Source organism: Sinohyriopsis cumingii, unplaced genomic scaffold, assembly GCF_028554795.1.
Source record: "Sinohyriopsis cumingii isolate HCF-2022 unplaced genomic scaffold, ASM2855479v2 utg000972l, whole genome shotgun sequence".
Classification (NCBI taxonomy): Eukaryota; Metazoa; Mollusca; class Bivalvia; order Unionida; family Unionidae; genus Sinohyriopsis; species Sinohyriopsis cumingii.
Window position 1 is genome coordinate 760,764 of NW_028315949.1, and position 60,948 is coordinate 821,711.

The 60,948-nt window shown below is 35.8% G+C and overlaps 1 protein-coding gene across 1 annotated transcript; it reads left to right on the forward strand.

Moving 5' to 3' along the window:
* The first annotated feature begins 26,697 nt into the window (after positions 1-26,697).
* LOC149772929 (uncharacterized) lies at positions 26,698-60,368 on the forward strand. Its single transcript, XM_089947096.1, has 9 exons — positions 26,698-27,202; positions 29,927-30,103; positions 36,083-36,272; positions 42,570-42,845; positions 43,460-43,735; positions 45,869-46,162; positions 48,595-48,756; positions 53,819-53,913; positions 60,306-60,368. The coding sequence occupies exons 2-9, from the start codon at positions 30,068-30,070 to the stop codon at positions 60,366-60,368; spliced, it is 1,392 nt and encodes a 463-aa protein (XP_089803222.1). The 5' UTR covers positions 26,698-27,202; positions 29,927-30,067.
* Positions 60,369-60,948: the final 580 nt, after the last annotated feature.

Sequence of the window (60,948 nt, forward strand, 5' to 3'; positions counted from 1 at the left end):
ACACAGTTGTAAGTTATATTAATGAAGAATCACCTCAATACACATATTTAAGATCTTCGATGCTGGCTTATGTTTCTATAAATTTGCTATCAATGATAAATCGATTTCCTGACACTGCAGTTAGAGTTGCAACGGATTCATTTTATATCAATAAAAGATACATAGAATCACTGGTTGTAGGCAGCGACGAATCATGGAGTTCGTGAATCCGCTGATGTTGAAATTAAGGATATTTATTGCAAATCAGAATTATTAGAAATGTCGAATGCACCATCTGTGTATGATCCAATCACCAGACACAAAACCGTTTATTTGAACGGGCCGGGTGGGTCTGGTAAGACAACTCGAGCGATTGAATTATTTCGAAATTCAGATATGATTGTGCTAACACCAACACACAGACTCACCAGGGAGATGAAACAACGAAGAGTCAATTCTTGTACTTATCACAGCTTTTTCAAATACAGCGGTAGTGTATGGACTCCAGATCGAATGGGAACAAAATATATTCCTGGGAAAATAATTTGAGATGAGATATGTACAGTGTCGATAGATATATTAAAATTGTTCCTGGATTGGCTGCTAACAAAAACTACAGCTGTGATAATGTGCGGCGATCATGGTCAGCCACCACCTTTTGTTGGTCCATCTCCGCGTTTATGGTTTAAAGATTGTGTTGATTATTATGAAGAAGTGTCTGATGATCATAGAGCAGTTGATGCAACGTTGAAGGAATTTAAAACATTAATCAGATTACAGCCGAATAAAATTCAATGTGAAATTATGCGCGAGATGATTCCTAAAACTTCAATGAGCGACTTTCGGAAAACGTGGAAACCAGACGATTTGATTGTGGCAAGTAGAAAGATAGTCAGAGACACACTTCAACAGCAGTTATTTCAATTACAACAAGAAAAGGTTCCAACGTTGCCAACGCCGCTGTGTTATAGACCAGCTGATATGCGGTTACAGAATATAGATGTTGATATTCCTGGAAAAACAGAGAAACAGAATTTAGTATTGAATGATATTGTGCTAGTTGACATTGACGCTGTCAAAGACGCACTAAAACTGAATAAATCCCCGTGGACGCTGGCATACGCAATGACGATACATTCATCTCAAGGATTGACTATCAGTGATACAACTGTCTGGATCGTTGATGATCTAATCGAATGGTCGAACTTGGTTTACTTATCTGTGTCCAGAGTCTGAAGAATATCTCAACTGCGAAGAATTGTCTTGGAAGCGTCAATGGCTGATAATAATGAAAACAACAGCGACATAATAAGAAAAAAAATTAGCTGGTTACAAAGAGAGTGACAAAAAAAATAATAGAGAATTTGACCTCGATGTTTATTTATTAACGCGCTGAAACAACAGCAGAATAATCACTGTGAGAGCTGTAATTGTGCAATGTTATGGCAGTATTCGAATAAAAATTCAAGACAATTTACCGTAGATAGAAAAGATAATAGTCGCGGTCATACACGAGAAAATACCATGTTGACCTGTCTTGAATGTAAGCGAAGGCGTGGTGCAGGCACCCTTGGTGCTAGTTAAGTGATTGGGGTGGTAATTGTGTGTCCTCGGGAATTACCTGTAATTGCTCACGTGTGAATCCACGTTGAGGAGCAGTCGAATCCAGCCTGTAGATTGCTGGTCTACCATTGGATCTAGTTATGTTAGATATCTTGTGTGCGGTAATACTTCAGATAGGATCAGTCGCTCTTTTTTTACCACCTTCAAGTTCACCTGGTTCATATAAATATCTCACAGTGACATTACCCAGTATTGTTGTGCTGAAAAACCACGTCGTTGCACAGGTATATGTTTTTTAGTGACCGCGATGGCAGGTTTCATGTTGGTTGTTCGAGTAATTTCATTATTTAGCGCAGCTATCACGCTTGGTAATCTTACAACCCATTCGCGCGATATTGTATCCTGAATGAATTCCTTCGCGTATTGATATCCAAATAACCGCTCAGCAAGTGTTCGATTACATCGCTCAACAATTGCCTGATCACGGTGAATTGCGGTATGTCCTCGCCTGATGGTGACATTATGTTTCTTCATCAGTGATGAGACTGCGCCTTGAAATTCTTTACCAGGATCAACTTGTAGCAGCTGTGGCCATCGTAGACCACCTCGTTGATAAATTCGTTCAAACGCAGAAGCAACGTCAGATGCTGTTATAGTCCTTAACGGTTCCGCATCTTTGTACCTACTTGCAACATCAGCTACAGTTAACGCGTATTTGCATATTTTGCGACGAATGGTATAATGTGGCAGAAATAATATATCAGCCTGATAAACTTCATTTGGCACACTAACATCGAAATGTGCAAAGTGAATTTGTTTAGTCGGTAGTTGGTAAATTTGCCATATTGCTTGTTTGGATAACCAATCCGCTGCAGTATCACGTGTGACCTTTGCTGCACTGGCAATCTTGCCGATTGCTGCGCTACCTCTCCAGTATCCTCTTGGGGAATAATAAATCGACTCCATTATAATTAGTTACCAGCGCCTAACACAAGCTTAGATTTCATTGCAGAGTTTATTAATCAGCTTGCTAACCTCTCCTTGAAAGATTTATCAGTGATGGCATTTAACGCGTGAATTAATTTCACATCCGCGAGATGGCGCTGTTGCAAATCCTTACTTCGGTAAGCTACATCACGGACATGGCATCCGCTATCGATGGCATTTATCGTTTCTTCTCCAGGGTTTGGTTGATTCTGGTCATCAAGTCTGATACCAAGTCGGGTTCCAGGACCACAGTAATTATATCCTGGAAGATGTTTTTCTCCTGGGTATTTAGCCCAAGGAGCTCCTGGTAACTTTCCTAACTTGGCTGCGATATCACCTCCTTTTTTTTACTTGACTTTGATTTTGGCGCTGACTTTGGTTTCGGCTTTGGTTTTGGCGCTCCACTGGAAATAAATTTAAACTTTTTTGTACCGCATCGTTCACACTTGCCTGTAAGTGCTTGTCGATTTTTTTTGTTGTAGTGGTTGTTATACCTGCAGTTGGGGTACGTGCTCTACATTTCACATAATATAAATCCATATTCTTTTATAATATATCTAATGGAGATCACTGACTTTTCTGACACAAAACGACGAGAATTAGTCAAACATAACTCGGTGCTACCAAATTCAATTCGAATGATAATTATAGGCCCATCTGGGAGTGGCAAGACGCAGTTGTTACTTAATTTAATAATGAAGTGGATGAAATGGGATAAGTTGTATTTGGTAGCTCCATCTGTGGACGATCAGCGATGCTACAGCGTGTTAAAAGATTTTAATGAAAGTGTAAAGTCGCTAAACGACGGTGATGATGTTGTTCAATTTATTACTAGCATTGATGAATCACCAAGTATCGATGATATTGATGGGAGAATTAACAATTTAGTCGTGTACCACGATGTGATGTTGGACAAACAATCAAATCCTGCCAGGATATTCTCACGCGGCAGACATAAAAACGTGGATGTGATTTATGTAACTCAACGATATACACAAATCCCGAAAGTTATCAGGGATAACTGTAACATCCTTGCGCTGTTCAACGGCGTTGACACACACACGTTACGAAATATACATCAGACTTGGTGCAGCGGCGATATGGATATAAATAAGTTTAAACATTTCTTTAGTCGTGCTCAGGCAAAACCACATGGGTTTGTAACGATACATTTACATGATCCTCGAACACGGTATCGAGTCGGGTTAGATACGATTTTCAGCTAGAGAGCAGCAGAAGGGGCGACGACAACAGCGCGCAGCCACAACGGCGAAAATTATGTTTACAACGAAGCGCCCTCGCAGTTTTATTTCGGTGTTTGGAAGTTGTGGGATTCAGCCCCTTGTGACGACGACGACAACAAAACGCAGCGACAATTACGTTTACAAGCGTCAACGCGGTTTTTAAAGGGCTTATTTCGTCGTTTGGAGGCTTTTGAAAGTTGTGGGATTCGCTCCCTCTGCTGCTCAACTGAAACTGTTCTTGTAAAAGGTTTTGATGATCCTCCATAGTCTGAATAAGGTTATTGATTTTCATCCAATGAATATTTGTGGAGGTAATATATGTAGTGTTTGCACAAAGTCCCTTTTTGATCACTTACTTACACACCACACGTCACACAGAAGTTTCATCTTGAAGCAATTCTAGTTATTGTAAATGTCTGTTGCAATCCTCCAACTCTTCTTTGGGAACTACGTGTAGTATTGGCATCTTGTAAATAGAAGTCATAGAATCTAAAGATTTCCGAATCTCGGGTAGTTCATCAACATGTAATCATTGGAAAACTTTCAAAAGAATCAATCCTCCCTTATCATGTGTGTACCAGTGGCTACATCATCGGTGGCATAAACGATGCAATTGTTCTTTGCGTTTCATTTTTATTTTGACACACTCTTCGTAAATGCGTTTTCGCAACACTAGCGAGGCCAACCGCAAATATTCTCGTCTAGAGTCTCCATGAAGATATTACTTAGGTCCAGCTAAAGGAAAGTGGTGCTAGTGTAGAGACCATGGAGCATGTTCCAGGTAAACCGAATCTCCCACTCGTGAAATGACACACCACAATTGATGCACTTGACTTTATTTACTTTTTTAAGTATGTAAATCCAGTTCTTGCTATTACTTCGGCCACTTTCCTTAGAACAGGCTGTGGATGATCAGGGCGATGGATGTCGATGCAACTGATACGATGTCCTAACTGCTGAAAAGCTTTGTACAATTTTAAGCGAGCGAGGGCCGTCACGTAGGCATCAATTATGGCATTTCCAAATTCTTCTTGCTGTACAACTGCGAGTTCATTTTCGTAATTGACTAGGATCTTAGCGATCTTGGCGAACGACGTCCACGTGTTTAATATATTTTCTTTTGTTCTGTATCATGTCAAAGTACTGGCAGGGCTCTGCCAAGTACTCCGTATTGGGTAAACCATGTCGTTGTGCCATTTTGCCACACAAGCAATTCAACATGACTTTGGCAAATAAATGATTTCCTACGTTTCCTTTCTACGTAATCTAAAGTGATGCCCTCCTTGTATCGTTATTCGTCTTTGAATTACTCTTGGTCTCTGTGAGACTGACACCAGGAAGGATAGCAAATGCCTTCTTGTTTGAGTTTTGAAAAGGCATCAACGTACCTTCCTGAGTGTCATCGCCCTTTTGTTACTGTTCTGTCTTAGGAAAGTGGAAAAGTTCGTACAGATCTAAAGGTATGTACCCCAGTTACAGAGCGCAAAACAATTCCATGCTGATCCACGTTCGTTCCTGCCAATGCTTGTTCTTTTTCAGTGTGATGACAAGTTTGGTCTTGGTTACAAGTTCTGGCACGAGTACGGCACAAAGGAAACGGAATAGTGCAAATCGGTAGGAGTCAAGACTTTCCATTTGATAAGTCATTCGTATTGACGAATGTTTTCAATCCTTTGTGTTCCGTCATCAAATACGGGTTCCCTGCTCAAAAGAGACGATATTTGCACACTTAAGGATACAGTAAACACAAGTTTAGGTATTTGATCTTTTTTCTCATTTTTCTTCGTCCGTGTGGTATAGTAAATTCGTTTGTCCTCTAAACAATCTGTCCCGCGGGTCAAGAGGATGTATCAGGTAGTATCTTTCCAAGATGCGTTTAAACTCGAGATCAGTTTTTAAATGGCGGTCATACTCGTGATCCCACATTTCAGTGACTAGATATATTTCTTCTTCTAGCTTCAATCAGCTATGAGAAGATTCCTCGTATACGTCTTCTTGGCAATCTATAAGAATGGATTTTTTATATTACGTTGAGGGTAACAAGTAGGGCATCCACGATCTTGGGGTCTGCTAAGTACCAACCATCCACCGAATAGGTTCCAATATCCTTAGGCATCTCTGTCATTCCAGATGTTGTAGGCTTTCGATTTAAAGGCATAGCTAAATCATGTCTCTTGATCCTGGTTTTTATAACAAGGACCTACTCTCAAGCACTCACACACGTACATCATTCAATCGTCAATAGTAAAAAGGGGATTTATGTTTTACGTAATTTGACACATTCTGAGTAGTCACTCTTTTTAGAGAGGTAGATAGCCCTAAAAAGGACAATCTGCTTTTAGGAAACTAATAAACTGGAGGCAATGAGATTCAACTGCCGTATACTCTTTCGACGGCCAAGTCCTACTTCTTCACCTGCTACGGTCGATGATTCGATAATGACCCCTGCTGATGGTTCGGTTATCGATTATCTCAGGAATAGTCAGGGTAAAGGGTGTGATGGCAGGGTTAGAAGTTTGACACGGAAAGGTCTTTTATGCTTGGGTCGAGTTAAACAAGTCGGATACATACGTCTCAGAGTCCTTAGCTCTGATATTATAAATCTCTTAGCTCTGTTTCACTTTCCTTTTTCTCTCCATGACACTCCCTTTTCTTTTCTTATTCTTCTTATTTTTGTTTTCTTTTGTCTTCTTTTTCTTAATGTTGCTGTTGCATCAAAAAGGTTTGTTTTGCTTCTTTCTGCTGTTGAAAACTTTCTACAATTCTTACTTCTGCCTCTGTATAACATGACCTGAGGTAAGTAGGAATGATGCGTCAGTACTGGCGCCGGTACCAATTCTTGCGAAGAGGTTATATATTCTACTAATACACATTAAAATCGTTCTCTTCTGGAAGTATCATTGTTTGTTTTGGTAGCCGCTATGCCATCACTCATCGTTTTACTGCAGGCGCACCTCAACACATCACCTTTTTAGTATCAGCTATGCTCCAACTCTGTCGCATCGATTCACTGTGCAAAGACGCTAGTGTACCGTTATATGATATATGACGTCACACGCAGCTCTTCTCACTGGAAGAGAGACTGTGCTCTCCCTGAATGTTGTACGTTTGGATTAGTTAAATATATCAATCCGCTTCGATATGCCATTAGGCTATAAATACCCTTAGCTCGCCACATTAAATTCACTAGTTCTCATGAACAAATGTGGACTACCGTTGTTTCCTCTACCCTGATATCGAGGATGCTATTCAAAAAGGACTATCCCATGATGTGAAATCATCATGAGCTATCACGAAGATAACAGATACAGCTATTTGGAAAAGAAGATTTGATGTGGATAGGCAAGGCTGCCTGAAGAAAGACTTGATATACGGATCTGCTGTCAGACAAAGGAAGAGAAGAAGACAAGTATGATGCTCCGTATGTTAACTCAGTTGGGTTAAATGAAAAAAACGGCCATTTTCAGTGACATTCAATTGCCTCGAAAGATATAGTCATTGCCATGTTTGTTTATTTTGATGTTTGTTTGTTTGTGTATATGTGTATATTTAACCCCAACATCCTCTTTGTCCTATCAGCATTTCACGTAGTCTTTTCCATACCTAAATAAATTAGCTCCACAACTCGAACGCTGCTACTATATTTCAGCCCTTTGAAACACTGTTGCCATTTTTCCTAGTGTCCAGTACCGTCACGCCACCCATGCTAATTCCTTCTAAAATTCCCCAAGAGTCATCGTCATGTTAATTTCCCGTTATGACCCTATACATTTTTTCCGCCGTTTTGACTATATGAATTGATATGACTCCCAATCGCCACATATAACTGCCATTATAGGTTTGAACCCCATCTCAGGAATAATACCTAATTGCAAATTGTGTATGCAAATATGAACATATTTTAAATTCGCAATCCTATGGTGTATATTTAGGGTCACTAATTCATGATAAAATACATTCTGAACAATAATCTTGTCCGATGGAATGCTGTTGCCAATTGTTTCAATTTATTTATTATACATTGTAGCTAGTGTATATGTTTGTATAGTAGGATCCTCGGCTTTTCTATAAAACTTTCACAATCGCAGTAGATAACAAGAAATATTACGTTGATGTTGATTTTATTTGTATTGAAATTTAATAATTTAAACATCTTTATTAGTTATGTATATTATTTTGCCTGCGTTAAAAATAGTGCTTTGCGTTCAGTAATATTTCGAGTATATTGTTAAAACTTGAGCATTTCTTGTACATATGCTATTGTCCATTTCGCTATTAAATTTGCCAAATTAACAGTCTAAGGTCATCCTTAGTGCATGTATGAAAAACATCCTCCGATCTACCAATGAAGCATCAAGAAACAGTAGGGGACGGAAAATATTCATGTATGAAAGTAAATATACGAATATAGCACATTTTAATATAAATAAAGTGAGAGAAGTAACTTCTTATGTTATAAGCATATTATCAACAATTTTTATTCCAATGTAACATATATGGTAATCATCAGTGCGATATAGGAAGCATTAAATTAGCCAACAAAAACTGCAGTACAACTAAACATGTCATATTGTAACAAACATATAGCCGTATCATATATTTCACTGCACGAGGTAAATCTAACTTCGTTGAAACACTTATCATGAGCACATTCTCTATCAAGTATTAAACATGAATACATACCAAGTAAAGTGCTTGATTGAACAGGCAATTCAAAACTAGTTTTCACGTATAAATTGCTGCAAATTATCTATTACTATTACTGTTGCTGTCATAAAGAGAGAGATTGTCAATAAAGTAGTTGTTCCACTTCAAAAGACCGATACAATTATACATCATGTGTGATGAACGTAAATAAATCAATTAGCATCGAAGCAAATACATTTCTGCAAAATCTAAAACAATTATGCTAGATTATCACTTTGTAAACCAATATTGTTTCTGCCCAAATCTCGTACAGCAGTTTTAAGACTATTTAAGCGATTTCGGTATATGCATCCTATTGTCACAGTTTTTATTTACAGATATTGTTGGCAATATTATGATATATAACTATTTGTTTGATTTAACCGATCATGATATAATATTACAACTGCTTTGTTCAAATAAAAGTTGATCGTATGATAGCATTATATTCTTTTTTCATGTTTAAATATCTTTACAGAACATTTATATTCATGAACATTCCCAGAAGATATGAGCCAGGTCAATTCTGGCAAATGGTTAATTTATTATTATTATTATTATTATTATTATTATTATTATTATTATTATTATTATTATTATTGGTGGTGTTGGTGGTGGTGGTGTGTTTGTGTACGTTTTTCTTTATAGGATTCCCAATTGGAACGACAAGATTTGGTAAGAATACGTGAAAATATTTTACCATGAAATGTAGTCAGAAAGACAAACATAATTACGCATTTATCAAATTAATTTGCAGGACCTGCTATTATTCACAGTATTTAGGGTATTAGTCAATATATTTGACATGGTTTGAAGGAATCCTAGTATTAACACATAACTTTTTCTGAAACATCTGCTGTAAATATCATAAATATACTTCACACACTCCAGTACAAGAATGCAGTGATCTTCTAACCTGAGATTTTGTATAAAATAACAACAAATTTTTAAATCAACTAATTTCTTCAGATATAGAAGGTTTTTCATCCTACATAATCTGATAGTACTCTTGCTATTTGTGCGTGAAGTCTACAGATGATTTTCTATTTAATTTGTGTAGGAACATCACTTAAGACAAATATATTTTCTAATTACGTGCTTGACAAAATCCACACTTATATTGGTAACATTTTATCCATTTCGGACAAGAAACAGTTGATAATTTAATATATGTTGTGCTATTTCCAAGAATCTCCTAATAAATGCCACTTTAAAGGATAGTATCAAAAACATGTTATCAATCACTCTTTTTCCAACCTTTTCATGGTCTTAGCATTTGCACCCTTCTTCCAACCTTTATATGGTATTAACGTTTTAATTTTATCTAATGAATTATTATAAAGAAGGTCATTTAAAAAAATTGTTTAATTTCTTGACGAATATCCCATTTGGATTTGGCATAAGGATTTAAACTATTGCTTTATAAATATGTATCGAGACTCAGACTAGACTACTGCCTTAACACACTTCCAATTAAGTGCAATATTCGGTCGAAACCTCGCAATAGTTATACAATTAAAGGTTATATTGAAATTAAGGCCATGAAATGTTGTGCGACCCTATTCCCAATTGATGTCAAACTTTCTACTGTATTTTGTCTCCTTTCTGCCCAATAACATTTGTCGTGGCCTAACTTGATTTACAAACTGGATACTAGAATATCGAACGGTCGTACATTTTGAGACTTTCTTCAGAACCATCTGTAAAGATTAATGTATCTTCAGCATATTGTGATATAAGAAGGTCTATATAATTATTATCGATAATATTCTTAACATGTGTATTCATGTTGCTAATTGCTAATTGGTATGCACAGAGTATCAAGATGTAATGGTATATTGGTCTTCATTAATGAATTTAAACCATTGGTTTAAATGCCCACGTATTATTATCCAATATCGTATGTGGTTATACAATAGAGTCACAAATTTGTAATATAGAATTTACACTAGTTGATTCTGATATAGGATATGTTTTCAAGGTAAATATATTTCCAGCCACCACCAATGTGAAATGTCAAATCTCTCTCTCTCTCTCTCTCTCTCTCTCTCTCTCTCTCTCTCTCACACACACACACACACATCCAAATATTTGCCCGGTTCAAGGTTCAAGTCCACCTAGATTAAATTTGATTTTGCTGAGGTTTTTAATTAATTTGTTATTTTATTTTGCTTTGTTTTGTTTGAATTTGTTTCATTTTTGGGTTTTGGTTTTAGTTTGTGCAGGTTTAAGCGAGAAGACACTTAAAACAGTTTGCCAGAAATTATAGTGAAATAAAGATATTACAGTGTTAAATTTATGTTCTCGCTCAACGCAAAATAATTGATATTACGTACGAAAATACATATAGATTCTGGTTGTTTTGTTGTTTTGGGTGTTAACGCAATTTCTCAGCGCAATATAGCCTAGACATGACGACCAGTATATGAACCTCGATAAGAACCACCAGTCCTCGCAAAACTACTGGCAGCTTTCTCACATACCCACATTGGCCTAGGCCGAGACCCCAACCGACACATCAGAGAACTACTGGCAGATTTCTCATATACCCACACTGGCCGAGCCTGAGACTCCAATCGACACGGTATAAGTGAAATGGCACTTATCGGAAAAGACGAGCTCTTTAGACCCGTCTGCCACCTTGGACCAGACCAGTTCCTGAGAACGCAAGATATGCACTGCTCCATAAGTTAATGCCAGTCGATAGGGGTCTCATTTAATGCACAGTTACGCATTTGCCTTCTTCTCCATGAATGGGTTATCTAATCCCCCCATAGGACGTATAATACGACAACCCAAATCAGGTTAATTTATCATGTGTACTCAAAATGTACTGATAACGGGTGGATCGATGATCCTGTTATCAAACCAAGCATGCCATACCTTAGCTGGCTGCACAAGGAAGAAGTTATATTAGAAACAGGAAGGCTTCTCAAAAGTCTTGTATATTCTAGTCCGTGGGTGGGAATTCAAAAGTTGGATGCGTTGTGATTTGATCATTACAAACAATAGCGATAAACATATCAGGATGTTTAAAATCTGTTGTGGGACCCCACTGCATTAACAAGGTAAGTAAAGATTTTACCAGATGCTTATTAGAATAATTATATCCATCCTGTCAGGAACACTTTCAGAATGTGGTTATATCTAATGCTCAGATCAAAAGCACTATACTAGTAGTATGGGCAACTGTTGAATACAATCAACATGTACGGATGAAGTTTCCATTCTCATGTATCAATGTTAACGAATCCATACAATTCAAGTAAAAATACTTTCCAGAACAAGCAAGACAAATTTTTCCTTCCGTTACGCCACATTTCATCAGTCCAGTACCGAAATGTACCCCTGACTCGGCATACAAATTAGCGAATGTAAACCATACAAAAGATTTGTATTGATCATTCGACACATCCAACTCATTCAGTTATTATTAACAGTGGTAAACACATTCATTAAACTCCCCACACACGCTCAGTAACAGAATTAATCGGAAACAAAGCAATGATTATCCCTCTGCCTTAGCCAATTATCCCTAGAGTGGATTTCACTTGTTCTGAAACTCATACTGCCAAGTGACTGTGTAGGAAACATAATTATTTATTACTCCCCCTTTTAATTTACATAGTCGTTGTCTGATCATTTGTAATACTCATTTTTCATCACTATACGATATTTTCAAAGAAATATACTGACTTTTTTCTTGTTTTGGTGACACGAAGGATAGACTTTAATACAGCATTTTTTTGGAGTAAGCTTTATTAAAGTGTGATTGGCCATTACATTCGTGTTAAAATTGTGACTGATTTCTATGTCATCACATACTTAGATCACTGAATTACCCACTGATTGTCAATCGAAGGTAATGTTACCTCCTTAGATAGGAACAAAACAGCCTAAAATATTACATATCTTCCGGTACAAACACTCTATGTTTGTACGATAGCGTTGTGTTTTTCTACTGAAAAAACTAGTGCCACTATTACTTTATTCTAATGGAGGCGGTGCTAGAGGACATGGTGAACATCTTGTATTATTTTGTTGCATTTAAAAATCGGAAGATATTGTTCTTTTTATTATGCTAAATAATTTTTTCAAATCTTTTTTATGTTGAGCTGTATTTTGCCATATGGTAAAATTACAGACATAAATAAATTAACCCTGCCAATCATCGGGTTCTTGATTTCAGTTCGTCATTCATGGATCCCATTTCTACTGCTAAGTAATAATCAGGTCTGCTTGTCTTATGCTGCTTACTATGGATTATTTGATTTTATTAAACGCTGCAGTTATGTTTTCATATATGTTCCAAAACTGATGATCATAGGTCTTCTGAAGGATAAGTATCTGCATGCGTTTAATTTTACTTTTGTTTGCTTCACATCCACTTGTTTGACTTTTGGTTGTATAGTGAATGACCGTATTTACCTCTTGATTGAAACTGTTGTATTCATCCTTATCACCTAAACTAAAATCTGAGTGTTGATGGAGTGTTAGATCAGTTAAGGAGAGAGATCGAGAACATAAACCAGGAAGATGGTATCATATCAGTAACATTCTGAATCAACAGCAACAACGATGAGGTGGGTAGGTAATATTGATATGGCATGATCAAACATACTGATTGAATCGCCTTCTAGTTTTACTCATACTGAACCTTGTACTGTGAACACATACATGTACACGCCTGGTCTAATACAAGTATAATGAGCTATATCGTATAGATTCTGCACGCCTGAGCCGGTATATCATTACGGTCAAGTTTGTAAAGCATATAATTGAAATGTGCAGAATCAATCCTTTTGTTATAAAATTGAAATGTATTCTAAGTTTGCTATGAAGTACCTTCATTTGTTCTACATTGTGATTGATTCTAGCACATAGGCTTTAAGTTATCTTATTTGTATTAGGCATTAACATGGACATAACGTAAATATACGCATAAAGCGTAGGCTTAATTGAGATATTTACATAACGTTATATTTTCAAGGTCACATGTCATACTCTAACATTTATCTTTTACATCAGCTTTCCATTATGTGATTAAAAGTAGTTATAGTCGCACTAAAAGAATTAAAAAATTGTCAAGCATAAAGATGAAATAATAATTTCATTACTCTAAATAGAAGTATACAATGTTGTTTCCTACCTTTAGCTAAGATTTCTCACTTATAGATGACATCAACCGGAAAGAATGTACATTTAATCCCCACAAGTGGAAGCAAATGCTTCTTGTTGTCGAAAAATAAAATATAAACTATGGATAGGGAATATTTAGACGAAACTATTGAAAATGAAATTAATGTTAAGCCCTATACGCACGAACCTATCCCCAAAAAGTGCCACTCTTTATTCTGTGAGAATGTCATTTTTTAAACCTTTTTGCGTTCAGATTGGTTATAATAATGATAAGTAAAGATTTTGATCAAAGTATACACTGTGCAAGTTAATTAAGTATAATGATTGTTTTAAATGTTATTATTTTACATCTGCAGTAGCATTATTGTGCTATAATATTTTTATATAACTTAAATACGCTTTTTCTATCCCTCTTCTTATACGTACAATAGAGCTTTCAATGTAATTTCTGAGGCCCAACATTTTCAGTTTACGGAAATTATTTTTTTTTCTTATATACGACAGCTGTAGGAAAATTTTCGGCACTGCTGTCTTTAACAAATTGAATTTCATTTGTACACCAAGACAAATTTCCTCAAAATGCCGTATGCACAAGCCGGATGTTGCTGGTGGTATAAATGGCACAACCTTCTCATCACTCACCGTATTTATTTTCAATAAACATTTTACGATAAACATGGTCTTTCGGAATAAGAATGAACCTTTTCTCCCATCATCACTTATTTTGGTTACTTTTGGTTCCATATGCAACACAGTGCACCATATTTGCTGTAGAAAACTAAGATTGTAAATATAGATCACGTAGACATTAACGCAGGGAAATTAAACATATGAATTTCCAAGTTAAATGGAAGGGATAAATGTACGTCATATCCGTTTATGGCACGCGAAAACTGCTGATTGTTGACAGTGTTTGCGGAATATATTTTTATTTAAAAACTAATTTTTTTAAGTCTAATTCATGGCTTACATATATGACACATCTGTCTTATGACTATAATAATTTTACAGGTTTGTACAATATATGTGGCCAGTGACTTTTAAAGACATCATTTGGAGTTTTCAGCGAGGAACTGAGTTCACAGCCAAATTGTATATGTTTGCATTGTCTTCCTATGCAAACGCCAAGAGGAAGCACTCAATAGATATATTTGCTGTCAGGCATTAATAGTATTTTCTGTTAAATGCAAATCACATTTGTCACTGGTAATGACTTATCCAGGGAATTATATATCATTATTAAAATATAAATAACTGATTGTAGTGATACCATGAACATTCATTTATCTGAGGTGGACGCTCTAACCAAAAGGCCACTGAAGTGGTGACTTATTTATTTTGTACTACATTTATACAAAAATATTGTATCAAACATGTACTGGTGGGCAAAATTAGAACTATTTAAGCACACTGAAATGTTGGCGATGCTCAAGAAAGCAAAATCTCACCCACTTTTGGTTATCGCATGAACGAACAAGAAGTCAGTAATGAAGTTCTAATAGATGGCCATGGTGTTGGCATTTTAGACTTATGATACGGCAAAAGAGTAATACAGCAAAACTTGCTATTTGTATTTCAAAACATAAGGGTTCTTTAAAGGCCTCACTAGGTAGTTTGAATGAGTATGCTGTATAGAATAGTGAAAGTGTATTCAACTATACATTTTTCTTCTCAAGAAATACATCTTTAAAGAGTTGTCGAATATTAAAATTACGAGCAATCTATCCAGTAACAAGATTATATAGTCGTCAAATTGACTCGGGTCACAATAAACTTAATCTAAAAATAAAAACGTTACCTAATGGAAAACAAGCTTCTAGAAAGTTTGCAATCTTTACCTAAAAATGTTGGCTATAATTAGATGTCTGTCACTATAATTATAACATTAAATGTGTAAGAAAAATATAGACCTGGCCATTCATTAGGAATTGCAAAAGTTCAAGAGACCAATTGTGATACATATACTTACTACATTACCAAATGTAATAGTTCCGGCCGGGCAGAAAATGAACTTAATTTTTGGACAAGGTCAAGTCCAACATACAGTGATACATTACATCAGCATATAATGAAATAAAATAAGTTAGAAAAATAACTAACAAACAATGCAAATTAAATATACATTACACTTCCCCTAATAAAAAAATAGAAAGATGTATGCAATAAAGCTTTAGGTTTACTATAAGTCAAATGTACATGTGATTTCAAAAATTGTATAAGATAAAATGGTACGAATTACAAAATGTATACAAGAAACAATATTAATATACACGTGAAAGTGCATCGGCTATTCAATTGTATTTTCCTTTAACATGCCTAAAGTCAATATTGTATTCATACGAGATCAAACTCTACCTTAATACTCTCTGAACATGATAATGGGGAAAGGAGCTGAACTATACATTTCAAAGTGTTGCAATGTCAATATCAAAGCCAAACATCCATTCAGATAGTGGAATATTTTCTTTGGTTCTTATTTAATATCTTTAAAAAATAGCACACTGTGTGACTTTCGGTATCTTGAATCAAATCTGCATCAACCCCAACAGCTTCGCATCAACATACATTTTAAATGATTTACGGCAATTAGGAGCTGAAAGAAATGATGTATTCTTAAGTATCGCCTTTAGTTTATCAAAACTCTTGACTTTTATCAGACCACTTAAACGTAGTTTTCCTGTTCATCAAATTTGTCAGGCTAATACAATTAGGATAAGTATGGAACACAAATTCCGATAGTATCCGACCATACCTAAATATTGCATTACTTGCATTTTGCTGATAGGCACAGGGTATTCAGTGATAGCCTTGACTTTAGCATATATATGTTTAGCTAGTGAATTTCCTACAATATCTCCTAGAAATATAACGCAACCACGAAAAAATTCACGTTTTGGGATAAATTAATTGTCAAATTTGCATCCGTGAGTCTGTCAAACAATTTCCGAATTGTCTCTTGGTGATTTTTCCAGGTGTCGTTGTAGATGATAACATCGTCGATGCACGCAGCGCATTTATCTAGACCAGATGTAATCATGTTTATTCACAGTTGAAAAGTACAAAAAGAACTTATCATCCCAGATGTCTTCCATTTATGTTGCTAATGTCATATGAAGTCACAAATGCCACTATTTATTTTCCCTTTCACTCAGTGGAATTTGCCACAATCCTTTGAGGTGGTCTAATTTCCTGACATACATAGTATTTCCAATTTATCAATGCAGTCATGGATTATTGGCAATAGAAATGAATTTGTTTTGGTCACAATGTTACCCTGAGTACAGTGACTACCCATGCGGAAAGTATTTTCTGGTTCTGGAATATGTATACTCGACTCTATTAAAGCATTCTTCAGTAAATACTTAATTTCTGTTGTCAGACATTCCTGTTTCATAGAAATCATAATTTATACTTGTTTTACATGTGTTGAATCTAGAATTTCAATATCATGATAGATATTGTTTGTTCGTGTATCATCATCTGGAAAAAGCGCTCGCATTCGAATGAAAGGTATTTGTAATTCATTCGTTTCTTTTTGTTTCCTATCTAACTCTTTCTTGTCCAGATTATTCATTATATCTTATTCCAAAGAATTGTCGCTCCAACGTCACTACAGTCTGATAGCAATCCACCGTTTAAATCTAAATATACGGGACAGATACAACTAAACTGATTGCATTATAAACTTGGTTTTCCCTAACAACATACTGGTACTGCTTTAATATATTTACATCCCAAGAAAATTTGGAAGAATGAAACAAGAGACATAACTTTAACTCTATCAACAGACTACAAAGTTCACCCCATCGTAATTCTGTAGGAATTTTCCAGACATACACTGTGACTCTTGATAAGAAAGGACATATTTGGACAAGGCAAACTGAGTATCAAATATCTTTATCAAAGCTTTTATTTTTGTTTTAGTTTTAAAATTCCTCAAAAGAATAGACTCTGGGAATATTGTATACGCAAACCTTATGGACAGCAAGTATTGGTTGCCTCGCTTGATCTTAAAAGAGATTATAAATCAATGGAAATATACATTAACAATTAAAGCACTGTATGAGAACTCCTTATTCTAAGGCATCATTTCCAATAATAATGTCAGTATTTAATTATTGACATATTTTCTGTGAGATGAATTGCCCTAACCTTGTCTGCATACTTTCCGCGCACATTTGATTACTTTCTTAATGTTTCGTCATAGTAGCAACTAGAGCATCCCAACTGCCAGTTGCTAGTGTTCATTTTATATGAAAGTCAATGCTGTTCCGCTGCTTAGGAGTTTACTAGCACACTAAGTAATGGAATTCGACAACATATTCTCTTTTCCGAAGATAAAGGCATCAAGAAAGCATTGATACATTATTGCAAGAAAGTTGATTTCAAATAAAAAACCATGCCACATCCTGTTCTCATTATATTTCTCAAAAATACTTTGCGAGAGCGATCCTGAAAAAAAATGTTTCTCTTGGATAGACCAATACTAAGTCAAGAATACACATCTGGCACTGTTCCAGACATACATTTGGCTGTTCAAAACAGCTAATACCTTGAATTACAAATATATTAGTCACTTTTAATTTTTTTTAGAATTGATTCAAGATATTGTGATAGGTCCTATTTGTCCAGTTTAATCGACAAAACCAAGAATTTCTGTCTGTACAATTTTGAAACTCCAGTTTGCCAGTTTGCCAATCGTTCATCAAGAGTAGGTTTCTCAAGTGGTCTCCATTTTCTCAGAAGGACAATATATTTAACAAAATGATAGGTATTTATGTGACTTTATTGTCCCTAATATCCCTCAGCAATAAACAGGAGATCATGTGATCGTTTTACTGTTCGACAAGTGAGTGTCATGCTGATTAAATGAAGAGACAGCGTACTTTAAACATTAGTCATCAATACCCATTGATTGGTCCGACAGCTATCCTTGTGTCAGCTGATGGAATACTTTCTTGATCAACATTATTATCAAGACCATTCTTTGTCAAAGCTCTAGTAATTGTATAATCTGCCTATTTCTTTTTCAAAAGGATCGACATCGAATTTCTAATCCAAGCAAGCGTTATCTGTTACAAGTGGTTTAACAAAACCTTGCCAAAAGCTAGGTCATTGCCTAGAATTAAATATATATCCTCGATGGCTACAGATATCACTTATTCGACTGTCGCTGGTCCTGATACTAAGTCTGACGATAAATTTACACAATGTAGAGGAATATTAACAAAACCGCACTATACTCCCTGAATAAGAACGCTCTCATGATAAGAAGACTTCTAAAAAAGACAAAGTACCTGTAATAAAAGACTATGAGAAGTCCAGGGGTACTTAAACCGTTAATAGAGATAAACTGGTCGAATACCTAATAAGTGATGTCGAACCCTTCGACGTGAATGGTTCATGATTCTCCATAACATTATCAGACCGGGGTTTGCTTCAGGCAATAAATGTATTGCTTTCAATATATGACCGTGACCCTGACCTCTTGGAAATAAGAACATTTGGTTTAAGTCTATCTTCATTCTGTTGATTATGTTTTAATTTATAGCAATCCAAAATAATGTTTTCTTTCTCTCGCAATAGGTTCAAGAGGAGGAGATAAGGACTTCTTCGGTCTTACCAGAAACATGATTTCTAAATGTTTTGCCAGTTTGACATTTGAAAATGCTCGTATTAGGTGTGAATTCACTGTAAATCTCAGCGAATGTCTCTGTTCAATAATATTAAGTAGAAAATGAATTTAAAGTTTGACAAGGTCAAGTCAAACATAAAAAGTTGCATTAAAATAGCAATTAATGGAATACAAAAGCATTAAACAGAACAATAACAACCAATGAAAATGAAATACACATAACACTATAAATGAAGTTTCATTTTCACAAATGAATCACTTTGTAATTCGTTGAATGGTACCGTCAGACCAAGCGTGACCTATCTGCACTGGTTCTATAGCCGCCCCACTTTACTACACCACCTAAGTAATACGTTCTGCTGTGTTAAATATCACCGACTCTGAAGTCCTCTGGGATAATGCCACGAGCGGTAATTATTATCACACCTTCCACGTAGGAGTTTGTTTCGTCTGTTTCTTGGACTTCATTTTCCAATAGATCCAGAGTGTGATCCTATGTTCAATCTTTCCCCCTGGAAGCTTTTTTAAGGTGGTCGTAAAGGTTCTTGTTACGCATTTCAGCTGGTTGTCGGATGAGAACAGTGAATAGGTTATAGGCCGTACACCACTTCCGCTCTGGGTAATTATTGTCATACTAAGGCTTGTTAACACCAGTAAGGAGTTCTGTTTTTGTATAAGGCGAAAGGCCAACCACCCTTTCAACATTTTCTGTTTTCACTAGTCCCCCTCATCCCGTCATTCGGAATCATAAATTTGAGGCAAATTAAAACTGTTTCGCCTGTCATAACTACAGGGAGGTCTGCGCACGAATAGAGACTGCATACGCATTGTTCTTTGGCAATTCAGGCTCAGGCGATAGCTCCAGATTTGAAAACACGGCATCATATAAAAGTCGAATAAGAATAGTTGATCGTCCTCTTCGATACCAAACGTACTAAGGACATGCTATGGGCGTTTGCGGAACAGCAGACTTCAATTTTATTGCTGTCATTAACACGCCGATACCATTTTCATACATGAGAAGGGCGCGCAACTACCTTGTCAAGATCAAAGGAGTATATGGGTCCCCCAAATTTCATTAGCGCCAAAACGTTCGAATTCCTGCCACAGGGTCTGCTCTAATCGATAACCTCCCCAAATGCGACTGTGTTGCACCCAGTGCTGCTACTGTGCTCTGCTGTGTGGTTTAATAGGTAAATATTCAATGTGTCCAGCTTTTCGCGCAAGACACGTGTTTCCCGTTAATGTGCCATTTCGAATGAAGACATCTTAATCTACGCAGTTTTTAAACTTTATATTAACAGAAGTTTGCGTTAGGAAGTCATGAAGCAGTCATGCATGGGATGGGGGGGGGGCTTCATGGGGTTTCGTCACATAGCTTGCGCGTAACGTTTCCTAGACACAAGTCTTTCAAGCGTGCCTTAACGCCAATGCCAAACCACTACCCGTAAGAAGTCACTGTGTGTTTAATTGATATTGTTCATGTATATGCCATCATACATAACCTCTGTCCACTTTTTCGTTTGTTTGTCTGAACATGTTTTTGTCTTATTATCACTAGTTTTTGTTCAACTTTGTAATATCTCTTTTGGATACATTGATATGCATAACAGTGAAATCAGTGTTTAAATGAGTTTATGCATTTTGTTCTTCTTTTATCAAGCATTACCAAGCAGTTAAATTACCATATCATTAGGTAGATAAATATATCGGAAACATCCACCAGCACATTCTAGTTTCACGTTTGAATGTGTTTTCTATTATTGGAATTGTACCATCAAGTTCACTAGTGTCAGGTTGAGTGGTGTGCTCCTTTAGACCCGTTGAATCTTGACTAGTCGCCACACCCTCTATCGCACATTACTTAGCAAATAAACCAAAAAAATTGTCTAACCAGTGGATGGTCAAAACGCAAAAAACTTCTTGATATATTGTTTACGGTATCATTATGTATCAGAAACAGGTGGATATTATGCAATTAGTGCTGCATTGAACCCACCCCCCAGGGGATATAAGCTTCCTGCGTGGCTACATCATTCAGTTACATTTGATGAAGATTAAACCAAATTAGTCGATCCTATATGCCTTCATTGAGAGAGATATAAGCTATTTTGATTAATCTGTACAGAGTGTGAACAGCATTGCTAATATCGAAAAATAGCAAATACTTCCAGTAAAAGAGCTCAAAATATCAGGTTGTAATACACGAGTCATAAATAGTAATGGCCCATTTTTCGATATAATCTGATTACGGGAGGGGCCAATCTAAGTTTTCCACACATGTTCTTAAAGTAAAATACGTGACTTTTCATTTAAGCTCTCTGCAAAGAACAGTGGCCGTCGCAGCTAAAGCACCGTGCTATCAGACACAACATTGGTGATTCTCGTCCAGGTTTCGAAGAAAATATTACTTTAATAAGTAGGGAAACTACCGTGTCTAGAAAGTGAATGTAAAAAGTGAAAGTCAGTGTTGATGCTGTTAAGCCGATTTCACTAATGGACACGAAGCACGCATAATCTTTAAATCGTATCTGAAACTGACATGGACTGCGCATGTTAGATGACTGTAAATCTTGAACGGCTTACTAACTTATTACCATGTACAATGCATAATATAAATTTATCAAAAAGGCTCAACACAAGTTATATGCGTTTTTAAACATTGATAAACTGTGTACCTTGGTAGTAACTTTATAAATAAAATGGAATATACTAGGCCAGCACTATGAAAAGTGAAAGAAACAAGAACTAAACATGTTTATGGGGTATTATATAGAAATTTAATCAAAAACTTCAGTATATCTATGAAATGTCGAATAATTACACATATGAGAAGCAGCGCAAGTACCGAGACAATTTTAATAAACTAATGCATAAGGCATTGGAGCAACCTATTTCAGGAATTAAGAGCGCTCCAACATTTGTGATGATATTGCATGCATAAGCACAAGGTTTGCTCGTTATTCAAGCTATATTCAAACTCATTTAAGGGATCGTTTGAGTAACTCAGGTCCAAGAGTAACTTGGAATTTAACTTATCTGAGTCTGCAGACTATTTATATCTACATTAGCAACATTTGCAACCGATATAACAAAGACCAAGTCTTGTTCTTCAAGAACGCCTGATTTAACAATTTGAGGTACCATACCGTTGAGTAATGGACTAAGAAAAGTTTTCTATTCACCTAACCTTGAAATTTGTATAATATTTATGCTGAGGAGATACAACCAGTGGCGAGTGATATCCATATTTAATCTGGTGGACAAAATGGGAGAAAGTTTTGGGTCTCGCGAAGTAGATTTGCCACCTGAATAAAATCTTGTTTCACAGTAGTTATGTGTATTGAGTAAACTGAACCACTAATTGTGTATCGTTGTGACGATTTGGTTGAGGCAATCGTTAAATCGCTTTATTAACCAACAGTCATTATTAGGATTCTTCATAGCATTTCTGAGATTTCTGCAGTCACTCATTGCTGGATCTGTTATGATCCCTTTGGAAGATCGCAACACCCTCGCGTCCGTGATAGCTGTCACATCACTCGCCCGTACAAAGGATAGCCATACACCGCATATAATATACAGTTGAGAATTCATCCCAATAACACAAAAATCATGTTGGTGTTTCATAACGTGCATGTGTACGGTGCTACTTGAGAGTTCGAGATGTATCGACGGCATCAAATACGCCTATAAGTCTGATCCTAACAACATAGAAAAAAAATCCATTGCTTTAGGCTCGGACAATGACAGTTCATCAGTTCATTACAGTTTCTGTTTTCGTCCTTGGACACGTTAGTGAGCAACTTAGCGATGGTAAACTTCGCAATCACATGACAATGCTGTCCTCAGAGCGCTAGCGCCCTGAAATATGAACTTTCAGACAAGTAGATGCGTCTATCCATACGAGTACATAAGTGGAACAAGTTTGCCGAAATTCAGTCGCCACCAATTGAAGCGTTTACTTCATCGCAGTCACATGAAAGCATCTCAGAACATATAACGAGCATGCAAACAAGATTTCGTCCGCATTCGAAAAAATATGTGGGTGACTCTCACACTATGTGTCTACGCATCCATGTGCTATTGCTCGCCTGATATGCTCGAGAAAACTCCTGACAATGGCATCAACGTTTAATAAGCTCGATTATACACATTAATTTAATCATCAAGAATGGTTTCGAATGTGATGTTGTCCAAAACTAAATTCGCTTTGGAATTGCTCACCGTTATGAATCGGCAACTGTTCATTGCGCGCTCTTTTCGTTACAGAATTTTTATGACGAGTCACAAATATGCGCGCGCAAACAACCCAGACGTGGACCACCATTTACAGATGGTGGGTTTTGGTGGAATGATTCATGATACCTTAAGGTACTTTAAACGTGCGAGATTACACCACCTACGGTGATCATGGGTCCTACTTTGAAATTGATCTGCAATACTTGGAATATTTACATGATGTACATCCGCTAGCCCCAGCTTTGTCGATGCTTGGAATGTAGCTGTGTCCGTATCAGTACAACATCATCATTGAATCCCGCCGTAAATATACTGACTGCACTAAGCTAATACCATGTCTTAGGACAAAACACAAATATGGATTGCATGCGACAAAACTTCAGCTTTATCTGCTACTGAATATGTGTAAACAAGATTCATCGAGTGCTTGAATTTCGCCAGTGTGCTTGGATGACACACTATATATCCCGAATAAAATGTATCAGGAAACTAGGGCTGCGATTGAGTTTTTGTAGCTATTTTTCAAGATCATGAAACATGATGTGTAGTGAAAACTTGTGCATAATCTACTCAAATGGTTTCGAGTCTACTTTTTCCGTGATAGCGAACAAGACTCGTCACTGATTCCGCCTTTTAATCCAGTAGCATCTTGATGATGAACTTGTTGTCGATTACAATAAGATAACGAAATTAAAGCTGACAAAAACAATCTATGTTGGTTCATCCCTGTTGGATTTGTCGAAGCTGCTAATGTACGAGTTCTAATATAACAAGATCACATCATTTTCCTAGGACCAGGTCAAGATGCTGTACCCTGACACTGACTCGTTGATGATGCAACTAAAGATTTATAGGGAAACATGAGATAATAGTGTTGGGTAAATATATATCATACCAGCGATTATGAGCAAGAATATCCTTTGTTTAGTAACACCAATTAAAAGGTGTTTTCTAAGTTCAAAGTCGAATCCTCGGGTAAACCTATCGATGAGTATATGGGACTGCAACCTAACGTGTATTTGATCCTAGTTGGACCACAAATGTGAGGCTTTATCTCCCGTTCATGAAGTTCACCCGGTGTTGGTCAATAATGGTGACTTGTTGGTTGTCTTGTAGTATCAATCAATTTCCAAATCGTAAATACACCAACATAACATAATATACAGGATCCGTAAACGACATGGTCCTGATTCTACCTCTTCTGATGGAAACAGCTACCAAACATATTTCTCTCTGAGTGGTTGCAACAGTGCCGGCAGTGGTGAATGGGGATACATTATGTACAATGGAAACTTAGTGTTAAAACACGGAGGTTGTACCCTACGGAAACGTATAAATTAACATAGTTGGGATACTCTACAGACAATAGAAATTTAATATAGGGAATGTATAGCGACAATATATTGCGAATGTCTTTGGACACTTGGAATTTAACAATTTAACATGGGTTGCTACAAATTTTGAATCAAGGTCAGGATCTAAATCAATACACTGGTGTTTAAAAACAATTAAGGTCAAACTATTTTCTAAAAAATACCATCTCTTGAGAATACATTTACATTACAATAGCCTGTAATACAAAAATTAAAAATTAAAACTGACAAACAATTAAACTGAAATAATATATATTAAATCAGATACAAGTAAATCAAATATACATGACAAATATGCTTCTTCTTCTCATCCAGCACCTCATCTTACCAGAACATTTTCCCGTTCATCTTCTTCTTCTTTCTTTGGATGTAAAAGGTACCGGTGTAATACGATATGTGTCTTTTTATATGAAAGGGGCACTAAACACCCCAGAACACACCAGTGTCGAAAATTTAATATTTCCCAGGGACACATTTGATACAATTGTTTGACAAATGAACTATATCAAAAAAAGAAATAATTGGCTAGAAGTGCATGTGCGTATTGAACCTGAACCTAAAAAATCCGATTATAGTCTGCCTGTAATGCACATGTACTACGCGATTGTATTACTAACAGAAAAGCTATGGACCCTCAATCTTACCGACGTGAAAATATAATCGAAACAGAACAACAGTTTTGAGATGAAATTGAGAAAAGTCTCTTCTTCTTCTTCTTCGTCATTTTCTTCTTCTTCTTCTTCGTCATCTTCTTCTTCTTCTTCTTCTTCTTCTTCGTCTTCTTCTTCTTTTTCTTATGTTGTCCATGGTGTCTGATGATGGTGCTAGTTCTTCTGCCTACGATGACTACACATGTGGCTCCTGAGTCCAAATCTGGAAATGCACATGAAAACAGATTCGGCATGGAAAGTATGTATACGGGTCAGGGATGTTGCGATATGCCGTTTATCTCTCATGGCTGCGAGTAGTTGGAGGCGGTCATCCTTAACTACTTCAGCAACAATTTGTGGTGATCGTTCGCTATGTAGACCGATCCTTTGTATTTGCACATTTTTCTGCGGTACCCTTTTTCCGCTTTCACTGCTTCACCTCATCATAGAATAATTGTTTTCGTATTCTGGTCTTCTACATCAAAATGAACTGACCATACCATATTAACATGGATTTCCGCAGCAGTACTTCCATATTAGGAACACGGACCTTTTTGAGGATTTCTGGTGGTGCTAGTAAGTTAATTTCGATACGATTACATTCACAGGTACGTGTCAATTCAGATCTGCTTGCGCGGCACATAGTAGTCATAACACGATTAATTCACTGTATTATATAGCTATTTAATAGTTTTACTCAGTGTCGATATTCCCTTATATGTCAGGCCATTTTATTGTAATAGCATATAAAAATCCGGTCCACAAATTATTACTTCTCTGATTTCAAATGCTAGCTCAGTGGTCTTCAGAATTTAACCCTTTGCAGAACATCTTGTTATTCATAAATTATGACTGTTTAACCAACACTTAATGCAGTTGTTATAAAATAACCCAGAAATGTACTTTATAATGGCCATGCATTGATCCTCACTCATATAAACTGATATCATATATGTGATTTGTGACACGGTATCATTGATTTAACTCTGGCAAATGATAAGCCCGTTTACAAGTTTCATTTTCTGTAAAATAGTTCCACATTTAAGGTCTGAGTGTGATATGATAAATATGTCAGATAATGTCAGATTATTCTAAAATGAATATGATGTTCTTCTCGTTCAATAACTGATTTGTTATGTTTGTTTAGAACTCTTTCTCCGCAAAAAACTATATTTATAAGATGTCTGTGAAACCGCCGCATATGTCATCTGTTTTTCATTTTAATGTTTTAGCACATGATAATGATAAAAGCATACATCAATGACAGACACCTTAATCTACCCATCAGTATTGGTTTGATAAGGTTGAATCACATCAGTGTCTCATTGTCACTGATCACATATGTAACATAAAAGGTAGGAATTGCTTTATATTCCCTATGCCACGTGTGGGTATATTATTTGTCTCACCATTTCTTGTTTTTTTTTTTTTTCTATTTTATTTTTATGTTGTTTGACCAATCACTTTCCACAAGCGATTTAAGTTCTTTTTTTAAAAACAAAGATATTGCGCTTTTGGTATCAATGTATAAACGATGTAAATAATGTTCTTTGTTTTTCTCTTCAAAGTTCACATCTGGTGTATCATCGCCATATCCAATCTTATCGATTCGCAAGGATATTAAGATATACGGAGAGTACATCAGACTCGACAACTTGAAAGTTGAGGTTTCCAATAAGCTAACGAAGTATCTATTTACTACCGGTTTGTACAATATCAACAATCTACATCATTTGTTCAGTCCCCTCAAACGTATTCACTGTATACGAATCATATCCAATGTTGTTCTTAAAGTAGGTAATTTAACATCAGCTACAACATACATCGAGGCACATTGTAGTTTTTTCAGTCTACCTTTACTTTCCAGAAACTACATCTCTTTTTTGACAAATCGTTTAGTATTGACATGGTAAAGTTGATTAGCTCTTCAGGTTTAAGGTAAATTCAAACGAATGGAGTCTTTTGTATTTATCCTAATGAATTACGTGATATAATCCATCCTATGTACATTGGTTAATCGAGCTCTCAGTATTTAATAGAATCCATTCATTTACACCTTGTATCGTGATACCAAAACTGCAACTTTCTGCTCAATTCGTAAATGCGTTTATCTCATCTCTAAAGAGTGTACAGTTTTTCAAAATGTAACATCATTGCATTATTTATATTTAGCACTAATCTTCAAATAATTTGTTTGGTTCATTTTGAAGTAGATTAATTTGTAGGATTGTATTAAATCTATTTGAAGTAGTTATTTGTGTTTCCTGTAGCTCGATATTAAGGTGACGTTTCATTAGCAATCTACAAAAGACCTCTGGTACAAGTCAGTGAAACTATATGAGAAAGTAAATGTGTCCAGTTGTATGGTCTAGGAACATGGTGGTACTTTCGGTTTTATGCAGTCGGAAGCAAAGTGATATCAGCACATGCACATATGGTGGTGTTTGTCTGTATGAAGTATATGACAGAATCACGGGACAGGCATTTGATTAAGCAATGAACAATGTTTTATTTGTTTCTTTAGGCGGTACAAGGGTAATACAGCAAATCTCTAACTAATAATAATTAGTACATTTTATAAATATATTATATTTCCCTTAAGTACACAATAAGCTTGTTTTTCACTTATAAAATCCAAGTGACAACTTTCAAGTACGTGTAACCTAACAGCAGTAAAGAAATAGTATGAAGTCTGCATTAGAAAGTGGAAGGTGAAAATATGTGGTCTTGATCTTGCTATATGAGAACAATCAATAACTCGATATCGATTCCAGCCATTGTAACAAATATTAAATATATTGGTATCTATACATTACATTAATACCGTTAAGTTGCGTAAGTGATACATTTGAAAGTTTATATTAACACAAGACACTTTCTCAATGCTTTCTGATTGTCTTCATTGAGTATATTTAATAATGGTGGCAAGTCATTGAGATTACATAGTTACATAACCACACTTTATTTTGTAAACATGTATTAAGATGTAATAAAGTTTAGTGGCTGCAAGTGCAATTAACATAACTGAACACAACTGTTATTACAGCTTCTAAACATTTCTATCCACTTTCATGAGACGATCAATAGTTGTCAGGTATGTATTACGTACTGTGCATATCGTAAATGTATCGTTTGATACACCGTAAAATTACTACACTATTAGTGTATACTATTAATACATAGCTTATTAATGATGAAAATAACATCTGCATCCCCATTGTTTCTAAATATCTATATATCTGGTTTATTATTTCGACTGTAATATAAATTTGAAATTCAAGACTTAGAACTCTCGACCTAAAATGATGATTAATTACTAAATTGCTTTGTTGAAAAAAAATTGGAAAAATGTCAACATTAGAAAAGATTTTGAAATTATATGTGTAAAAGCTATCAAAAATTTATCAAGATCCAAACGTTTATTTTGAAAAAGAAAATTGGCCACCATTATGCACGTGTCCATATTTTTTCGCCTCAAAATAAAGATCATCAATTTGTAATGTATTCGTCAGGTTTAACAATACATTGCGTACTCGCATTCCTTTGGTGTCACTAATCCTAATCACTAATTGTTGTTGTAAAGGTTATTATGTAGCCTAATAGCGTATCGTGTATGCTTCAATTTTCTTTCTCCTTTTCATTTTTATTTGGCATTGTAATTTATTCTGCTTAAATAATGATAAACTTGTAACACACATAACCGACTTTTAACTGAATTATTCCCCGTGCACTTTTGTTTGGATATTTTTGAACGGGTATGAAGATATTGATAGAACTTAATCTAACTTTTCTTAAAATAATGAAATATTGTGTAAATCATTATATTACGGGAAGACATAAGTGTCATAAAGTATGTGCTTATTTCTATTTCAATATCCCTCCCGCTGTGGCAGCACACATTAGTTCAGTTCTCCACATAATTCAAGGAGATAAAATCAGTGGTCCAGAATTAATGTAAATCCCATTTGACGACACGCAACTACGTTCAGGTCTGACAACGTTTGTTGCAATAAAGATGTAACCTTTTAAGAAAAAAGAATTTTTTTGATGAGTATGCACAAAAAAATAAATCCACCTAAGTTAAAGTTTAAAAATCAACTTGTTTGCAGAGAACTATCTGTAATAAAGTGACAATTGAGTGTCTTCAAAGTATTTATTAATATAGCAATTTTGTGAATGGCTTGTCTAATTTACGTTTATAATTTAATAAAGCATGACTGTAAAAGTTGTCAATTCGGATCTGCATAAAAACTGCAAAAATACGAACTAGAGATACAGAGAAATAGAAAAACTAATAGCAATGCAACTAATCAAAGAAACAAAATAAAACTCAATATAGAACAAAGAGTCATTTCATATAATTATTTGCATGATCATATATGTTTTAATTCCAAAGTGCAAACATTGTTTTTATCTGGATCATTTCAGAATTATAGATCACAGAAGGACGAGACTAGATTGGTGTTCAACGCTGGTATGTTTATGGCACTCAGTTGACCCTGTCCTACCAACTTGCTTCATATACTAGTCTACCTGATTACTCTAGCAAGCTCCGACGAAAGTAGAAAGATGAAAATCATCTGTGAAAAGTTCCTGGCTTATTCGGTAAGGAACAGTTCATTTGTTAGCATGGTTTGGTTGTATTTATATCGAGTTTAAACCATGCTGAACAGAAACAGTTTTCGAGTATCCCCACTGCATGTTATCAACATTGAATTTTAATAAAAGTGTGCATCACACTTGTATTAACCAGTGAGCGGAATAATGGTTGATGTTAGAAATTCACTTGAAGAATCTTTAGGAATTAATCCATTTGAACGTTTTTTGGGACATACTATCCGTGAATGATTGAAAATTGTTGAACGAGAAACTTCTTTAAAAAAAACATACAGAAATGAATCTGTTCGACTATGTTTCTAATTTTAAACATACGTTGTCAAAGGACTCTGAATTAGAAAGAACTAATCTGCACTCCATTTAGTCAAACATGAAATCAAGGAATGAGAAAAATACAGACGAAAGTAGCCTGGTGATAGAGTTTAGGCTCTCTTGTCCATAACTCAAAATCCTATTCAGGATAAGAGCTATGGTCCTTATATCATTAATAATCCAGGGAGGCGAAAACAAAAACAACTTTTGCCATTTAAATAGCTTAAAAGATTACGTTTAAAGAGTGATCCATATTAATCAGTTTAATTGTACCCTTTATACCTCACAGTCAGGATTTAAACGGTCGAATGCATTTTGACCTTAGTGACTTTGGAGTAAACAATCTTCAAAAGTCAATAATTATAAATAATCTGGACCAGAAAATTTCACATATGCGGAATGTAAACATAATGAACTAAGATATTGTGTAAATAATGAGTACTTGATTCCATATGTTCCTTACACGAAAATATAATCTAATATGACTTCTAGGATGAACCCTCTCAAACATGGAATGTTTCAGGAAAGAACGTCAGTAATTGTTGAAAAATGATTTCATACAATCAAGTAAAATTTAATCATGTAAATTTTACTGAACCCAGATATTACTTTCTGCATTTGCACCGACCATACAAAAGTGAAAAGTTTGACCAAAAGAATCGATGACTACAATGAATAATTCTAAAATGCAAAATATGTCCCCAAATTTCACCTATTGAAAGGATTCTGCCAAATTATACTCACGGAAATGCAAAGGAAATTTCAGAATTAGTTTATCTAGGTGGACTACATCAATATAAAGTGACACCGTTTGTGTTGAAATTGCAATTTTCAATGTTTAATGAACATGATTACATCTAGTCTAGATAATTGTGATGCTTACATTGATTATGTCATCTTCTACAACAACCCTTCGACAATCTCAATGTGGTTACTTTGACAATGAATTTATCGAAAAGTGAGTTTTGCTATGCTTATGTCATATTTCTAGGACATATTGTGGGACATGGACAAGTTAAACCTTCAAATTCTAAGATCAAGGCTCTCTCTAAAGTTTCTGCACCTATCAGTAAAACTCAACTGATGCAATTGTTCGATAAGACTAGACACTATCGTAAATTTTGTTCCAATTTTTCCATAACTGTTGAAACCCTGACATATAAATGGGGTAGGAAAATCAAGTTTCATTGGTCTTCGAACTATCAGGATACTTTTGATAACTAAAGGCTATACCTAAGAGTGCACTGGTTCTGTCAATTTCAAATTTCAGTCAATCAATTAGATCGTCTATTGATGGGAGTGATGTTGGGGTTCGTGAGGTAATTATTCGAGAAGACATTATGGTGTAGACTATCCAGTATTTAATCTATCAAGTAGCTATGCACCGGAGAAATTGTGTGTATAATTGAGTGTTATGTTATTCATATTGATTTTTGCAACGCTTTGAGGTGTATATTAGTTAAGCTCCTTCCCCCATTATTTAGTGATCACAATACCTTTGCTCTCATTGGCGAATTGAAACCAAAAATCAAATATTGATTAGGTAGAATGTGATATTGCATGAAAATAATATTGACACCAGGCACATCAAGGGAATGGAAAATTTAATAGCAGATGCACTTCTACGTGTATAGATATAGTATATTGTTTCAGGTATACTTTGTGCTATTCATAACATTTCAGCTTATGCATATTTTTATCGCATGTACCTTTGACTAATAGTTAGCACAAAGTCTTATTGCAATATTCTTTATTTTTTCCTTGAAAAACTATCGTTCTATCTCAAAAGGTAGTTATATCTCAAATGGAATGTGACTTCAAATTTACATAGTCTCTTCAGCAACTTCCAGTCGGATAGTCGCCTATGTCACTGCACGGTAACTGCCTTCCTAAAAGTTCGTATTCATCTTCTCTCTGCTTTGGACAGTAGTTCTGACACTTATGAACGTGTCCGCAGTCTTTTGATACAATTGGCGATGTTTGGTATCCACATTATTGCTTTATCATAGTTCAAGCCGTACCTAACTGAAAGATAAAAATTTGTTTTAATAAACAGTAAACACTCTAGATGAGATAATCTTTGATAATGCGTCCCATATGGCTCTGTTATATGACCAATTTTTTTTATTATGTATACATAGCCCAATCAAGTGTCAAATAGATAGCAATCCCCTGTCCAGTCAGTTGTATCCTGGCAACACTCAACTGAGCTAATTTAGCTGTTCATTTGGAGTTGCTTCAACCATCCAAACTTTAGAAAAGTGAGTCTCCGATGTTAAGTGATGAATGATTTATCTTAAGCTACAAAGGAAAGATAAAACTGACGAAATCGTCATTTGTGCACAAAGAATATTTCAAGCCCAATATTTACCAGAATTAAATAATATAAGAGATATCCACGTTAAATATAAATAGTCATCAAGAAATCTTGGTGTTACGTTTCATCGCTGTCTTTTACTCTCTTTCTATCTCTATATTTCTCCCTCTCTCTCTCTCTCATTATTATATCGTGTACAGTTGTATAGCAGCATTCCTGGAGCTGAGACGCATCAGCACTATTCTAAATCTTTTCATTTGAAGCCACAAATACATGTTGTTTGTTCATTAGTACTCTGTAGACTTGACTATTGTAACAGTCTTTTTTCTGGTCTGAATCTGTGTCTACTACGGAAACTTCAAAAGTTTCAAAACACTACCCCTAGAACCAGTCTTGGAACACCAACACATGCTCATACCACACATTTATTCTCAACAATTCCACTCGCTATCTGTACGCAGTGGAATCAAAAAAAAATATCTTCTCTCTGCTACAATTTGTTGACTGCCTTTTGTGTGCTACTGCTAGAAGCTTACGCTCAGCACCATACACCCCTATTCTTAGTATTCCTAATATCAACACTAGCTCCAATGGGCCAGGTTTGCTTGCATATCAGGGCTCAGCTACTTGAAATGAACAACCTTAGTATCACGGACGTAATGAGATCATATTCACATTCAAGAGTGCTCTCAAATAATTTCCACCAGCAAAAATAAATTTACCATACTTTATAAATCTGATTAGTTTTAGATTGAAACTGTATTGAGGAATCATGATGTGTTTTAGGCTATGTTATGTAAACCCACTGACATGTTTTATGATGTTATTTTATGTAATAATTCATTTGTTTTATAGTGTTTGTGGGATAATGTCATGCTTTTTATGTTATCTATATGCAAAATACTCTTATCTCTCTGTATACTAACTTGATGTAAAGCGCGTAGACATTTTTTAAATGATTAAGCGCTCTATTATGTTCTCGATATTGGTATCATCAGTAGTAGTAATAGTACAATTATCGAAGTTCTTGAGATTTGGCGGGTTTTAAGGTATCGACCAATAAATCACTTATATCTACTTTAAGCTCACAGTTAAGATCTAGTTCCTTGTCATTACGCTACATGTACTACATTATAAAACATCAGTGGTCATTGTGCTGATGCTTTTTAGTGTACAGTTGAGCTCTAAACCTAATAACAAACATAATAGTAAGCTTTTAATCGAATAATATTACAAACAATTAAATGTGTGTGTGTGTATATATATATATATATATATATATATATATATATATATATATATATATATATATATATATATCAGTAAATAAAAGTACACATTAGAATGTGATCTTCTTACCTGATTATACGTTCTCCACCATGAAGGAACACGAACAGAAGTAATTAAACCCATCTAAATGCTATCCTTCTTATCAGGGTGATCCCTTAAGTCCTTCAGAGCAGCCATACAAAACCTGTTCAGATGTCTCATTCTTTATTTCATATATGCAGTCGGTATTTTGAGACAGCATGAACATGGTTTAAACAATATTTTCCGGTTTCTTATAAACTAATTCGCATGTATTTGATGCTTTCATTTGTTTAAAGATATCATAATAACTTATTATTATTTATTTATTTTCATGAGGCTCAATTTTTGTACAAAACATTTCGTAGGCACTTAAATTCGGGTTTAGCAAACAAATCTGAAAAACTATGACAATGCAAAACACAATGCTACCACATGATCAGCATAAAGCAAAGACCTAACAAACAAACACTAGCTTACACTGTGGCTTCGCCTGATTGCTGAAAATGAAATAAAGCCGACAGCAACAAAATGAGATGCTACCTAAAATGAAAGACAGTAGAATCACCTCGCTATTTGAAGCAGATCCATGTACAGATCAACTTCAACCACCATAATTGACAATAAATAAAGAGCACAAAGAAGAATTATCTCATATTTCCACAATTGGTATGCTAAATAGGTCATATAGGCTATCACGAAAAAGGAAGATTTTATTAATAACGATCAGTGCAATACATACTTTAACCTTGCAACCTCAGTAATCAAGCAAATGCACCCTGAATTGGCAAGTCTAGCTCACGTAACATCGAGTTAATGATCGGTCCTAAATTATTAGTGGTTTTCGGAAAGCTGGATTTATATAATTCTGCAAGTTGGAGATTGTTTACCTGACAAGGATTGGCGTGTAGCATGAGATATGATGTCTCCATGTTGATTTAATGGATTGTCCTAAAATCAGTGACTTGATATCTTTAATACTCTGTTGAGAGTGGTGTATATATTATTCATTAATAATACAGCTGCAGACAATAGTTCTAGCACCTTGAACGCATGTTTTTCTTTTTGGATTAAAATGCATGAATACAATGAAATGTACTTTCAGGAGGATTTCGATATTTCGATTGATTTTAATAAACACTGAATTTGATTTTCATACTCCTCTAGTATGTTTTATTATTCTTTATAATAATTTTACCATTAGCAGTGTGCTCTTGTTTTTCTTTTCTCTCTATTCTTAACTTTATGAGATGAATTTGCAGTTACTGGATATCTTGACGCTACGTATGCATTGTATGCTTTATAATTATTTATATATATATATATATATATATATATATATATATATATATATATATATATATATATATATATATATATATATATATATATTTATTTATTTATATATATATATATATATATATATATATATATATATATATATATATATATATATATATATATGTGTGTGTGTATATATATATATATATTTATTTATATATATATTTATTTATATATATATATATATATATATATATATATATATATATATATATATATATATATATATATATATATATATATATATATATATATATATATATATATATATATATATATATTATATGTTCTATAGACATTATATGTTACATTAAGAACCGATCGGACGAAGTACTAAAGTAGTATATTAATGCGTCAATTACAATTCAAACTAAAATTAGTAAAGAGGATCTAGACTTGTTAAATATAACAATATGCAATAACGTTGCAAAGAAGGTCACTCTGGATAATACGGTTTATTTTAAAAGAAACTAACACTAAAGCACATACATAATTATTAACAAGATTAAACGGTGAGCATACCCTTAGCATTGTGTGGTACTCTGGTGACTCATTTATTATTGATTCTGTCTCGGTCATGTATCGCAAATGGGTGGGTTTTTTCAAGATACAAGACTTTGAGAAAATTTAGCTTGCTGGCATTCATGTTTGAAAATACCTGTTGCATATTGATGATTATGTTATTGCAGCTGATATTACAATTAATGGCAACGTCACAGCTAACTTCAACATTTGAAACAAAGCAACAATTGGAAACTTCAGTTTCTAGTAAAGCATCGAATTCGACAAATGTGACATATACGAAATCATCCAAGTCAACATCTTTACCAACTACAATAGCACCACTGTCGGCTTCAACTAGAAGGACGTCGACACAGGGTACGTATATAATTAAAGTTATGGGATTGATAAGATAAACAATTTTATCACTGACTGAATCTCTGTGAATTATATACCTTATACAACTGTGTTGACATTCCAAATGATTCAAAACTGGAACTACCAATGTTGAAAATAAAGAGTAGAATGAGTACCAATTATTTTCATATTAATGCCAAAACAAAAGTATATAAATGTCATAGATTCGTACAACCCGTTTCAAATCGTTTGTAATAACTTTGTTTTGAATCTCCTATTTTCTAATGTATTCTGTGATATGCGAATACATTGTATACATGGTCACTTTTATGCTTCAAGAAGCACAAGTAAGCCAGTGGTGAGTGCGACTCTTCGTTACAACTGATAAATATCTCATTATTGTCTAAAAAAGAATTATTTTCTGTACCGAACAATTATTCGTTTTGTCCATGCGACTGACCCCCAAAAGATTAGTTTCGCCAAGTTTTCGTTCTCTACGTTCGTTGATGACATCATTAATATTAATTGTTCCTATTATTACAGAGCTAATAATAATAGGATGGTCAATGATCAATGACATAATTATGCGTCGGGAAACAATGTTTGTTCATGAGATATGCATTTATATTCCTTGTGTCTTGTCATCGCTTTCTGCTATCGGATAACACATGTATTGTGCAACCATTGTAATCGGTTGATCACATATAGAGAACGAAATAAGCAATTTTAGTGGAAGGTTTAATTTCACTTGATAGGTATTGATTCGAAATCGATTAGACCACAAACACCTTTACTTTAAAGTATATTTAATAGACTTTGATATGGATGTCATTCAGCATTTACTTGACATTGATATAATTTGTCAGAAAATAAACACAATTAACAATTATAAGTTTGATCGGAAATAATATTTAATGATATTCAACATTACACAAAGATATTAACCACTATTAAGACATTTGTTTATATTTGTCAGAACTAGTTCAGAATATAAAAGTTTATACGGACCTAGAAAATAAACAAACACGGTACGGTTTTCCCGTATGGCATAGATTCTGAACTAAATATTAAGTAAAACATGTGAATCATTTGGATAGATACAGTCTAATAACAACTGAAGATATTGAAAATAAGAAATGCAGTTTGGCACACTTGGCGATTTGTCGTTGTATCAGTTTGTGAATCCAGGTTCTTACGTGTATTGAAACGGTACAGCGCAATGAAAAAGCTTACAGCACATAGTTACTACAGAATAAAATGACAACTGTTCCACGGTATGCATCTCTGCTCATGGAAGACTGACCCTAGTTCATAAATTGGAAACTGTCCACAGCGCAACCCTTAAACCATATGCACTTTCTTGATATTACAAGGGCGAGTAGTTAAACCCTGGTACCCTTTTGTGTAGTCATGTTTGGAAACCAAATATATTTGCTCCAAATTAAGCTGCGTAGAACAGTGCTTAAGGTATCGTACGGGTGATCAAAAGATTGCAGGTTAGATTCCGAGCTTCTGAACAACTTAGTATAGACAACCAAATTTCCCTGGATATTTTAAGACAAGGGGTTTCTTTTCTTTTAAAAATTAATTTTGCACATGCTTCAAAAAAGGAAATGTTGGGTTATGATATACTCAGTATATCCCCAGTTAAGCTACCTACCGTATTATCAGTTCATGAAGAGCATGTGATGTCATCAACTTATTGAGAAAGATCGTATGTCATGCCAACTATATTTATTCCACTAATCCTTTAATTGTTTTGTATCATGTGAGTTAAAACCTCTGCACTCACGATAAACAAATTGTGGGAATAAGGGGTTATATGTCAACGCCGAACCAGCTGGAAACAAATTTAAGTTTAAATTTTCCTTTACTCTTTGCACATATTCAGGTTCTTTAATTAATGATTTATTAAATTTACAGTAGGTCTTTTGTTTGCTTACTTACTTTTTTGACGAAACAAGCTTCATTTTTACAATAATCAGTTCTAATTAAAACAGAATCATTTTTAAAGTGCAATATATGTTTTTATCTCAAGGATAAAATCTCGACTGGCTCTATTTGGTCCATAGCTAATAATAAGTCAAAATCTATAGTTTCCAATGGTTATACAAGAATACCTCTTGGATTTTTGTAGAATATGAGGTGAAAAACAATCATACTACTAGGCTGCCCGTATGGAATTTTTACATTGTTTAATAAAGTGAGTGTCTTGAAGAAAGCATATTGAGACAATTTTATACCTCAGATAATTAAATACATATCTTCTTAAGATCCTCCGAAATTCAACGTAGCAATTTTTATTGCCTCTTACATCAAAAGATTTATAATATTCCTTTTATTTTTGTGTGTAGATACCATAACAAGCTTGTAAAGAGTTGATCTCGTAAATAAACATTGCCCACTGTTGTCGTCTAACGATATTATTTAATATTGTACTATATTATGAATACTCCAAAGAAAAGGCTGATGTTGATGTGGTATACCAACCAATAGTGAGTGGTTGTCACGGAATTATATAAATTATTTTATTTATTATATACGTGTACTCGGGTTTCGTTTTTATGTGTACAAAGATACCCGCGAGTAATTTATGTATATTCCGTTGTATTTCGAAATAGTGAGTTCGGTTCATCCTATGCCGCTAAGTGAATGAGTAATTTTGGAAGGTGTCCTGTCCACTGGTAAAGAATTGCGTTTGGTACATATATACGTACTAATCTGAGTTAAAAGCGAAAGCCTTGAACTTCACACCAACAAATTATACAACTCATGGTATTTGGAACAGTATTGAAATCTTTTAAGATGAACTTGGTTAAATATGGTGACACTTGCAATTGCTTACGTGCAGGTCAAGTAACAGATATTTTCTTCATAAACTAGATAATAGCTCTTTATACTAATCACTGGCAGCCATCATCACCAATTTACCTCACAAATGAGAATTACAATTAGTTTTATGGGATCTGATTTAATTTAAACTTGAGTGTTGTTTTACTACTTTAAACATCTCTCTCTCTCTCTCTCTCTTTGTGTCTCTCTCAAAATCAAAAAGCCTTCTACCATCATAATAAGACCAATTTGTCATTCTTATAACATATATACCATATTGCAAGTTCTAAGGAATAAAGTCTCTCGTACACTAAGCTAGGCTTGCGTCACTCCTAAATTTCGACATCCAGAAATATGAAACAAATCGAAATAGGTTTTATGTTTCCACCATAGACTTCATTTTTTTTACATAAAATAAATGGTTCAATGTAGATTGCTCCAAAAACAATTCAATGGCATGGATAACTATATGTCATGTGGTTAGCCAAGTGTTTGCAACATTCTCTTTGGCTGAATTGATGTTAATTGTTCATGTAGTCATACACAGTTAGGCAAGTATAGAATGGTCGGTTTAGAATACATTTTAAACTAGTCACGGTCTGTATAAGGTAGAAACGAATCATTTTGTGTGTAAGATTGATACAACAAACCATATTCATACAAGACATTGTTAAGCAACAAAGCCAGAGATGTAACTCGATTATATAAATAAACTGCTTGCAATATTTCTATGAGAACGCTAACTATGAAATTGTTTAGAAACTCATTAACACGTCATTTGATATTACATTTTATTTCTTTAAAATATGATTACTATATTATACCTTGGATTATATCTTTTGATGCTGTCCCGGAGGAAAGAGGCAACATAATATGTTTATTTATGATCAACATTTCATGGTGAATTTACTTTCTTTTTTGGTCGGGGGAAATATAGTTAATGAAATTTTAGACGATCCTTATTTGCGCGTTCCGTTGCTGTCTTTCCTCTATCAAACACAAAAAATATGTGTGAACTAGTGTACTTTTGTTCTCCCTTCTTCAGTAGGAAACATTTATCTCCAAAGAACTGCACCAAAACAATCGTTTGACTGTGTGACAAAGATAAAACATAAAATTAAATCGACAATTGATGAGCGACAAAGACGCCGATGTCATTTGTGTATAAAGGTCTGTATACAATATATATTAGAGAATAACAGAATAATGCCATTAAATATAAACACTTAAGTACTGGCTACACAGATTGTGAGCCTCAATATATATACATTCTTAATCTCTCAAGACCAAACAAAAATCAAAAGAAATTATAAATCTACTCTTAAATGTTATTTTTGCTTTTAATGATTTAATATTACAGCTTCCCTCCATCGTGTCGGAAAGAATAACAAAACAGTGAACCATCATTCGTTTACAGTTTCTAAATCAAATAATTTAATTTCCTACATTTATGTGTCAGGATAGACTGAAAATATCAATTTCAAGTGGTAAACCTTATCTGTGCTTGCACTCGATGTCTTTCAACAATAAAATATATGAACCAGTGGTTCATAAAGTAGGTGGTACCTATACTGTTATTGGAACATGATGCAGTTGAAGCATCGAAACAGCGGGATGAATTGAACACAGTTTGTGCTACACCCATTCGCAAATATATAATGCATTAGGTTTAAACGGCAATTCATATGTGTGCATGATTCATAGTCTTTCGATAAAGAGCAGTCTACTTATATTCCTTACAGTACTACATATGCATGTGTACCTTTGAACCAAGTAACCTCTCAAATTCATGCAAAATCCCTTGTATGGTTTTCCTTTACTGCCCAATGAACCAAAGTGTCTCAACGCAACGTCACTTAATACATCAACTGTACAAGTATTTTGACAGAATACGGGAGATCCAACACACGTTCAAATTCAATTTGATGGTAATCGTTCGTATGATAATGTTTCCGAGAACATTACCTGTACTCCATTAAAAAAAACTCCAGCTACGTGATCAGCAAACGTTCCGCCGGGTCCAGGTATAACATCGCCATATTGGCTTCTTCACGAGGAGTTCAGAATTCTATATCCTCCTCTCTATATGGAATAGCGACTGAGTACTTAGTATTCTTTCAAAATAATTGATAAATAGGAGCCTGACAATTCACCCAAGTCAACTATTTAAAGATTGGAATGTATCAAAGAAAGTGTCAGTCAGCAATGTCTAGAACATGAAATTGCTAACTAACAGCTATAACGTTAATTAGAAACGTATTGCGAGTATTTGGTACACCGATATTGAGACTCAAAAACATATACAATCTCACCGCATATCTACCAAACACAGAGACTACAAAGCATTTTGCCTATATGCCACCATTCAATAATGTGCTTCTTCAAGAGGAGTTCATAATTCAAAGTCCTGTCCATTATATCGAATAGCAAGTGAGTACTGTAATATTTTTCTTTCAAACTGTCTGATCAACGGACATTGACAAGTCATCCTATCATGTATTTAAAGCCCAATATTATCAAAGCAAGAGTCTTACAATATGATCTAAAATATTTACGTCACAATAACAGCTATGATATTCATTAGAAATTAACTGCAAGTACTTGATGCACATATTTTGGGTATTAAGTATTATTATATATGGTTTCAGTGTATCACTACCACATATAGAAACCACAACCATTCTTGGCCCTGTATGACCGTTCAATGTTGCATTTACTTTTGACTGAAGGTTTATTATTATATGAATTGGTTTTCACAACTTCTACTATTCTAGTGAGCCACTGCAAAAATACGGTACACTGATTTAATTGTGGAATAGATATTGCATGTTCATTTCCCACGCTTGATGGTGGGCAAATGTTCAGTGTCTCCGTTGTCAATGGCAATAGGTACTGGTATATTGGCAATAGGTAAAGGTATTCTTTCAAAATACCTGAAAATTCGAAGACTGACAATTCATCCAAGTCAAATGTTTAACGAATGGAAAGTATCAGATAAAATATCATTCAGCAATGTCTAGAACATATAGTTTGAACATAACAGCTATGCCATTGTAAATACTTTCTACACAGATAGTGAGCCTCAAAACATATACAATCTCATTGCATCGCTACAAAACACAGAAGCTAAAGTGGTTTTTCATATATACGACCGTTCAATACTACCTTTACTTTTTAATATGTTCGAATTTCTATGATTCAAATGAGAAATATAAAAACAGTGTGTACTGATTGTACTGAAGGATCGAAATAGCAAATTAGTTTAGCACAAGTTCTGTTGGGCAAGTGGGGATATATTAAATGTATTAGCTTTATACGACAATCCGTATGTGTTCATGATTCATTGCCTTCCACCATCAAAGATGGAATATATACATAATAGAGCGCAATCTGTTTCTTCCCGCTACAGTAGGAGATGTGTTGGTCTAAGTTTGGATACATGAACTTCCTAGATTAATGCAATATGAAACTATTCATTTCCTTTAGTGCTCAACGAACCACGATGTGTCAAGGTAACGTCACTGAATACATCAGCTGTGCAAGTATTTTGGACGAATACGGGAGGTGCAACACACTTTCAAATTCAACTTGATGGGAATCGTTCGTATGCTAATATTTCCGAGAACGTTGCATGTTCTCATTCAACACACTGCAGTTACGTGATCGACAAACTCTCGGCCGGATCTGGACATAACATCTCAATCTCTGCTTCTTCCGGAGGAGTTACGAATTTCATATCCTGTCCATTACATGCAATAGCGAGTGAGTACAGTAATATCTTTCTTTCAAACTATCGGATAAACAGACATTGACAAGTCAAACAATCATGTATTTAAACCCGAACATTATCAAAGCAAGAGTCTTACTATTGAACCTAAAACATTTAGGTCACAATAACAGCTATGATATTCATTAGAAATTAACTGCAAGTACTTGATGCACATATATTAGGTATTACACAAATATATACGGTTTCAGTGTATCTCTACCAAATTCAGAAACCACAGCCATTCTTGGCTCTGTATGCCCGTTCAATGTTACATTTACTTTTTACTAAAGGTTTATTAAATTATGAACTGGGTTTCACAACTTCTACTGTTCTAGTGAGCAACTGTAAAATAATGAACACTGATTTAATTGTTGGATATATATTGCATGTTCATTTCCCTTGCTTGATGGTGGGACAAACTTCAGTGTCTCAATTTTCAATGGCAATAGGTACTGGAGCACGACTCGTTGTCTGTCCACCATCACAGAGGCAAACATGTATGAAAGCAATTAATCTGCTTATTCTCTTTACAATAGTAATGTTTGTGTACGTTTGACTATTGACCTTCTCATATTGACGCAATATTGCATGTGTTACTTTATTTTAGTGCCCAACGCACCAAAGTGTCTCAACGCAACGTCACTTAATACATTATCTGTGCAAGTATATTGGCAGAATGCGGGAGGTGCAACACACTTTCAAATTCAACTTGATGGTAATCTTTCGTATGCTAATATTTCCGAGAACATTGCCTGTCATCCTTCAAAAGACTGCACCTACGTGATCGGCAATCTTTCTGTCGGATCAATATATAGCATAGCAATCTTGGCTTCTTCAGGAAATGTTCAGAAATATATATCCTGCTCATTATATGGAATAGCGAGTGAGTACATAATATTATTCTTTCAAAATACGCGATAAATCGGAGAATGAATGGGAAGTAATAAATGAAATTCAACAATGTCTAGAATTTTGTGGAATTACTGAGAAAATGTTGAACTGTGCAACTCGAGGTTCAGTCAAACATGCATCTATTGTCATGTTTTATATAAATCAACGTCTATTCAGGGAAACAAACATTTGATGATGCGCAAACATGACAAGACACACAATACGTATATCAGTAGCAGTCGTGTGACAATAGCACAGACGTGACTCGAATACGGTATAAACGCTTATCAAGGTTGCAGCTATGGTGATGACTTTTTTAACTCCTAATACGTACACATGCAGTCCTAATTATTATAAACCTAACACAGAATCTACACAAGTATTCCCAATTGTATAAGTGGGTTTGATATTGTCTTCATATTTGTAATATATTATTATTTATAATTTAGACAGTGTATTGGAGTAATAAGAAAACGGTATACCCTTGTTGAATTTCAAGCGCTATATTACGCATGTTTAATTTTCAACACTTCGTGATTTTGCAAACATTCCTTACAAAATTATTATAAATCAATCCTTGTTTTTTCCTGCATACAACCTTTTTCCACAATCAAATATAATATGCATGGCAGAGCATGACCTGTTTCATCTCCTTGTAGTAAGATATAGCTTGGTCAAAAATAAAATTAGAGCCCACCTTTATATTTCGCTTAGTTCTCAACCTAACAAAGTGTTCTAGCTAACCTGAACCAGGCCATGCTTATCTAAACCAAAAACAAGTACATTCTTTTAGCTCTGAAATAATAATACCTTCGACAAAGTTTTCAACGTGAACGATGATTACTTGAATTCCATGTATATAAAGGTACGATCAAAAACATCTCATGTTTGGATCATTTTCTTCTGAAGCTCGAGCTATCTTAATTCTAATTTCATTTGGGTTTTCATCTCCAACTCTTCAAATTTCGTATCCGATGCGGATATATGTGTACTAATTAGACACAAAGCACCTATATCCAAAATATTCTTTTCCACCAAAAGCTGAATCAAAATATTTTTCTTGTTTTATCGCCTAGGTACAATAATTCTTCTTTGCCAAAAAAAATCAAAGGGCACTTTCAAATTACCATTGACGATTTAAACAAATATTTCCTACCAAATTAGATCTAAACACAGCAGTAAATCTTTCAACAGAATGAAACTAAAATAAGAATGAACAATTCTTACTTATTTTATGTTATAAACATCCAAAAGATTCTATCTCGCACTTTATCAACAACTGATTGATCTTACAATACATCCTGACTTGAGCTATGCTGCAACACAACTCATTCATCCCAATGAAAATTACACCAAACTGTAACATATTCATTTTACAGAACGTTGTATGGTCATCATCAAGGCTAAATACAGAACTCAAACCCAAGAAAACGAATTATTGATAGCTTTGACTACATAATCATCCTAAAACATAATCTACACACATAGACATAAAAATGCAATGTAATATTTTGATAGCAAATGATTATTACAGTCCACACAAATAGACAAATGTTAATCACACAATTTTGATATATATGAAAGTATTGTAATATATACATATTGATAACGTATATAAAGTTGATGATCCGTATGGTTCTGCTTGGTTATTCTGTACTATTAAGATCACCTAATCGAAAACTAAAGTGCTTTTATTTCTACTGATATTTTCGTCTAAAACAACTTTTCAGTATCTGCTACTTTCTAAACAATTGTACTTAGCGATGCTTACTGATCGAAACTGTTCTTCCATATTTCATTGATTACAATAGTGTTGCAACATAGGGACACAACAGTCTGTTGAATGTGTTCGATATTAATATGTTCTATGGAATGGCACTGCCAATATTTATCGACCCACTAAAAGCGAAGGAAAGACGAAGGCAAACACATTCAGCAATATATATTTTAGGACACTTTGGCAGGCGAAATGCGCTTATTTAGAAGTTAGCGCCCAGTTTCTAAGTCAATTGATGATTCGATTAACTAACGTGTGTTTCCAAATCCTTTTGCGACAGACGAATTGAAATCTGACACTCTTTATGTTGTCTTTTGTTCTATAACTGAAGTTTATTTCCTGATGTAGCCCCCTCCCAGCCTAAAGCCACAGCAACGTCAACCAACACCACCAGTATCCAGATTAATATAACCAAAGGAGAAGGAAATGTTAATCAGTATGAAGTAACCGGTTGTACAAGTAATAATACGTGCACTACTAATAAAACTACCTTCAAAGATCAGATTCAAGGTATGGAGATATATACGTTTTCACACGAAGCTGACGCCGGAACATGTTTTAACTTTACTATTGTTGCCATCGTCAGTGCGAATGGAACAGACGCCAGGAGTACTGTGGAAAGTATTAATAACGTGTGCTACGGTAAGTAAACTAAACTATTGTTCCTTTGTTTCCTACACAGCTTCTCTTTGAAGATCTCTTTTACCTTTCTTTTCCTTTCTTATCTTTCCAAAAGCAATATTGTTCAACACTTAGCAAAAGAGTCAAAATAGTTTTGGAACAAACTGTTTTCCTTTACCTATCAAGATGGATCATATTGATATGAATAGAATATATACCTCGCAATTGTAGTGTAGTTCCTTTTTATCAAATATACGAAGACTCACATGTCGCAACAATGTCACACAACAAGTTAGTCTGCATTGATAGGATAAGAAAATCACGTGCACTCTATTTACTCCTTCAGTATTTTGTATTAGAAGACAAAAAACAATCAACGACTTTGATCTAACCAGGCTCTGGTTTCATTGATCATCCAAACAGTACAAGATCACCAAACGTAAACAAATATAACGAACTAAAATATTAGACACAAATCTATCTGAGCATTTACAAACACCTTGGTCTAGTCAAGATAAATGTAAACATTTACACGAGGACACTTTTCACACAAGGAGGTATATTATCGGCCTAGGCCTCTACTTTTCTTCCTTGTCTGTATTTGAAGTTCTCTTTCTTCTCCCTGTATTTGCATCATTTTCTTCTGAAGCTCAAGCTCTCTTAATTCTAATTACATTTGGAATTTCACCTCCAACTCGTTAAATTTCGTATCCGATCCGGATACGTACTTACTAATCAGACCCAAAGCACCTTTATCCAAAATATTCTTTCCCACCGAAAACTGAATCAAAATATTTGTCTTCTTTTTCGCCTACGTTCAAGAATCCTTCTTTGCGAAAGAAAATCATAATGTCTGTGGAGCTTAAGAATCTTCTCATTTGTAAACGGCTCTATTTCTTCTCGGCTACAATTAAACATATCGTAATCCTCCTACCATGACATTGTTAAAAGCGTGTAGTTTTCACTAAATATGTCTTAAATGTGTGAAATGAAAATCTTAACCAGCGATGATTAACTCTCGAAACAAAGTAAATATAAATTATAAGAGTTCTACTTTCTCGGAAATAATTTTTACAAATTCATATTCCAGACCAGCTCCAAGATTCTTCATCAGTTTATATGGTCTCGAACTAACTTGAAAGAAAGCCATCACGTTTAGTGGCATTCAAACAGTAACTTAATCCTCAAGGTTAAAAATGAATATTTCAGATGAACTTCCAGTATTGTGAATTAAGTCCAAAATCAAAGCAACAGCTCTATCACAAGTCCAAAGGAACTCAGTGTTCCAAATAAATTCCTCATCTTGAATGTGCTGCGGTACTTATAGCCCTGAATGTGTTGATTCGCCTGCAGGATAGATGTTTCACAAAGAATAAATGCAGAATGGCTTTGAATGAATTCAGATTAATCCCAAAAGCTATTTTCATTCCAATCAAAGGGCACTTTCAAATCACCTTTGATGATTTAAACAAATAATTCCTCTCAAATTAGATCTAAATTCAGCAGTAAATCTTTCAACAGAATGAAACTAAAGTAAGAATGAACAATTCTTACTTATTTTATGTTATAAACATCCAAACGATTCTATCTCGCACTTTATCAACAAATGATCGATCTTACAATACATCCCGACTTGAGCTATGCTGCAATACAACTCATGCATCCCAACGAAAATTACACCAAACTGTAAACATATTCATTTTACAGAACATTATACGGTCATCATCAAGGCCGAATACATAACTCAAACCCAAGAAAACGAATTATTTATAGCTTCGACTTCATAATCATCCTAAAACATAATCTACACACATAGACGTAAAAGTCCAATGTAATATTTTGATAGAAAATGATTATTTCAGTCCACATTTATAGACAAATGTAAATCACACAATTTAGATATATATGAAAGTATTGTAATATATACATATTGACAACTTATATTAAGTTGATGATGCGTTTGGTTCTGCTTGGTTATTCTGTACTATTAAGATCACGTAATCGAAAACTAAAGTGCTTTTATTTCTACTGATATTTTCGTCTAAAACAACTTTTCAGTATCTGCTACTTTCTAAACAATTTTACTTAGCGATGCTTACTGATCGAAACTGTTCTTCCATATTTCGTTGATTATAATAGTGTTGCAACATAGGGACACAACAATCTGTTGAATGTGTTCGATATTAATATGTTCTATGGAATGGCACTGCCAATATTTATCGACCCACAAAAAGCGAAGGAAAGACGACGACAAACACATTCAGCAATATATATTTTAGGACACTTTGGCAGTCGAAATGCTCTTATTTCGACGTTAGCGCCCAATTTCTAAGTCAATTGATGATTCGATTAACTAACGTGTGTTTCCAAATCCTTTTGCGACAGACGAATTGAAATCTGACACTCTTTATGTTGTCTTTTGTTCTATAACTGAAGTTTATTTCCTGATGTAGCCCCCTCCCAGCCTAAAGCCACAGCAACGTCAACCAATACCACCAGTATCCAGATTAATATAACAAAAGGAGAAGGAAATGTTAATCAGTATGAAGTAACCGGTTGTACAAGTAATAATACGTGCACTACTAATAAAACTACCTTCAAAGATCAGATTCAAGGTATGGAGATATATACGTTTTCACACGAAGCTGACGCCGGAACATGTTTTAACTTTACTATTGTTGCCATCGTCAGTGCGAATGGAACAGACGCCAGGAGTACTGTGGAAAGTATTAATAACGTGTGCTACGGTAAGTAAACTAAACTATTGTTCCTTTGTTTCCTACACAGCTTCTCTTTGAAGATCTCTTTTACCTTTCTTTTCCTTTCTTCTCTTTCCAAAAGCAATATTGTTCAACACTTAGCAAAAGAGTCAAAATAGTTTTGGAACAAACTGTTTTCCTTTACCTATCAAGACGGATCATATTGGTATGAATAGAATATATACCTCGCAATTGTAGTGTAGTTCCTTTTTGTCAAATATACGAAGACTCACATGTCGCAACAATGTCACACAACAAGTTAGTCTGTATTGGTAGGGTAAGAAAATCACGTGCACTCTATTTACTCCTTCTGTATTTTGTATTATAAGACAAAAGACAATCAACGACTTTGATCTAACCAGGCTCTGGTTTCATTGATCATCCAAACAGTACAAGATCACCAAACTTAAACAAACATAACGAACTAAAATATTAGACACAAATCTATCTGAGCATTTACAAACACCTTGGTCTAGTCAAGATAAATGTAAACATTTACACGAGGACACTTTTCACACAAGGAGGTATATTATCGGCCTAGGCCTCTCCTTTTCCCCCTTGTTTTTATTTGAAGTTCTCTCTCTTCTCCCTGCATTTGCATCATTTTCTTCTGAAGCTCAAGCTTTCTTAATTCTAATTTCATCTGGATTTTCATCTCCAACTCTTTAAATTTCGTATCCGATCCGGATACGTACTTACTAATTAGACCCAAAGCACCTTTATCCAAAATATTCTTTCCCACCGAAACCTGAAACAAAATATTTGTCTTCTTTCTCGCCTACGTTCAAGAATCCTTCTTTGCGAAAGGAAATCATAATGTCTGTGGAGCTTAAGAATCTATTCATTTGTAAACGGCTCTATTTCTTCTCGGCTACAATTAAACATATCGTAATCCTCCTTCCATGACATTGTTAAAAGCGTGTAGTTTTCACTAAATATGTCTTAAATGTGTGAAATTAAAATCTTAACCAGCGATGATTAACTCTCGAAACAAAGTAAATATAACTTATAAGAGTTCTACTTTCTCGGAAATAATTTTTACAAACTCATATTCCAGACTAGCTCCAAGATTCTTCATCAGTTTCTATGGTCTCAAACAAACTTATAACTAAACGATCACGTTTAGTAGTATTCAAACAATAACTTAATCCTCAAGGTTAAAAATGAATATTTCAGATGAACTTCCAGTATTGTGAATTAAGTCCAAAATCAAAGCAACAGCTCTATCACAAGTCCAAAGGAAATGAGTGTTCCAAATAAATTCCTCATCTTGAATGTGCTGCGGTACTTATAGCCCTGAATGTGTTGATTCGCCTGCAGGATAGATGTTTCACAAAGAGTCAATGCAAAATGGCTTTGAATGAATTAGATTAATCCCAAAAGCTATTTTCATTCCAATCAAAGGGCACTTTCAAATCACCATTGATGATTTAAACAAATAATTCCTCTCAAATTAGATCTAAACTCAGCAGTAAATCTTTCAACAGAATGAAACTAAAATAAGAATGAACAATTATTATTTATTTTATGTTATAAACATCCAAACGATTCTATCTCGCACTTTATCAACAAATGATCGATCTTGCAATACATCCCGACTTGAGCTATGCTGCAATACAACTCATTCATCCCAACGAAAATTACACCAAACTGTAACATATTCATTTTACAGAACAGTATATGGTCATCATCAAGGCCGAATACATAACTCAAACCCAAGAAAACGAATTATTTATAGCTTCGACTTCATAATCATCCTAAAACATAATCTACACATATAGACATAAAAATGCAATGTAATATTTTGATAGAAAATGATTATTTCAGTCCACATTTATAGACAAATGTTAATCACACAATTTAGATATATATGAAAGTATTGTAATATATACATATTGATAACTTATATTAAGTTGATGATGCGTATGGTTCTGCTTGGTTATTCTGTACTATTAAGATCACGTAATCGGAAATTAGAGTGCTTTTATTTCTACTGATATTCTCGTCTAAAACAACTTTTCAGTATCTGCTACTTTCTAAACAATTGTACTTAGCGATGCTTACTGATCGAAACTGTTCTTCCATATTTCATTGATTATAATAGTGTTGCACATAGGGACACAACAATTTGTTGAATGTGTTCGATATTAATATGTTCTATGGAATGGCACTTTCAATATTTATCGACCCACTAAAAGCGAAGGAAAGACGAAGGCAAACACATTCAGCAATATATACCTTAGGACACTTTGGCAGGCGAAATGCGCTTATTTAGAAGTTAGCGCCCAATTTCTAAGTCAATTGATGATTCGATTAACTAGAGTGTGTTTCCAAATCCTTTTGCGACAGACGAATTGAAATCTGACACTCTTTATGTTGTCTTTTGTTCTATAACTGAAGTTTATTTCCTGACGTAGCCCCCTCCCAGCCTAAAGCCACAGCAACGTCAACCAATACCACCAGTATCCAGATTAATATAACCAAAGGAGAAGGAAATGTTAATCAGTATGAAGTAACCGGTTGTACAAGTAATAATAAGTGCACTACTAATAAAACTACCTTCAAAGGTCAGATTCAAGGTATGGAGATATATACGTTTTCACACGAAGCTGACGCCGGAACTTGTTTTAACTTTACTATTGTTGCCATCGTCAGTGCGAATGGAACAGAAGTCAGGAGTACTGTGGAAAGTATTAATAACGTGTGCTACGGTAAGTAAACTAAACTATTGTTCCTTTGTTTCCTACACAGCTTCTCTTTGAAGATCTCTTTTACCTTTCTTTTCCTTTCTTATCTTTCCAAAAGCAATATTGTTCAACACTTTGCAAAAGAGTCAAAATAGTTTTGAAACAAACAGTTTTTCTTTACCTATCAAGATGGATCATATTGATATGAATAGAATATATACCTCGCAATTGTAGTGTAGTTCCTTTCTGTCAAATATACGAAGACTCACATGTCGCAACTATGTCAAATACCAAGTTAGTCTGCATTGATAGGATAAGAAAATCACGTGCACTCTATTTACTCCTTCTGTATTTTGTATTAGAAGACAAAAGACAATCAACGACTTTGATCTAACCAGGCTCTGGTTTCATTGATCATGCAAACAGTACAAGATCACCAAACTTAAACAAACATAACGAACTAAAATATTAGACACAACTCTATCTGAGCATCTACAAACATCTTGGTCTAGTCAAGATAAATGTAAACATTTACCCGAGGACACTTTTCACACAAGGAGGTGTATTATCGGCCTAGGCCTCTCCTTTTCCTCCTTGTCTTTATTTGAAGTTCTCTCTCTTCTCCCTGTATTTCCATCATTTTCTTCTGAAGCTCAAGCTTTCTTAATTCTAATTTCATCTGGATTTTCATCTCCAACTCTTTAAATTTCGTATCCGATCCGGATACGTACTTACTAATTAGACCCAAAGCACCTTTATCCAAAATATTCTTTCCCACCGAAAACTGAATCAAAATATTTGTCTCCTTCTTCGCCTACGTTCAAAAATCCTTCTTTGCCAAAGAAAATCATAATGTCTGTGGAGCTTAAGAATCTATTCATTTGTAAACGGCTCTATTTCTTCTCGGCTACAATTCAAAATATCGTCATCCTCCCTCAATGACATTGTTAAAAGCGTGTAGTTTTCACTAAATATGTCTTAAATGTGTGAAATTAAAATCTTAACCAGCGATGATTAACACTCGAAACAAATATAAATTATAAGAGTTATACTTTCTCGAAAATCGTTTTTACAAATTCATATTCCAGACGAGCTCCAAGATTCTTCATCAGTTTATATGGTCTCAAACTAACTTATAAGAAAACGATCACGTTTAGTAGTATTCAAACAATAACTTAATCCTCAAGGTTAAAAAATGAATATTTCAGATGAACTTCCAGTATTGTGAATTAAGTTCTAAATCAAAGCAACAGCTCTATCACAAGTCCAAAGGAACTCCATGTTCCAAATAAATTCCTGATCTTGAATGTGCTGCGGTACTTATAACCCTGAATGTGTTGAAAAAAACGATTCTATGACGCACTACATCTCGAACTGATCGATCTTACAATACATCCCGACTTGAGGTATGCTGCAATACAACTCATTCATCCCAACGACAATTACCACATACTGTAAACATAGTCATTATACAGAACATTCTATGGTCATAATCAAGGCTGCATACAGAACTCAAACCCAAGAAAACGAATTATTTATAGCTTCGACTTCATAATCATCTTAAAATATAATCTACACATACTACACACATAGACAGAAAAATGCAATGTAATAGTTTGATAGCAAATGATCAATACAATCCACATAAATAGACAAATATTAATCACACAATTTTGATATATATGAAAGTAATCTAATATATACATATTGATAACTTATATTAAGTTGATGATGCGTATGGTTCTGCTTGGATTTGCTGTACAATTAAGATCACGTAATCGAAAACTAAAGTGCTTTTATTTCTTTTAAAATTTTCGTCTGAAACAACTTCTCAGTATCTGCTACTTTCTTAACACTTTTACTTTGCGATGCTTACTGATCGAAACTGTTCTTCCATATTTCATTGATTATAATAGTGTTGCAACATAGGGACACAACAATCTGTTGAATGTGTTCGATATTAATATGTTCTATGGAATGGCACTGCCAATATTTATCGACCCACTAAAAGCGAAGGAAAAACTAAGTCAAACAAATTCAGCAATATATATCTTAGGACACTTTTGCAGCCGAAATGCGCTTATTTATAAGTTAGCGCCCAATCTCTAAGTCAGTTGATGATTCCATTAATCTAGCATGTGTTTCCAAATCCTTTTGCGACAGACACATTGAAACTTAACACTCTTTATGTTGTCTTTTGTTCTATAACTGAAGTTTGTTTCTTTATGTAGCCCCATCCCAGCCTAAAGCCACAGCAACGTCAACCAACACCACCACTATCCAGATTAATATAACCAAAGGAGAAGGAAATGTCAATCAGTATGAAGTAATCGGTTGTCTTCTTGGCATCCGTCCGTCTACGAGAGACGATGGCATAGCTCCAAAGTACGCTTTTGCTTATCCTTCTTTTTAGCTCTCTTTTCAGCTTGCTTTATTCTTCTCTTTTCCTCTGCATTTTGAACTCCCTGCCTGACAGCTAGACGCCAGCTGGAACGGTTGTTTGCACAGCTCTCCCAGTCGTTGACATTGATGTTTGCTGTCTTCATATCCTTCTTGCAAACATCTTTGTAGCGCAGATGTGGTCGTCCAGTTGGTCGTGCACCTTCTGCTAACTCCCCATATAACAGGTCCTTGGGAATGCGACCTGGGTCCATTCTCTTGACATGGCCGAGCCAGCGAAGGCGCCTCTCGCTGAGTATGGAGAACATGCTGTTCATGTTGGCGCGTTCTAGAACCTCTGTGTTGGGTACTTTGTCCTGCCACTGGATGTGCAGAATGCGCCGCAGACATCTCAGGTGGAAGCTGTTGAGTTTCCTCTCGTGTCTTGCATAGGTGGTCCATGTTTCGCTGCTGTAGAGAAGTGAGCTGAGCACGCACGCTTGGTAGACACGCAGTTTGGTCTTGTCTGTGAGGTTGGGGTTGTTCCAGACCCTCTGGTTAAGTCTGGCCATCACTGCTGCTGCCTTGGCAATCCTGCCGCCCACCTCAGAATCAATGGAGAGTGAGCTGGAGATGTTAGACCCGAGGTATGTGAAGTTCTCGACAACTTCCAAATTGTACCCATCGATGGAGACAGAGGGAGGGGAGTCTGTGTCCTGTGCCATGACATTTGTTTTCTTCAAACTGATGGTCAGTCCAAATTCCTTACATGCATGGGAGAGGCAGCATACCAGCTGCTGGAGTCCATCTTCCGTGTGTGATGTCAAGGCTGCATCGTCGGCAAAGAGCAATTCACGGATGAGTACCTCTGTGACTTTAGTCTTAGCACGGAGACGGGCGATGTTGAACAGCTTGCCGTCAGCCCTGGTATGGATGTACACTCCCTCGCTGAAGTCCTTGAATGCGTACTGGAGAAGCATGGAGAAGAAGATGGCAAAGAGCGTCGGTGCAAGGACACAGCCTTGTTTGACTCCGCTAACGACTGGGAATGCTTCAGATGTTGTGCCATTGAAGCACACTGTGCTGTGCATGTTCTCGTGGAACGACATAATGACAGCAAGCAGACGTGGGGGGCAGCCGATCTTCTGCAGGAGTCTGAAGAGTCCACTCCGACTAACCATGTCAAACGCCTTCGTCAGGTCTATGAAGGCAATGTAGAGGGGCATCCGCTGCTCGCGACACTTCTCCTGCAGCTGACGTAGTGAGAAGATCATGTCTACAGTTGACCTGCCGGCTCGAAATCCACACTGGGATTCTGGGTAGACGCGGGAGGCTAGGATCTGCAAGCGTGCCAAGGCAACACGGGCGAAGGCCTTTCCGACGATGCTGAGGAGGGAGATGCCCCGATAGTTGTTGCAGTCGCTACGGTCTCCTTTGTTTTTGTACAAAGTGACGATGTTGGCATCACGCATGTCCTGTGGGATGTATCCCTGTTCCCAGCAAAGGCAGAGGAGTGTGTGTAGGGGCTGGAGCAGTGCTGGTTTTCCGCTCTTGAGGACTTCAGGCGGAATGTCGTCGCTTCCAGGAGCCTTCCCACAGGCAAGGCAATCGATGGCTTTTCCGAGCTCTTCCAGGGTGGGCTGTGTGTCTAGCTCCTCCATGACAGGCAGGTCTGGAATGGCGTCCAGGGCAGTTCCAGTGACATTGTTTTGGGTTGCATATAGCTCAAGATAGTGCTCAACCCATCGCTGCAGTTGTTTCCCCTGGTCTGTGATGACTTCGCCCGTCTTGGACTTGAGGGGGGCGGTCTTGTAGCTGGGGGGGCCTGTCGCTTTTTTGATACCCTCATACATTCCTCTTGTATCTCCGGTGTCAGCAGCTGTCTGTATACTGTTGCAAAGGTTCAGCCAGTAGGTGTTGGCACAGCGGCGGGCGGTCTTCTGGGCGTTATTCCTTGCAATCCTGAGGGCTTGTAGTGTTCTGGGGCTAGGTGCAGCCTTGTATGCCAGAAGGGCTTTCCTCTTTGCCTCAGTCACGGGCTCCATCTCCTCCCAGTTTGCCTCATACCAGTCGACATTCTTTCGCTCCCTCTTCCCGTAAGCTGTGATGGCTGATTTGTACACAGAGTCACGGATATGGGACCACTTGGAATCAATGGTGTCATCAGGTGTCACTTTGGTGAGGGCTTCCTTCAGTTTGCTGATGAACTGCTGTGTTTTCTCTGGGTTGCTTGCACAGTAGGTGTTGATACGTGGGTGACCCTTCTTCTTGGCGTGGTGCAGCTTCTTGGGTAATATTCGCACCTTGCTGGCCACCAGGGAATGGTCCGTGTCACAATCGGCACTGTGGTAGCTGCGGGTAAGGAGGACACTGGCCAGTTCTGCACGCCTGGTGATGACGAGGTCTAGCTGGTGCCAGTGGCGTGAACGTGGGTGTCTCCACGACACCTGGTGGATCTCCTTGCATTTGAAGAAAGTGTTTGTCACACATAGGCTGTGGGAGCAGCACATCTCCAGCAGTCGCTGACCATTCTCGTTGATCTTGCCCCTTCCGTAAAAACCGAGACAGGTGGACCAGGCCTCATGGTCAGCTCCCACTCTAGCATTGAAGTCTCCTAGTAAGTAAAGGCTTTCATTGTTGGGGATACTGGATATTGCCTGATCCAGAGCCTCATAAAACTTGTCTTTCTCCTCGTAGGTGGAGTAGAGGGTTGGGGCGTACACACTGAAGATGTTGACCGGGCCTAAGGATGTTGACAGCCGGAGGGCAAGGATTCTCTCAGTACCTGATGATGGAGGTTCAATGAAGGCGATTAGCGTGTTCTTGACGGCAAAGCCTACACCATGCTGCCTAGGTTCATCCAAGGGCTTCCCCTGCCAAAAGAATGTGTAATTGGCTTCCCTGATGGTGCCGCTGTCAGCCAGTCGGGTCTCCTGGAGGCAGGCAATGTCGATGTTCAGTCGGGAGAGTTCTCTGTCAATGACGGCAGTCTTCCGTGCATCGTCGATCTGCTGTAGGTCAGTGGTCAATCCAGGACACATGGTCCTGATGTTCCAGGTTGCAAAACGAAGAGTTGGAGTCTGTTTATTTCTTCTTTTAGTCTTTCCTGGTGCAGAGTTTTGTGGCCCACTTGTTGAGATGGTTCTCTAAGCTCCACGCACCCAGTGAAGCAGGCAGGCCATGGCGGGCAGCACCTTACTGACTGGGGGCTGCCCAGCTTGAGGCGGGCGGTAGCTGTCCAGTGAGACCTGATGATCTCTCCCACCGTCAGAAGTAACCCCTGGCGCCAAGCTCTACGCCAATCGAGCTTTGACTTAGAACCGGTAAACTGCTAATTCTCGTGTTGTGCCGACGCCGTACGACGACGCTGGAGTGTCCTCTCCAGTGGAGCTATGAAGCCTGGGCAGGGTGGTATGGAGAATCAGCTGTTGCCCATGCAGCAGATCCCCCCTCTCCACGCAGCTGGTGTGCCCAAGGGAACGACGAATGCCGATACAGCTTGGCACCAACGGCGTCGCAGGAGTTGCCGGAATGACGTTGAAGTCAATGTCATACCGCCTTAGGGACTCCATCTCCGGATTTTCTGTCGGGGTTTACTCCCTTAGCCTTTCCCATGAGTGGGTATAGCCACAAGGCAGCAGAGGTTTGGAATCGGAGTTTTCCTTCTCCTAGATGAGCTACCATCCAAGGTTTACGAGTCCCATCTACCCGAAGCAACTGGTTTTAAGGCGCCAGTGGGCCGCCTTCACCCCTTCTCCTGTTAGTAGAAAACATGGTCTGCCGGGCTTCAAATCTAAGCCACTCGCGAAGGCCAGGAGCTGGATTTTAGTTGACAGAGGCAGTAGGAGACGCAGGCCGTATGTGGCATTTTGGAGGATTGGGGCGCTTGTCTCCCACTCCCACCCCGGGCAATGTCAACCTTAGACCACAAGTAATCGGTTGTACAAGTAATAATACGTGCACTGCTAAGAATTTCCCTTTCAAAGATCAGATTCAAGGTATGGACATATGTACGTTTTCAAACGAAGCTGAAGCCGGAACTTGTTTTAACTTCACTGTTGTTGCCATCGTCGCTGCGAACGGAACAGACGTCAGGAGTACTATGGAAAGTATTAATAACGTGTGCTACGGTAAGTAAACCAAACTATTGTTCCGTTGTTTTCCTACACATGCCTCTCTTTGAGGATCTCTCTTACCTTTCTTTTTATTTCTTCGCGTTCCAAAAGCAATATTATTCAACAATTTGCAAAAGAGTCAAACTAGTTTAGCAACAAATTGTTTTCCTTTATCTATCAAGATGGATCATATTGGTATGAATATAATATATACCTCGCAATTGTAGTATAGTTCCTTTTCATCAAATATACGAAGACTCACATGTCGCAACCATGTCAAATACCAAGTTAGTCTGCATTGAAAGGATAAGTCAATCACGTGCACTCCATTTACTCCTTACGTATTCTGTATTACCTGACAAAAAAATAATCAGCGATTTTGATCTAACCAGGTTCTGATTTCATTAATCATCCACAGATTACAAGATCCCTAACTTAAACAGACATAAAAAAACTGAAATATTACAAGCAAATCAATCTGAGCATTTACCAATTCCTAGGTCTAGTCATGATAAATGTAAACATTTACACGAGGAGACTTTTCACACAATAGGTATATGTATCGGCCTAGACCTCTACTTTTCTTCCTTGTCTTTATTTGAAGTTCTCTCTTTTCTCTCTGTATTTACATCATTTTATTCTGAAGTTCAAGCTTTCTTAATTCAAATTTCATTTGGTTTTTAATCTCCAACTCTTTAAATTTCTTATCCCATCCGGATACGTACTTACTAATTAGACCCAAAGCACCCTTATCCAAAAATATTCTTTTCCACCAAAATCTGAATCAAATTTTTTTTTTATTTTTCGCCTACGTTCAAGAATCCTTCTTTGCAAAAAAATATCATAATGTCTTTGGAGCTTAAGAATCTACCCATTTGTAAACGACTCTATTTCTTCTCGGCTACAATTCAAAATATCGTCATCCTCCTTCAAAGACATTGTTAAAAGCGTGTAGTTTTCACTAAATATGTCTTAAATGTGTGAAATGAAAATCTTAACCAGCGATGATTAACACTCGAAACAAATATAAATTATAAGAGTTCTACTTTCTCGGAAATCATTTTTACAAATTCATATTCCAGACGAGCTCCAAGATTCTTCATCAATTTCATGGTCACAAACTAACTTAAATGAAAACCATCACGCTCAGCGGTATTCAAACAATAACTTAATCCTCAAGGTTAAAAAATGAATATTTCAGATGAACTTCCAGTATTGTGAATTAAGTTCAAAATCAAAGCAACAGCTCTATCACAAGTCCAAAGGAACTCCATGTTCCAAATAAATTCCTGATCTTGAATGTGCTGCGGTACTTATAGCCCTGAATGTGTTGAAACAAACGATTCTATGACGCACTACATCTCCAACTGATCGATCTTACAATACATTCCGACTTGAGCTATGCTGCAATACAACTCATTCATCCCAACGACAATTACCACATGCTGTAAACATAGTCATTATACAGAACATTCTATGGTCATAATCAAGGCTGCATACAGAACTCAAACCCAAGAAAACGAATTATTTATAGCTTCGACTTCATAATCATCTTAAAATATAATCTATACATACTACACACATAGACAGGAAAATGCAATGTAATAGTTTGATAGCAAATGATCAATACAATCCACATAAATAGACAAATATTAATCACACAATTTTGATATATATGAAAGTAATCTAATATATACATATTGATAACTTATATTAAGTTGATGATGCGTATGGTTCTGCTTGGATTTGCTGTACTATTAAGATCATGTAATCGAAAACTAAAGTACTTTTATTTCTATTGATATTTTCGTCTGAAACAACTTTTCAGTATCTGCTACTTTCTAAACACTTTTACTTTGCGATGCTTACTGATCGAAACTGTTCTTCCATATTTCATTGATTGTAATAGTGTTGCAACATAAGGACACAACAATCTGTTGAATGTGTTCGATATTAATATGTTCTATGGAATGGCACTGCCAATATTTATCGACCCACTAAAAGCGAAGGAAAAACTAAGTCAAACAAATTCAGCAATATATATCTTAGGACACTTTTGCAGCCGAAATGCGCTTATTTATAAGTTAGCGCCCAATCTCTAAGTCAGTTGATGATTCCATTAATCTAGCATGTGTTTCCAAATCCTTTTGCGACAGACACATTGAAACTTAACACTCTTTATGTTGTCTTTTGTTCTATAACTGAAGTTTGTTTCTTTATGTAGCCCCCTCCCAGCCTAAAGCCACAGCAACGTCAACCAACACCACCACTATCCAGATTAATATAACCAAAGGAGAAGGAAATGTTAATCAGTATGAAGTAATCGGTTGTACAAGTAATAATACGTGCACTGCTAAGAATTTCCCTTTCAAAGATCAGATTCAAGGTATGGACATATGTACGTTTTCAAACGAAGCTGAAGCCGGAACTTGTTTTAACTTCACTGTTGTTGCCATCGTCGCTGCGAACGGAGCAGACGTCAGGAGTACTATGGAAAGTATTAATAACGTGTGCTACGGTAAGTAAACCAAACTATTGTTCCGTTGTTTTCCTACACATGCCTCTCTTTGAGGATCTCTCTTACCTTTCTTTTTATTTCTTCGCGTTCCAAAAGCAATATTATTCAACACTTTGCAAAAGAGTCAAACTAGTTTAGGAACAAATTGTTTTCCTTTATCTATCAAGATGGATCATATTGGTATGAATATAATATATACCTCGCAATTGTAGTATAGTTCCTTTTCATCAAATATACGAAGACTTCCATGTCGCAACTATGTCAAATACCAAGTTAGTCTGCATTGAAAGGATAAGTCAATAACGTGCACTCCATTTACTCCTTACGTATTCTGTATTACCTGACAAAA

Coding starts and splice junctions, on each gene's coding strand:
- LOC149772929 (XM_089947096.1), top strand. CDS start 30,068: ATGAAAATCATCTGTGAAAAGTTCCTGGCTTATTCG. Junction 43,736..45,868: donor CTCATTATATGGAATAGCGA/GTGAGTACATAA, acceptor TTCCTGATGTAG/CCCCCTCCCAGCCTAAAGCC. Junction 53,914..60,305: donor GAAATGTCAATCAGTATGAA/GTAATCGGTTGT, acceptor TTCTTTATGTAG/CCCCCTCCCAGCCTAAAGCC.